Here is a 62,904-nt window from a genome sequence, read left to right as displayed (position 1 = left end):
TTGCAGGTTCCTTGCCTGTGCTGGTTCCTCGTTGCTCTAGTGGAGAGGTTATATGTCAATTTAACCAGACACTGCCTACACACAACTTTATCTCCATTTACTAGATCAAAACACTGACAAGCCATGCTGCACTATGATACGAGATCTGTGCTTGTTTACATCCTGGTATCAGATCATTAAAGCATTATGGCAGTAGCTATTAACCTGAGCTACAGCCTAGAGCTTGAGGGTGACTGCGCTACAGCTCAGACACAACATATGAAAATTAAAATATTCATAATTAATTTAACTAACTAGTAATTCATGTGCTAACTAACAAGGCTGACTAGTTTGGCTGACCTCTACATCATGCACGCACAATTTGATCAGGTATCCCTCACACTTCCTTGCACCTTCCTTCACTCGATGTTATCTGGAACTACGTTTATTTATGTTTGAATAAAGTGAAAGACGTTGAAGGTCATCAGGTGTGACATGTTTTATCTCGTCTGTCTCTGCACTGTTTTTATTTTCTCACCTCTGTAAGCTCACCCCACGTGTGAAACAGGAAAAATGACTCACCCTGTGAACACCTTTAAGATGTAAAAGTAAAATTCAGTAAATGTCAAAGTATTTCTGTCAGATGGATCTGATTGGTCTGATTCACTGCACACAGACTCTGTGAACACAACCCCTCAGCACACAGAGATGTGATCTGTGTGCAGGTTGTTGGGCGCAGGTTGCGTCAATCTTCATTTTTCTGACCTGTTCAACGTATGTTTGACTTCCCTGGTTTGTGAAAGGTTCTTTGGAGCGAGGCTTAATGTACTCTACCACTTGAATTAACTCAGATTTCATTGAGCTGATTGCAACTCAGCAACTCAGCAACTCAGCAACTCAGCAACTCAGCAACTCAGCATCCAGTGAAAGGCTGACTGTTCTTATCAGATGTGTCAGATGTGGCCTGTGCTACTAAGCTTCAGTTTGCGTTGCTGTTCAGCATGTTGCAGTGCACAGAAGCTGCAGGCTGCACCTGGTGTGTGTGTGTGTGTATGTATGTGTGTGTTTGAGAGTGTGTGTGAGAGAGAGAAAGAGAGAGAGAGACACACACACACACAAAAATGAAGAAGTGAGATAAACGAGCAGAGGAAAACATTCAGGAGCTGCCTGCAGAGTTGAGTTAACCGTGTCAGTGTTCTGCTGATACGGTGTGGTTTTATGTGTGTGTGTGTGCGTGTGTGTGTGTGTGTGTGTGTGTGCATGTGTGTGTGTGTGTGTGTGTGTGTGTGCACATTCATGTTTTACAATGAAATGGGCTTAAATGGGTTTTTTTTAGCCACTCAAAAAGAGGAAGACAGATCTCTCATGATGCGAAGAACATCAAACAAATTCTGTTATGCAGTCTTAAACTTGAACTCTTCTGTCACCCGTCATGTCTGTGCAGCAGTGTGTGCTCCGGTTCTCTTAGGTCAGAGAAATAAACTGATGTTGAACTTTACTGTAAATGCTACTTGTTTTAGAAGTGACCTAGATTATCAGAGAAGATGAGAAAACCTTAATCATGAGTGTCGGCCTTGAATCAAAACAAGAATCTGCTCTAGCTGTGGACCGAATGAGCCTGAGGGATGTTTTATCTCTGAGTTTAATGAGTGGTTTGGTTATCTGAAAGGGTGTGATCTCAGTCCTGGAGCTCAACCTCCATGCATGTGTTGGCTCCTGCAGCAGAGCGTTTCTGTACTCTCTGAGCCTTTATTATGGCGGATGCAGCAAGACGTTACAGGGGTACAGACAAAATTAAGCTAGACCAGGAAGTAAACAAAGACTGGACTAATACTTTGATGCTCAGCTTCAGCAGGCTAAGCAGCCCAGGTCTTTCCATTGCCATGACAGAGTCTGTAGGAGGCAGAACTGGCAGGTTTGCACTGTGTCCTGTCAGACTAGCTCCAGGCAGTTGAACTCAAACATCGTACACGCGGTGAAACCACCGACCCACCTCGCCGGTTCTAAGTTCATCCTTTTGTTCCTGTTAAAGAAGAAATCACAAACTAAACAACAAAACAAAAAGCATTTATTTCATGACAAAGCGACGGGGAGAAGGTGCTTCTATATTCCTGTTTTTGGTGTCGGTTTATCAGTCATGCTTCTTTGAGGCATAGGCGTTTCAAGCCCATTTTTGGGGGTGCTGAAGCCCCTCTAAATTGAATCCCAGCACCCCTAAAATTTGAGAGATTGTATGTCCTTTTTTAACATCTAGAAAAGTTTCAAAACCATACAGTACTTGGTTGAAACATAATATTTTAACAACAAAAATACAGCAGCTCCATAGTGTTTTACATGTTGTGCATTTCAAGTGGAAGTCCAAAAAATAACTCCAATGTCAAGTTTTGGTATTTTGGGTACTCAGTATAGGGGGCTGGTTTACTCCAGAAACATACATACTGTTTATGTGTATGTTGAGGAGCTGCTGTTTCAACATGAGTTGTCTTTCCCCAGAAATGAGGGTTACCATATGTTTCTTTTATGATTCCAATCCATTCCTCTTTTCCTGTGGCTCAGCATTTAAATAACCTTTTATCAGATTTGATGGTTTCGTCACAGACTTTCCCCAAAAGTGTTTTCTTTTACAAATGTGGGAATTAAATTGCATTAAAATGTACAAAACAGTGAAATTTATCTTGCCCGGCTCAGCACCCCTAAACATCCAATCCTAGAATCGCCCCTGCTTTGACGTCTGTTGTTTCTTTGTGGTAGAAGAGACCTGTTTGCGTCATGCAGGTCATAACTTGTACCTCACACGATGAGCACCAAGTATTACATTTGATGTTTTTTGCTTTGTGCATTTTGATTTATACCAGTGTCTTTATTTCCACTATCTGTTATGAAGCCTAAAGACGGCCTCCCTGGGCGCTGACATTTTGCACATGTGCCGCCAAAGTGTGCACAGAAGCGGCCTGGCTGGTGGAGCTGCAGGACTCATGTCACACCCTCACTGCCAACAAAACACACATTTCAGACTCCTTCAGCAATGAGAGAGAGGTGTAGAAACCTTTGAATGTGTGTGTGTGTGTGTGTGTGTGTGTGTGTGTGTGCTGGTGTTAAGAATGTGAGATAAAGGTCGGGTTAAAGAAAGAGTTAGGTGTGCAGGTCTGACTGTGGTTGTTCAAAATAACTGATTTATCAGATTTGAAAACCTTTCAGTGAGACAGAGACACCAGATCTTCTTCTTGTAGCACTTCCTCCGTGTGACCTTCGTTTCAACATGTCAGACTTTTATAAAAGCACGTCCTCGTCTTCATCTCAGTTTGATTTTACGCCTCTTTAGTCACCTTTAGCGTCACTTTTCAGTTTCTGTCTCATGTGTTCTTTCTGTTTGTCCCAGAGGGCAATGAAAGGAAAGACCCCTCATCACTTGTGATCAGAATAAACAAGTAAACACACACACACACACACACACACACACACACACACACACACACACACACACACACTCAGCCAGAGATGGAAACGTTTCTGTGGAAGGTCCGTGGCTTTCACTTTGACGTCCGACTCGTTTGTGTGTTTGTGTGTGGTCGTGTGTGGTCGTGTGTTTGATTGTTTACTTGTTGGGCGTCTTTCCTCTCAATCACCTCTCTGATGTCACACACACACACACACACACACACACACACACACACACACACACACACACACACACACACACACACACACACACACACACACACACAGACACTGACACTGACACAGTAACACACACATACACTTGAGTGGAGTTTCCACTGTCATTGTTTGCTCTCCTCTTTAGTTTGTACTCTTCCTCACATGTGATGATGACATAGGTTCTGTTGTTTCCTTCCAAATGTTGACCCCGTCGTGAGAATCTGCACGTCTCAGCCTCACTACAGATGTTGTGTAATCGTGCTGAAGGAAGTCCACCTGTACCTGAGCTGTGATCTGGTCTCTGACAGTAAACATGATGAATCTTTCTCAGAAGATCGACTCATTTCACAGAAAACATCATACAGAAAATCTTCTCTTGGTCGAGTTCGGAGGAAAGGTTATTTTTGAAGTCCTGACTGAACGTATAGAGTCCGTCTCATCGTCACACTCGGCCTTCTTATGATGCTTATGTTTGTTTTGAGATCATTAAAACTCTTGTGTGCTGTTCAACACCACACTGGACTTAATGTGAATTAATGAGCTGATCAGAAACGTATTCCTGATGTGTTGCTCGTGTTTCTTTGTGTCTGCTGGATGTTTTCCTGAAGTCTTTTTTATTATGGGGGTGTTTTCCCTTAATAGGACGGGGGATGACCTGCAGCTGCAGGGTCGTGGTCTGGAGTTCAACCAGCAACCACTGCAATGAGGACTGTAACCTCTGTGAGTGGGTCACACTGTCACTGTTAGACCAAACTGGCGTCCTTTCTGTAACCGTAGAGTTTTGCATGTTAGTCCTCACTCTGCAAAACACAAGGAACGCCACACTGCCTCTTTAACAGCTCACCATTCATAAAAACACATGTTCTCATTGTGCTTTTAAAACTCAGAGATCTGCTTCGTAATCTCATTCATGATGAGACTAAATGCAAATCACCTCAGGGGATTTTCTGCCTGGATTCATCTCCTGAGTGTTGTCTCGTCATCTTTGTCATCCTAGAAGCTCAAAGGTCAGTTAACGGTTCATAAGTAACACACTTTCATTCAGACTCGGTGTGACTCGGGGAAACTCCACCGTCAGCGTCAGGCCGGCGTTAAAAGCTCAAAATAAAACGCGTCAAAGAGGAAAACAACCCGGGGAACATGACAGAAGTCTAGACTGTTGACCTCTCACCACTTTTAGAATGATGGTGTGATCTGTGTACACACACACACACACACACACACACACACCAACACAGATTCAGTTACTGCGTGTCGTGCACATGGCCGAGAAATGCCAAACAAATGATCGTCTTCACAAGAGGAAGAGATTATTAATGAAAAACATGGAGTGCTGTTAAATCCTGCACATCACAGACACACTCATGAGGGAGGGAAGTGTTAGTGTTTGAGAAGAATACAAGACAGCAGCGACATAATATCACGACTGTTCATTCTACCAAAAGTGAATCTATAACACAAGCAGCAACGTCTGGGGATCAAAAGGAAGCTGCAGCAGCTCTTCAAATGTTCTCTTGGAGGTAGATGCAAAAACCGGAGGATCTTTAAAAGCATGTTTTGTCACTTTAAACTGTATGAGAGATTTTATTGGACATCGCATTGTAAGGTACATTAAGGGGCGTGGCTGATTTGACGGACAGCTACATCAGCTCCATCTCTGCCTGTTTCTAGATTGATGGAAAGTTAGCTTGAGTCAGCATTTCCGAAATCGTTGGTTATAACGCCTCCTCATGAAGCAAAGGGAGGGGGCGACGTTGGCCTAGCGGTCTAAGTACGCGACCCATATACAGAGGCACAGAGGTCACAGATTCGATTCCAGCCTCGACCATTCACTGCATGTCCTCCCCCACTCTCTACTCCCCACACTTCCTGTCTCTCTTCAGCTGTCCTATCCGATAAAGGCGGAAATGCCCCCCAAAAAATATCTTTAAAATGAAGCAAAGGGTGGCGTCTCAGAGACTGCGTCCATCTTAATTATGGTCTAAAGTTTAGGAAAGCAAGAGGTGTGTGTGCAGGTGAAAATCACGTCCAAGAAGAAGCAAACTCTCCTGAAATCCTCACAGAGGATATAAATAGTTCTTTCTGTGCTGTAAACGTGACCTGATGTGTTACTGAGATTAGTCTGAGCTGATGTTACCTTGCAGATTTATCTCAGTCTGTTTGTCTTGTTTATCTGTGGTGATGAACATCAGGTGTTTCTGTGGAAACTTCTCTGTGAGGTCAGCGAGTTGACCTAAATCACCAGAGTGTCAAACTCTTCATTGTTGACATTTTTAGAATCTGTGACGCCAAAACCAAAAACCCAAACGAATCCACCGCCGTTACATGAGAGCTGCAGAAATCTCAGATATAAAAGTTTGAAAAACCTCCGGTGATTGAATCAGAGATGTGAGCCAGCCGGCAGGAGAAAGTGAGAAATGTGGTATTTGTGATTTTGGGGAAGTGAATCTTTAGGATCCGTTAGTTGAAGAGTGGTGTTCGGTGTTGGTCATATTTAAATAAAGGCAGCTCCTCTCTCGTCTCTGACTCCTCTCTTCTCTCTGACTCCCCTCTTCTCTCTGACTCCTCTCTTCTCTCTGACTCCTCTCTCGTCTCTGACTCCTCTCTCGTCTCTGACTCCTCTCTCGTCTCTGACTCCTCTCTCGTCTCTGACTCCTCTCTCGTCTCTGACTCCTCTCTTCTCTCTGACTCCTCTCTTCTCTCTGACTCCTCTCTCGTCTCTGACTCCTCTCTTCTCTCTGACTCCTCTCTTCTCTCTGACTCCTTTCTCGCCTCTGACTCCTCTCTCCTCTCTGTGTCCTCTCTTCTGTCTGACTCCTCTCTTCTCTCTGACTCCTCTCTCGTCTCTGACTCCTCTCTTCTCTCTGACTCCTCTCTTCTCTCTGACTCCTCTCTTCTCTCTGACTCCTCTCTCGTCTCTGACTCCTCTCTCGTCTCTGACTCCTCTCTCGTCTCTGACTCCTCTCTCGTCTCTGACTCCTCTCTCGTCTCTGACTCCTCTCTCGTCTCTGACTCCTCTCTCGTCTCTGACTCCTCTCTTCTCTCTGATTCCTCTCTCGTCTCTGACTCCTCTCTCGTCTCTGACTCCTCTCTCGTGTCTGACTCCTCTCTTCTCTCTGACTCTTCTCTCGTCTCTGACTCCTCTCTCGTCTCTGACTCCTCTCTTCTCTCTGACTCCTCTCTCGTCTCTGACTCCTCTCTCGTCTCTGACTCCTCTCTCGTCTCTGACTCCTCTCTTCTCTCTGACTCTTCTCTCGTGTCTGACTCCTCTCTCGTCTCTGACTCCTCTCTCGTGTCTGACTCCTCTCTCGTCTCTGACTCCTCTCTCGTCTCTGACTCCTCTCTCGTGTCTGACTCCTCTCTTCTCTCTGACTCTTCTCTCGTCTCTGACTCCTCTCTCGTCTCTGACTCCTCTCTTCTCTCTGACTCCTCTCTCGTCTCTGACTCCTCTCTCGTCTCTGACTCCTCTCTCGTCTCTGACTCCTCTCTTCTCTCTGACTCTTCTCTCGTGTCTGACTCCTCTCTCGTCTCTGACTCCTTTCTCGCCTCTGACTCCTCTCTCCTCTCTGTGTCCTCTCTTCTGTCTGACTCCTCTCTTCTCTCTGACTCCTCTCTCGTCTCTGACTCCTCTCTTCTCTCTGACTCCTCTCTTCTCTCTGACTCCTCTCTTCTCTCTGACTCCTCTCTTCTCTCTGACTCCTCTCTCGTCTCTGACTCCTCTCTCGTCTCTGACTCCTCTCTCGTCTCTGACTCCTCTCTCGTCTCTGACTCCTCTCTCGTCTCTGACTCCTCTCTCGTCTCTGACTCCTCTCTCGTCTCTGACTCCTCTCTTCTCTCTGATTCCTCTCTCGTCTCTGACTCCTCTCTCGTCTCTGACTCCTCTCTCGTGTCTGACTCCTCTCTTCTCTCTGACTCTTCTCTCGTCTCTGACTCCTCTCTCGTCTCTGACTCCTCTCTTCTCTCTGACTCCTCTCTCGTCTCTGACTCCTCTCTCGTCTCTGACTCCTCTCTCGTCTCTGACTCCTCTCTTCTCTCTGACTCTTCTCTCGTGTCTGACTCCTCTCTCGTCTCTGACTCCTCTCTCGTGTCTGACTACTCTCTCGTCTCTGACTCCTCTCTCGTCTCTGACTCCTCTCTCGTGTCTGACTCCTCTCTTCTCTCTGACTCTTCTCTCGTCTCTGACTCCTCTCTCGTCTCTGACTCCTCTCTTCTCTCTGACTCCTCTCTCGTCTCTGACTCCTCTCTCGTCTCTGACTCCTCTCTCGTCTCTGACTCCTCTCTTCTCTCTGACTCTTCTCTCGTGTCTGACTCCTCTCTCGTCTCTGACTCCTCTCTCGTCTCTGACTCCTCTCTCGTCTCTGACTCCTCTCTCGTCTCTGACTCCTCTCTCGTGTCTGACTCCTCTCTCGTCTCTGACTCCTCTCTCGTGTCTGACTCCTCTCTCGTCTCTGACTAAAGTGTTGTTTGTGATCATCCTCCACTGTGACCGCAGCGCTCTGACTTTCCACCGGGCCTTCTTAATGTCACACTCAGAGGATGCCAACTTTGAAACATCTACAGCTGCAAGGCGTCAGCTTCTATTCCATGAATCATTTGACGAGTGTTTTGATTTCCTTACTGTGCGTTTAATATCTTAATAGCGTTCTTTCTGAAGAAACTGGATCCTCTCAGTTCTGATTTCCACAAAGGGGGCAGACAAAAACACCTTTACGGTCAGGTCCTAGGAACTGGTGACGTAGCAGTGAGCTGCTAGACCATGACCCTAATTCCACTTGTGACTGGCTGCAGAAGCACACACTGTATGGGGGTTATTTTTCATGACTTGTCAATTTTGAAGATATTAAACCTAAGAGTTTTGTCTAAAGGGCTCTGCTTACTTGACTGACAGGCGGGCACACTGTAGCGGTTAGTGAGGAGGCCAAAGGCCCGCCTAAACCTCTTAGCTTCTCGTTAAGGCGACTGAAGTTAGGCTGAGTCACCATTTCCAACGTGGCGCCCGCTGACGATATAGGCCTCAAAACTGTGCCTCAGAAACAAATCGATGACGTCATGAAGACTCAGCCATGTCTTACAGTCTATGGAGCTACAGCCCACTTCCTGTGGTACATGATAGCAGATTTAGAGCCATCCTCATTCTTTACAAAAACCTTAATGGCTCCTGAACCCGGTCTACATCAGCAGAGAGAGTTTGATTCGTCTGCGTCTCAGGCTGAGTGAGCAGAGTTTCCATCGTCTCCTAACTGAACTGTCCTCTCTGACCGAGTACACGTATGACTGTTCTGTGTTTCAGGGGGTGACGGAGGGTGAGCGGGTATTTCCTCTCAGTGAAGCTGGTCCTGTCGTGTCTAAACTACAGTCTGATTTATGAGCTGAGTCATCATTTCTTTGCATACTGTCGAGTCATTGGAACCAACGATGAGAGGGACATCAACCTCTTGATCATTTATTGTGAACTTTGTTGTTAAATAAGTTCCTCCTGTGATTTTCTTCATGTGTTCATCGGTTCATTGTGACAGACAGTTTCCTCAGTCTGTACTTGAGCTGTACATATATTTAAAGCAGACGTTAAAATAGGAACAAAGAGAATCAGGTATCAAAATAAAGTGTGACCATGATGATGATTGATTTAGATCCAGTTTCCTCCACAAGCGGCCATCATGGAAACTTTAACCAGCAGCTTCTCGACACGTGATTTTCAAAGACTATATAAACAGCATCGTTCTGCTCACGTCTTCACTGTGATATAATATTTGATTAGGATAACAGAAAAGGCTGCAAACAAGAGGTTTTGATTCGGTGCCTTTTGCTTTTTTGTCAATGAATTTTCAGAAAAACTTCCTGCATGATTTTCATGAAATTTAGATCTGGATAAAAAAACTTTAAACATTAAATTTTTCACTCAGGGGTCTAAAAGGAAAGCAGATTTTACAAAGAACTGCTGCTTTGTTGACACTGAGTTTTGGAGGAAATGTTACAAGCTGCAGTATCCCTCATATTCATTTGTTTTAAGTATTTAATGTTTACAAATGTAGTTTTAAAGTTGCACAGCAGAGACAACAACACTTCATCCAGATGCAGACATATTGTCACGATGGTAAAAACTGAGGGAGGAACCAGGTGTGGAAAAATATGATTTTAGTAATAAAATTTAAAAAAGGTACAAAAAAACGTATTAAATTGCCCAATAAACTAAATTCAAAACTAAAAGAGAACACTGGAAACACTGAGGGAAAAGGAAGATGTTCAATAACTTAAGGTGAACGTCACTGGTTATCAATCAATCAATCAATCAATCAATCAATCAATCAATCAATCAATCAATCAATCTTTATTTGTATAGCACCAAATCACAACAAACGTTATCTCAAGATGCTTTTACAAACAGAGCAGGTCTAGACCACTCTATGTCAAATTATGAACAGAGACCCAACACCAAGACAGGATAAGACTCAGTCCCATCTTACAGACAGGACTCAGTCTGACCCCACCTTAATCCACCATGAGCATTGCACCTCACAGTGTTTAGCTAGTTACAGCAGCGAGGACAAACTTCCTTTAACAGGCAGAAACCTCCAGCAGGACCAGACTCATGTTAGACACACATCTGCTGAGACCGTGTTGGGTCTGGAAAGATGGATACAGGAGAATAAGAGAGAGAGGGAGCGGTGATAGTGATGAGATGAGTAGAAGTAGCTGTTGCCGCTGGAGTCCAGTACGTCCGTATCAGCTGGAGTCTGGAACGTCCACAGCAGGAGGAACCTACGAGACAAGGGAGCTCAGGGACTCCGGAAAGGTCTATGGTTAGTAACTTTAATGGGACAGGGAGAGTTAAAGTAAGTGATGAGGGGGTGAGATAGGATCCCAGTGTGTCAGTCTAAGCCTATAGCAGTATAACTAAGAGCTGGTCCAAGCCTGATCCAGCTCTAACTATAAGCTTTATCAAAAAGGAAAGTTTGAAGCCTACTCTTAAAAGTGGAGAGGGTGTCCACCTCCCGGACCCTGACTCGTAGATGATTCCAAAGGAGAGGGGCCTGATAACTGAAGGCTCTACCTCCCATACTACTTTTAGATACTTTAGGTATGACCAGCATCTTGTCACAGTGGCACTTGTCAGCTGGTGGGGCATGCGAGGCAGCAGGTAAAATATGTGTGGGAAGCAGGAAGCCCCTCCATGGCTGCGGCTCTTGTGGGGTGTTTCCAGTGTGCAGCAGTCAGAATCTACCAAACGTGTCCAAGGGAGGAACACAAGTGAGCTGGGGACAGGGTCATGGGTGGGTGAGACTCTGGGGAGTGACGGCTCAGACAGATCAGTGTGTGTGCAGACATGTTGTGGTTGTTCTGCAGTGTTTCATGTTATAGGATGAGGACTGATTTGCAGAAGGCTGAGTTTCAGTGTGAGCTCAACAGTTGGATAAACTGTGTGTGTGTGTGTTTCTTTTTGTAGCTCCCTTTAGGTGTGAGTCCGTTTGTTTTTCAGCATCTGATCAGACACTGATCGAGTCATCTTAAACACATTTAGAAATATCTGTGAGCAGAGGAAGTCATGGTTTCTGTTCATAAACAGTGTGAATAAACAAAGAGAAGTGAGACCACATTTCTGTACCACACTTTAAAAGGTCATTGTGTGTGTGTGTGTGTGTGTGTGTGTGTGTGTGTGTGTGTGTGTGTGTGTGTGTGTGTGTGTGTGTGTGTGTGTGTGTGTGTGTGTGTGTGTGTGTGTGTGTGATATTTTGTGTCTTTAATGCCACAGAGTGATGCAGTGAACTGTTCGTTGCACTCCACTGATCTGGACAGCAAACATGCAAATGAAGCTCTGCTGGAAGAAAACTCAAACACACCAACTGTGATTAAATAATGACCTGTGTTTGTGTGTGTGTGTCTGCGTGCGTGTGCGTGTGTGTGTGTGTGTGTGTGTGTGTGTGTGTGTGTGTGTGTGTGTGTGTGTGTGTGTGTGTGTGTGTGTGTGTGTGTGTGTGTGTGTGTGTGTGTGTTCAGGCACGGAACAAGCAGAATGGAGAGCTGGCAGCAATCAAGGTCATCAAGATGGAGCCAGGTGAGTTTTATTTTCTGGTTTGTTTGTTTGATTGTCTGTTTTTCCTTTCTTGTGCGTCTTCCTCAGTGATAGGTTAGATTTTATGTAAATTAATATTAAGTTTTTTCCTCTTTTTGAAAATTCTCCTTGCACCATAAGAGACAAAGACTGTGCTGATACTAAGTCTACATCAACAACAACTTCAGCCTCAACTTAAAGGCTTTTTTCTTTTGCTTTGTCTATTCAAATCATATTTAAATATATGTTCATGAAACTGTTTTTAAACCTTGATGGAATAATAATCTGTGCACCAGGAAAGTGGACTGTCTTTAAACCAACTTGAAGTCAAATCTAAACTCTTTAAATGCAGCAACAAACTTGCAGGAGAACATTATTTCTACGACACATTTCATCCTCAGGGCAACTGAGAGTGTTTCACTCAGGACGTTAAACCATTAAATATCAAAGATAAAATCAAAACAGGAAGTTAAAATATAATAAGACACTATTGAAATATAAGCTTTACATTATGAAAGCTCTCACTCTCTTCCTTCCATTCTGTATGCCTGCCTCAAGAACAGACGACACATCACACAGATTGAAGATTTAGCTTAAAACATAGACTTGAGTTACATCACAGCACATTCATAGATCATTCTAACTATTCTAACTATTCTGCACTTCTGTATATACTGTAGTTTTATTTAATTTCATTTAATTTTATTCATTTTTATATCTTATTTTATTCCTTCTTCTATTAAAGGTGACATATCATGCAAAATGGACTTTTTAATGGTTCTCTACCTGAAATATGTGTCCCTGTCTACAAACCCCCTGAAAAGTAAAAGAATCCATTCTGCCCCTGTTCTGATTTCTCCACCTTTCTGTAAATGTGTGCTGAAACCAGCCGTTTCAGTTTTCAGTGTTTTTGTTACGTAACAATAATATCCGGTCTGTAACAGGAAGTCAGAGCTCGGAGCTTGTTCAGCCCATAGACTGTATAAAATACAACTCAACCCCTCCTCCGTTTTTCATTCCCTGCACACATGTGTGCTAACAAGGAGCTTAGGAGGGAGGCATGCTAGTTGTAGGCTGTCTTAATAAACACAAAGGTCGGTTTGACTCCCCACGTCTGCAGATTTGAAGATCTAGTGGATGATTTTTATTTGTCATGGATAAGTGCTAGCGCTAATTAGCATAGCTACATAGCTACATGTCGTAGCTGTAGCTGTGTACCAAGACACACGTCTACATACTGACAAATAAAACAACAAGAAACACTAAATCTGTGACCAATCCTTCAGAAAGGTCCTGCTGCAGGCGCCTCTCCGTCAGGATCAGATTCTGGATCAGATTCAGAGGGATGAAGTAACGTGATCTCTGAGCAGCCGTGTATATTCAGCCAACATGTAAACATTAGATCAACGTGCTGGACAGCCGAGGCCACACCCACTTCCTGAGGGGGCGTGGTCAGAGAGAAAACAGACTGTTCTGAGGAGGACTGAAGAAGAGGGTTCTTCAGGCAGACCAAAATCTGATTTCAAAGTGTTTTTTTGAGCAATAAACTTTAAAGACATGTTTTAGGGACCTCTTAGACCAATATATGTTGATGAAAAAAGCGTGATATGTCACCTTTAATATTCTAACTTTCTTACATACTGTTTATAAGAGCTCTGTAATGACTCAATTTCCCTCCCCGGTATTAATAAAGTATATCTGATTCTGATAAAATCCATTTAAAAGATGTTAATTGATGTCGTTGAGTGGACGTTGGAAACTAGTGAAAATGGAAGTTTCCTCTCAGATGCTGCTTTTTGTGTTTACACCAAACTTCAGAGAGAAATCATCTTCTGTCACAAGATTCATCATTCACTCAGACACAGTGATTTTTAAGTCACATCTCATATACAAAACATTCCAGCTGAATAGTTTTATAACAGTGATCACTGTCACATACGGTTAATTTAAAGGAACGGACTCACAAACCCACATTGAGCTCTTTCAGGTAGCATCCTGATAGTCCCAGTCAGCATCCTGGGGTCCCTCTGCCGTCTTACGTCTTTATCCTAATGTTTAAAAACACTTCCTGTACGATGTCTCTGAACCTTCTTGTTATGATCCTGCATGAAAAATAAAACATGTTAAAATCACACCTTTGCATTGGTCAGATTTCAGCGCCCACTTGAAAGCTACTTTGGAGGTTGCAATAATCATGTCTTCCTTTCACCTCTTGAAACACACGAACAGTGATTTCAGTCACAATGATGTCCCAGAGGTTTCTGATCAGGTTGAAGTTACACCTTGAACATTCAGACCTGATCTGAAATCGAACTTTAAAGTGAAATCCTGGTTAATGCTCATCAAGCCAGTGTGGTGCCAGCATCAGATCAGAGCATCCAGCTATCACTCATTCACCCTGCATCCTGAGAAGCTGCTCACAGCACGTCTCAGCCTTCAGTGAATGTGTGACCCTGCCTCGCCTGGTGAACGTTCTAATGATCCCATTACAGGAGCTATTAACAAACATTACCCGGCTGTATCTGCAGAGAATCAGAGCGAGGCTCGTGTGTTCAGATTAAGAGAGAGAGACATTATTCCTCTCTGTGACACGAGGACATGAATCATTCAGATCGAAGCTATAAACTCCACGATGACCGTCACTGTAATGGTTTGACTTGTAATGAGACTCAGTCAGTGTTTGTTTTTAATCAAAGCTGCATTATAGAGATGTGTTATTACCATGTTATTATTACCTGATTCATTACACAGTCACATTGCAACATTCTGACCTTTCTGTTCACATGATTTTAACTCTTGGTTCACACATGCAAGACATGGAAACTTGTGGTTCATGTCATGAGTTCAACCTTTAGTACAGCGCTGACCTGATTGACATTCAGTCGGTACAGACTCGTGCTTCAGAGTCAGAGATGCTCCAAGAGAGGAGAGCGTTCATTTACAGTAAACACCTCAGAGATATCGAGTGTGTACGCTTTATAGAAGAAGCTTCACGTAGATATTTAAGAACGTTTAAAAACTGATAGTAAGAGGGATGAAACGTATCAGATGGTAAAGGTTTGAAATGATGTCTCAGCTTTGTTCCTGCTGTTTCAGTACTGGAACCACATTTTGATCCCTACATGAAGGTTTGGTATGTTAAAGACAATCAAACATAAAACACAAGGCACATAAGTGTGAGCTAAAACAGTCTTATACTAAAATACACTCACATAAGTTTATAGGAAGAGTTGTACTGCTCTGATGAATGATTTGTTCCTTGTTTCAGACTGAATCTAATGTATTTTGAGAGATCTTTGGAATATTTCTTGGCTTAAATGTGTTGAAATAAAGATTATTATTAGCTCACTTTGATGCAAATAGCAGTGAGGCTGTGAGGGTTAGAAAACCAGGTGTTTAAGTGTGGACCCAAAAGCACAACTGGAGGCAGATGAAGCAGCTAAGTGATTTTATTGAAGGGAACAAAGGGTGGAGGGTTGGGATCCACGGTCCAGGGTGTGAGGAGGGAATCAGAGGAGAGGTGAAGGCTGGAGGAGGAGGCTGGTGAGTGAATCCAGGGAGAGAGTGTGGCAGAGATTACGTGGTAGCACTGAGGCTCGTGGAGGCACTGGAAGAATGGAGGACAGCAGAGTTAGTCACTGGTGAAACACACCAAGCTGGAAAACTCAAACATTTGAAAAGTCACAGGAGAGCTCTAGAGAACGGGCCGAAATACCACATCAGATGTAGGAATAATCTGGCACTGGAGAAGCTTCACAGCAGGGGTTAAATGCAGGTGGTGATTGCAGTGATCAGGTGGAGTCGCCCAATCTTCCAAAAAAGCCAACTTAAAAACCAAAACATGTTGCAATCCCCACAGAGGCTAGTACTCTTCCCTCCTGCTGTACCTCCTCACTAAACCTGTGTTTGTACGTGAATCAGTACAAATAATGAATACATATGTTTACTCTCCATGTCTTTGTGCCCACAGAGGATGATTTCTCTATCATCCAGCAAGAAATCGTCATCGTAAAGAGCTGCAAACATCCCAACATAGTGGCGTATTATGGCAGCTACATACGGTGAGCTAAAGGTTTCTGTGTTTCGTCTCTTTCTGTCTTTGATTCTTAGAACTAACCGAGATATTCCCCTCTCTCTCTTTCTCTGCAGAGCCAATAAGCTGTGGATCTGCATGGAGTTCTGTGGAGGTGGCTCCCTGCAGGACATCTACCACGGTGAGAGAGTCCGTCCGAGTTGTGTTACTGCTTCTGTTCAATGCAACAGATTTTAAAAACAACACTTTGGGGGGCAGAGGTCGTAGGTTCGATTCCAGCCTCGACCATTTACTGTCCTCCCCCACTCTCTGCTCCCCACATGTCCTGTCCCTTTTCAGCTGTCCTGTCCATTAAAGGCCAAACTGCCCCCAACAAAAGATATCAAAAAGCAACACTTTGAAGGTAGAACCCCAAGGTTGCATCAAACATGATACAGGCAAACTTAGATATCATTTAAAAGAATAAGGGAGGACATTTATGAGCAGGTGTTCTAGCAGGTGAGGACCTAAATGCTTCAGGTTTCATGTAGCAGAGGTAGAAACCACAGTTTGTCTGAGTTTTGATGCTCATAAGTCTGGATTGAAGTAAGACTGTAACAGATCTGAAATGTTCCAGCTCTTATCAGAAAACACACCATGATACTTTGAAATAACTCCTGATCTAAGGATGTGCACGCTGTAAATGCTCTCCTGCATCATCGACATCACAAGTTGTTTGTTGTCTGCAGTGACCGGTCCTCTGTCGGAGCCACAGATCGCCTACATCTGCAGAGAGATGCTCCAGGTGAGCTCATACCTCATACTCACTAATCAATACTGACTGATAGATCAACTGACACACTTTACTGTCTGCACAAAGATTCCTCTCTTCCTGTTTCATTCCTTGAACTGTGTTTTCTCTTCTTTGGTGAGGTGGAACTGAAAGATTTACAGCAGTTGTGTGACTCTCCTTCTATGTGTGTGTGTGTGTGTGTGTGTTTGTGTGTGTCAATCAGGGCCTGGACTACCTGCATGCACAGAAGAAAATCCACAGAGACATCAAGGTGAACATTTTGCACATTGACCATTTAATGCTTTTACTTTTTGATTTGTTTTTTTTGCATGTATTTGCACATTAAACTGAAGTAAATGAGGCTTTGTGCCTCGGGGTAAACTGAGTCAGTGCAGCAGCTAACGAGGTCCAGACAGAAACAGGAAGATTAAAAGGTTCCACCTGAAATATAAAAGTGAAATCATCTTTATATCTCCCTTTAAGCAGCAGGGGACAAGACTTGTTGAGTTATAACCTAAGAGTATTTTTAAAATTCAAAATGCTCAAGATGGAAATGTAGTAGTACATCTCTGCGTTAACATCCAGGATTAGAAACAGTAGTATTAAATGGAGTTGGATTTATTGGGAGATGATCTGATGATTGCGAGAGTGTAATGATAAACAGAAAACGAGGAACTTTAAATGAGACCTTCAGGGTGCACAGATGTTGGATTTCCATCATGAGTGGGTTCAGTTAAAGATCACTGAGTGGGTAAAGAGGACTCTGTGTATGATCTGATTCTTCTGTCTGTGTCTTTAATGTATCTCTCCCCCTCTCCTTCTTCCTCCAGGGTGCTAACATCCTCCTCAACGATCTGGGCGAGGTCAAACTGGGTGGGTGGATGTTTGCTCCGTCGGCTCCACTCTGTACCAGCGTGGCTCAGATGAGTCACCCGGCTCGAGAGTGACGACTCAAACAAGACGTCTTCTTCTGCAGCCGTGTTAAAACACACGCCCGATGTGATCGTTAGTTAGGGACTGAACCGACCTCAGATGTGTTTCTGTCTGGGTCGGGTTTTATTCACTGCGGTCAGGCAGAATGACGATAATGAGGTTTCTTATTTCCCTTTAGAAATAGATGAATACAGACCTTTATGATCATCATCATCAACCTTTATTCATACTGGAGGGATCATTGAGGGGCAACCCTCTTTACAATGATATAGAGTTAGTTACAGTGACATTTAAAAAACAGACAACAAGGCATCAAGAGTATCAAAGTCATCACATAGGATCATTTGTGATTTGGAGATAAAAACAATTAAAAGATCAAATAAAGTAATACAAATAAAAGGAGGTGTATGGACTATAAAAGCACTAAAATAGGAAGGGACTGTTGATTAGAATGATACAATAAACATATAAAGGTAAACCTAACCAAAACAGTAACAAAGCCGGGTTGAAAGGTTGAAAATTAAGTTTCTGGAGCATTGGTGGACTAGCGGTCTAAGCACCCCACATACAGAGGCTACAGTCCTCGTCGCAGAGATCACAGGTTCGATTCCAGCCTTGATCATTTTGCTGCATGTCCTCCCCCTCACTCTCTCCCCACATTTCCTGTCTCTCTTCTGCTGTCCTTTCCATAAAGGCAAGAAAAGAAAATTAAGTTTCTAAATTGTCCAAGAGGTAAAAGTGCATTTAATTCAAGACGCTGCTGTAACTTATTCCAGGAGTCAGGGGAAGAGAAACAAAAAGCAGTCTTTCCCAGTTCTGACTAAAATCCAGGAACATGCAGAAGCAGCTGGTTTGAGGTGCGTGTCTCATAAAAACAGTCTGGGTAGTTAAGAAGTTCAGAGGTATGGTGGTAATTTTCCTAAGAGAACTTTATAGATAAAAAGTCTTTCATGGAGAGAGGGCCAACCTTATTGTACAGAATGCACTGATGTGCTTTAAAGGGGTCACCTGTAATAAATCATAATGCAGAGTTATAAATGGAGTCAAGGCATTTGAGGGTTGAGGTGCATTTCTGTAGTTTATGTCCCAGTAATCCAAGACTGACATTAAAACAGCCTCCACAACCCTCTTCCTACAAAACATTTTATTAGATATGATGGTTTGTTTTGAATTCATACTCAAATGTTTTTGGATTTGTGTCATTCAGCCGACTTTGGGATCTCAGCTCAGATCACAGCCACTCTGGCCCGGCGGATGTCCTTCATCGGGACGCCATATTGGTAAGGTCTCTCATACTGACAGAAGAAATAAATGATACATGTGATATTTATTTTGGTTGCTGAAAGTTTCAAGCAAACAGTCTTTAAGGGGTTCTCTGAAGACACAAGAGCTGACAGGAAATGAACTGAAGGGCCAGCATCATAAAAATAAGAGCTTTTGGCCCACATATAGAGGCCACAGTCCTTGTCGCAGAGGTTTGCATTCACTGCATGTCTTCCCCCTCTCTCTACTCCCCACATTTCCTGTCTCTCTGCAGGTGTCCTGTCAATAAAGGTTAAAAAAGCCCCAAAAAATAACTTATAGGAGCTTTGATGAACTTTTAATCAAGCCGGACAGCTGAAGTTTAGTCCCTGAGCATTTAAAAGAGCTTGAGATGAGAAGAAAGGCCTCCTTTAAAGTTATGTGTCCTCCTGTCCTCAGGATGGCTCCAGAGGTGGCAGCGGTGGAGATTAAAGGTGGCTACAACGAGCTCTGTGACGTCTGGTCAGTGGGCATCACAGCCATCGAGCTGGCAGAGCTGCAGCCGCCGATGTTTGATGTCCACCCGCTGAGGTAATCACACACAAAGACACAACCTCACTGTCAGAGCATGTGTGCACAATCACAGCAGAGATAACCAGTCTTAGAGGCTTTGTGTCGATGCATTCATCACACACAGGAGGGGACGTTTGTAAAAAGTATGGTTTTATTCAAATACAGGAAAAGGGGAAATCAGGAGTCAGAGTCTGGTGTCAGGAATCAGACCCTGGTGTTAAAGATGAATCAAATTCTGTTTTCGTTGAAAGAAGTGTGAAGTCTTCATCGTGCCTCCCCTGCACGCTGATGGTCTCTGTCATGTTTCATAGAAAACGTCAAATGTTTCCACCGCCTACACGTCCGGCAGTGTGTTCATGCTTAAAGACACCGAGTTAACCAACACACACTCACGCCCCGTCCTCCCTGTGCGGAAGAAAAATGTCACGTTTGGTTTCGTTCACACTCTCTCTAACTGTCTTTCCTTCAGGGTTCTGTTTCTCATGTCCAAGAGCGGCTACCAGCCTCCCAAACTGAAGGACAAGTCTAAATGGTGAATAAAAACCAACATCAGTATCTTCATTTAATCCTGAGAAAGAAAGGGTTCTTTCAGTTTTATTAATCTGTAACCATCAGTTGGAAAGTCCTTTTTTGATTTCACTTTCATACGCTCTAAAGTTCGGTGATATAAAAGCCATCATCTCATCTCGTGTCTGCAGGTCGTCCATGTTTTATAACTTCGTAAAGGCCATGTTGGTGAGGAACCCGAAGAAGAGACCCAGCGCCTCCAAGATGCTCACAGTCAGTACTGATCCCATTCTTATTACCCACTTAGTGTCTCTGTGGTGAGGCTGCAGACGTTCATTTATCAGATGAGACGTGCTGTGAGTTCAGGAGGCGTCATATTCTTAATGTGTTCACAAACATGAAGCACAGTTTGATGTTTAAGCTCCATAATTAAGAAAAGCTTTGACTGGTTTTTGAATAATAAGTTATGAAATGAGTCCTCTCCCTCTTTGTGTCCTCTCTGCAGCACATGTTTCTGACCCAGCAGTGCCTGAACCAGGAGCTGACCCGAGACCTCCTGGAGAAATATCGACACCCTGAGAAACTGAAGAGCAACCTGGGGACGGAGGACGAAGACATGGAGGTTTTTATCACATTAGAGATAAAGATGGTGTCAGGATGTCTCTCTCCTTCTTCTACCTTTGATAACACACTCTGACTGATTGAACTCTTGCTCTCTTGTTGATTTCAGGTGGCGTTACCCGGATCTTTGAAGAGGATTCAGTCCATCAACAGACACAATCAGGCAGAGAGGACGAACTCTGACATAAGCTGTAAGAAGACACTCACTGAGCACACTTCACATTCACTATGATCATCCTTATTACAGCCCTGGATTATGATAACGCTGCTGAAAGAGTTTACATTAATCTGTGATCCTAAGACCATCTTTAAATGAAATATTAACATGTGTAAGTGTGAGTGTGTTTAATCTGTGTTCTTCCCTCTCAGTGGAACAGATCTACACTCAGAGGCCTGTGAGGAAACCGGACACAACGGTGAGCGAGTTACATGCACACACAAACATCTACTGCAGACATCTTCAGACTCATCAATAAACACATGTTTAAATACATGAAGTTCAATGCATGCATCCGCTCAGTTCACACAAGCATCATTTATATTGATGTATATATATTGTGGACTGCAAACGCTACATGCATGCAGTAAGTATAAATACATATTCATGATAGATGATAGATAGATAGATAGATAGATAGATAGATAGATAGATAGATAGATAGATAGATAGATAGATAGATAGATAGATAGATAGATAGATAGATAGATAGATAGATAGATAGATAGATAGATAGATCTTTATTTGTCCTTAATAAGGAGACTTGTTGCCACCGTCTGTACAGGAATACATGTATGAACACAATAACCATAAACATCCACCCAGCCTCACAGCAATGGTGCCCCACATCCCACAAATATACACACCAGACACATATGCACACACTGGACACATATATGCACACCGGACACATATGAACACACAGGACACATTACAGTGGCATTCTGTTTAGCAGTGCTATGGCCGATGGGACGAAGCTTCTGCCAAACCGGGCTCACCTGCAGTAAGGGGATCTGTATCTGCGACCGGGGGGGAGTAGTGTGAAGACCGAGTAGAGGGGGTGTTGAGGGTCCAGTGTTATAGTCCGTGCTCTGCGTATGATGGCTCTGTTGTTGAGGTCAGACAGGTTGGGTGTGGGGAGGCGGATGATTTTGGTGGCAATGTTTTTGGTGCGTATGAGTTTGTTTTTGTTGGAGACAGTTAGCATGTTGTAGTAGCAGGGGAAACAGTAGAGGAGAATGGGTTGGATGATGCTTTGGTACAGTAACAGTAGAAGGTGGGGGGGCGACAGAAAGTGCTTTGAGTTTGCGGATGGCAGAGAGTACACTGCCCATTTGTGTTGCAGTCACAGTAGAGCTAAAATGAAGAAGCTTCAGGTTGCAAATAATGATGCATATAGAATCTTCCTCAAACTACCAAGATGGACCAGTGCAAGTTTTATGTTTGTATCCAGCAGTGTCCCTACATTTCATGCTGTGCTGAGAAATTTGATGTATAAGAGCTGATTCAGAAAATGAAATGTTAAGGGAGCTCACTCAGCCCACGTTAAGTGACACAAGGTATTTTTCTTGTTTTTGGAAACACTGGAACAAATGCCTTTTGATGTTTTAATCAAAATGAATGTGTAAACTGTAGTTATGTGATCTTTTGATTTCTTGCTGCACATGTATTTTACTTATTTATATTATTTTTTTTTGTGCTGATATGGACCTATGGGTCTGAAATACAGTATATCTATCTATATCTACATACCTGCAACTTAAAGTCTTTGCATTCTTAAAAAAACAACTAACAACATATTTATAGACACTGTAGATACAAACATGCAAATGCACCCAAAAATACAAATGCATATACAGAAATACCCAACATACTTGTATATATAACTACATTATTTGTGCAGCATGTTTTTATGCAGCCATGAAAATACATACTTACTTTACAGATGTTAGTTTCATACAGGAAGCATGCATGTGCTTTAAAAAGATGCAATTGATGTGTCTGAGTATTTGTCTAAAAATGTGCTTTTACTTACTGTAAATATGTAGGATACACATCTATACCCATGTAGTATACATAAAGTAAATAATGCACACACACAGTACCTTGTATGTAGAGTTTATTTTTAAAGTCCACATAGCTGACTCGAGGATAGAGGTCTTCTCTCCTTGTCTCTGATACAGGACTTGTTAAAAGTCAACAGGTTCTCCTCTGTCACCTTTTCTGGCACCATGTTGAGAACACGGTTTCAGATTTTAGATGAAGAACAGAGGAGTGTGTTTGTTCTCTTTCTCACCTCCTTGTTTTAAACATTAACACATTTATTGACTTTTTCTCTGTTTGTTTCCAGTTACGACCTTCACCGGGATCCACCGGCAGCAAGAGTCCAGTGAGGTAACAGGATCAGCCGCAGACATGGAGTCACGTTTCACACTAACATGTCTTTAGAATTATAAACATTTATTCTCTCTCTCTCTCTCTGTGTCCGTCAGGGATCAGGACACAGACTCAGACGATGACTATGACGATGTGGATGTGTAAGAAAACTCTCACTAGTTCTCAAAATCCAACATCTGACATTAAATATGAATGATTCAGTCTGGAACTCTGCAGCTGCTGAAATCCAAACTGTTTTATAACGTTCAGAGTAAAAACAACAAATCAGTGACCTCATGAAAAATAGTTGTTATTTGTTTAAATTCAGTTTAGGATTATCTTTATCTTCAGATTTCTCTCCTTTGTTCAATCACTGTCAGTATGACAGATTTCACTGACACCTCTCTTTGTCTTATTTCCTCTTCAGCCCCACATTACAAGCCTCCAGGTCAGTTAAAGTAACAACAACTCACGTCTGTGTTAATGTGTGTTTGTATTATTATCACAGCAGAATAAACAGACACTCTCTCTTCACAGTTTCATCCTGCCAGCCAATGAAACTCCGCCTCCACTTCCTCCAAAGGTGAAGACAGAAAAAAAATCCCTAAACCTGAAACCTGTTTTGTATTTGTTCTAGTTCTTCATTACTATGATGAAGTTTTAATATTCAATCCCATTAAATCATTAACGTCCCAGTGTTGGTCACACATTGAGCTCTGATCAACATGTCTTTATGTTTCCGTGTGTGCAGCCTAAAGCACGGACCAGCTCAGAGGAAAGCATGGCGGGGGAGGAGGAGCGGGGGAAGAAACCCAGCTCTCTGTACGCCCCGTCCTCCCCCCTTATAAGGACATCCAGTGGGACACACGTCAGACCTACCCCCAAACCTCGATCCAGCAGACACTCAGGTCAGCAGCCTCACCTTCAGACTTTAGCAGCAACTTACAGCAGATTTTAAGCCATATCTCTTCATCTCTTAATAAGAGAAAAGATGTTTCCTGTTGCTGCAGGTGTTCTCTGTGTCTCTGTGACGTAGCTGCAATATCTGTCAGACTGTATGAGTCAAGAGGACGACAAAAATCCCCCTTAAAACTTTCTTTTCTTGTTGTAATAGACTTTTTTACTAAGGAGATAGATGATTTAGGTTGTTTGCATGCTCTTTAATGTGTCCATGTTCTGTGTGGTCCAGACCCCGCCTCCTTCCCCGGCCGGTTGAATGACACCCCTGCAGACCTCCTTCCTCCTGAGCTCCCTCCTAAAGGCGTACGCAGACGACAAGTCACATCAAAGGTAGATCAGATCAGATCTGGAGAAGGTTCTCCCCTTCTCTTTTACTTACACTGTGGCTTCCTGACCAGTTATCTTCGTCTACTCTCCTCCTGTACACTCATCATGTTTTATATTTCTGTTCTCAGGACCCTGCAGAGTGTGCCAGCCCCGTCATGAAGAAACCTCCAGTGAGTTACCTGCATCCTCCTAATATTCTCCTCCCTTCAAATCAGCTCCTCACAGTCTGAGATGTAGAGTCATGTTTGATGTTGCACGTGTGTTTTTGTACAGTTTCTTCCTACCCAAGAGAAACTGTACAACTTCAGATTCAGAAGGCTCAAGATTTACTTCAGTATAGTGAGTTTAAAGGTGCAGTGTGTAGAATTTAGCTGCATTTATCAGAGCAGACTTCGTCTAATTTAAATACTAAATTTGTGAGTATGTTTGAATTAGTGTTTAATCACCTGAATATAAAAATGATGTTGTATTTATTAACTTAGAATCATACTTATCATGCAAGCTTCTTGTCCTCGAAGGCCTCCATCACTTCACTGACATGAGGGGTGAGCAAGGGAGCGTCTCAGTCTAAAATATGACCACTAGATATCACTGAATACTCCCATTTCTATGCACTGTACCTTTAAGAAAATCAGGAAGGACTTTCAGGTTTAGAGATCAGAACTAAAAGTCCTTTAAATCTGAGTCTGATGAAATATGCAGACCCACATGTTGCAGCTAATGTTGGTTGGTAATAGATTAAATCACACGAGGAATAAAGCGTCCAGATGTGTGTAGATGAAAACATGTGCAAGAATATATTTAATGTGGTATGCATGGATCGTTTACACATTAATTACAGCATATGCATGTTTTTAAAGTTTCTCTATAAAGAACTTATACAGAATAATGTTGTTTTAAATCTAAAGTCTGCAGTTTGTGCACATCTGTATTATTTACCTTCACTGACCTCCACCTCTTCTCATAGATATTAAAGGAGTGTCTTCATAGATGAAGCAGATTCACCGTCTCATAATGACTTGAAGTTTTATCTGTGATGATGAGCAGAAAGAAGTGAAAGAAGTTCAGAGAGGACAAAATGAATAATTAACAGCTCTCCTCTCTCTGCAGGTCTACTTTAAAAGGATCTTCCACGGCTGTCCTCTTAAAATAAACTCCTCCACCACCTGGGAAAACCCGGCTACCAAAGGTAGCCTCAAACAGAGCTCGCAGTAACTTCTCATCTCATCTCGTCTGTTTCATTTGTCTGACCAGCTCGTGGTGTTTCCTCTCTCTCTCCCTCAGACCAGCATCTGATCCTGGGGGCAGAGGAAGGGATCTACACGCTGAACCTCAGCTGCTCAGAGGCCACCATGGAGCTGGTAACACTTTCATCCAATACATACAGAAAAAATCAGAATTTAACAACTTAGGGTTGAATCCATTGATAGGTAGAGAAAAGATGAGATAAAAAATGAATCATGTCAAAGGAAGTGGAGATGACCTGCAGGTCTAAAGAAGGAGCTGGACCCTCTTTTATTTTGTAACACTGGGTCTGTTAAATAATAAAGCATGGTCTGCGTTAGGGTGGAGCATCCTTGGGATTGTCAGATCTGTAAAATACTTCAGTTCAGTTGTAATGTCACTCAAAGGAGGCAGCTTGAGTACATTTATTTCAAGGCTATTTTCTTTGAATGAGCGTCTCAATTAATATCAGTTACAAGGAATTATGAATGCAAATATATTAAGTGCTTGTTAGATACCTGAGCAGTGAGGAGGTGAGTAACTGGATGTCTCCTCTCTCTCTTTCAGCTGTACCCGGGGAAGTGTACCTGGGTCTACACCATCAATAACATCCTCATGTCTGTGTCAGGTAAATTCAAAGATAAGGAGTGGATCCTCAGTTACCTGAAGGAGGAGAAGAGTTTAATGAACATATTGAGGGGACATGTTAAATTTAAATGTCTCTCATGTCTTTAATCAGCAGAGTGATGCTAAAACCTTATGGCATGTTTGTGTGATTTCTGCAAATATACATGATTTCAAAGGGTTTTCCTGTTTTTAATCCAGGGCCACTATTCTTACATATTTTGAGGTCTAAATGGCGTAAAGATGCAGAAAGTTTTTAACTGTTAGGGTAGTTTGCTTCATCGGACAGCTGCAAACATGATTTGGCTCCAAATGTTACTCAGGGTCTAAAATAAGTCGACCACTGACAGTTTCAGATTGATAATCAGACAGAGTAACATCATCACAGAGAGGACCGTAGCCCTCAAAGACCTAGACAGCCGCCGGCGGCTACTTGTTCTTAAAGCTGCTGTGAGGAACTTTTGTTTTGTGTCAATTCTGGCGCCCCCTTGTGGACAAAGTGATACCTCTTATCTCTTGTCCTATACATGCAAAAGTAGTGTTTTCAACAAAAGCCTCATCCTGTTGTGTTCAACAGTCAACTTTATCAGGCAATGTGATTCTTTTCCATGAAAACAGTCAAAGAAAGGCTGTTTCTGAAGCAAGATGTCCATTATCTGGTCTGGGACCTACCCCCCCCAGGTCGGTTTCAGGCATAAAAAATTACAACAGAGAAGGTGTCAGTGTTGTTGTAGATGGTCTTGCTTGGTATTGAAGGTTATAAAGAGGCATCAGTATCATTTTCAGTCTGTTTCTCAGCCAGTTCAAAACTCCTCACAGGGCCTTTAAATGTTTGATAACTTTTGAACCGCTAACCCATCATGGACTCCAATTTCACTGTTACGGCGACGACACCCAACTCTACCTTTCCACCAAAACAATCAGCGCTGTCACTGTTTCCACCCTCACCACCTGCCTATCTGCAATAAAATCATGGATGACCACCAATTTTCTAAAACTCAATAGTAACAAATCTGAAATCATCATCATCGGCCACAAATCCCTCCTCCCCTCCGCCCAGGACTTCAAGCTCCCCATAGACGGTCACTCAGTCACCCCCTCCCCTCAGATCAAAAACCTTGGCGTCATCTTCGATCAGACTCTCTCATTCCAACCCACATCCGTCACATCACCAAAACTGCCTTCTTTCACCTCCGCAACATCGCCCTCCTCCGTCCCACTCTCTCCAAATCCGCTGCTGAAACCCTAATTCATGCTTTTATATCCTCACGACTCCACTACTGTAACAGCCTCCTGTATGGTCTTCCCTCCTCCCATCTACAAAAACTACAATACGTACAGAACTCTGCTGCCCGGCTACTCACCCACTCCCGCTCCAGAGACCACATCACCCCTGTCCTTCAACAGCTCCACTGGCTCCCCGTAAAACAGCGCATCCATTTCAAGATCCTGCTCACCACGTACAAATCCCTCAATAACCTGGCCCCCCCATACCTCACTGACCTTCTCCAGTACTACCACCCCTCCCGCCGTCTCCGATCCTCTGACTCCAACCTCCTCACTCCCATTACTAAATCCAAGCACCGTACCATGGGGGACCGGGCCTTTGCCATAGCCGCCCCCACCCTCTGGAACTCTCTCCCCCCACACATCCGTGCTTCTGACTCACTTCATTCATTTAAGAAACAGTTAAAAACTTACCTTTTCAAACAGGCATTCCCCACACATTCATTATTCCACCTCTTCCCTTGTCGTCTGCTTGTCTTATATGTCTTTATTGTATTTATTTATTGTCTCTCTTGTAAAGCGTCTTTGAGTTCTTGAAAAGCGCTATATAAAACTTAGGTATTATTATTATTATCATCAACAAGCTTTGAAAACTAAGTTACAGTGGACATTCTCAGCTTTCCATTGATACCACATTTGTCTCATTGAGCATATTTAAAATAAATTCAGGAGAGTCTGGCGCCCCCAAAGATGGTCTAGGTCTTTAAGGGTTCTTTATGTTTAGATAAGGTGTATTCATGAAAAGCGAAAGTTAAGCCACTAAACTGAAGTGACAAGAGCAGTCATGTTACCATGCAGAACATGAGATTTATGTGTTGACTGCAGCCTTTCTCGGTCAGTTCACAAGAAGTCCACAATGACACAAACAGACTTATTCATCAAACATACAACTCACAGTTCATACTAAGAGAATGTCCTCTTGTAGATTGAGTCAGGAAACTTTCAAGAGGACAAAGTGACAAGTGATACTGGTTTAAAAGAAACATCTTATTATAACAAGAGGATCTACAGTGATCAGCATAATGACCGCCTGTGCAATCTATTGTAACCAAATACAACACCTCCACCACAAAGTTTTATTTCAGCAGGATCCAAAAAAAGTTGTTTTTAGATGTCTGCACTTTAAACTTGTCACTGAGGTTGTAGTGGGTGGTGTTCCTAAAATTTTGCTCCCCTCAAATATGTTAACAGAGTGGGCCAAATAATTGAGGAACACATTTCAATGTAACACACACACTTTGACTTTGATGACATGTTTAAAGTTCAGTTATCACCTTCCTGACTCTGTAATCAAAAACTGTAAATGTAGACGCTCCTTAAAAGAGGAATTCACAGCAGATCTGTTGTTTTGTGTTGGGTTAGACTGCTGAAGGGTTCATAGTGTTTTGCCTGGTTGGTGTGTTTCTGCAGAGATCCTCCATACTGTGTTAGATTCTTCAAACAACAACCTGAGCCCTCCAGAAAACAAACACATGAATAAATGAATGAATAGAGTTGCAGCCATTACAGACATTTTCAAACATGTTCAGTTCTGAGCATTCAATTCTTCATCACACAGACCTCAAGGTGTGTGAATAAAATATGTCTCAGGTGTTACAAAGAACAGAACCATTCTTAGTGAGTTCTCTTCCGTCTGCTCGCTCTCATTGATCGCTCCTCTCTGCCTCTGATTCTGTGTTTGCAGGTAAATCCTCACAGCTTCACTCCCATTCGCTCAAAGAGTTGTACGAGCAGGCTCGGAAAGACCAGAGGATGGTTGTTTTGCCTACTCACAGACTGTTACCAAGGTAACACTGGGACTTCTTCTGTTTTACACTTTCCATGCTCTCTCTTCTTTTATTTGAAAATTAACCTTTAGACCCGACTTCTGCACGTGACAATTAAAAACTCTTATCTGCTGTTTGCAGGAAATTTGCAGTGACGTCTAAAGTCCCGGATACAAAGGGCTGCAAGACGTGCTCAGTCGGTGAGACAATGCAACAACAATTCAAAAACATCCAGAATAAGAGCTTTATGTTTAAATATCACATGAGTTCAATATTCCCTGTTCTGCAGTCGTGTTTGTGTGTGCTGGAGAAATTTCTGCTTCCCTTTTTGAAACCAAATCCATCACTTAAAGCCAGTTTGAGGATGTGATCTTCACGAGGAGACAGATTTCTGTATGTCTGACTGTCGTCTGTGTTGTCTCCTGCAGCTGTGAACATGCAGCGAGGATGTGTGTTCCTGTGCTGCGCTCTGGAGTCCAGTGTTGTGCTGCTGCAGTGGTACGAGCCCATGCACAAGTTCATGCTCATCAAGGTGTGTATGCAGTATCAGGGTATTTTTAACAGTGCTTTGTTCTCAGTTTTAAAATAATTAAACCAGCTTATTCAAGACGATCAACGCGATCCATAGCCTAACAAGTCAGTGTGGCGAAAGGAGCGGCTTCTTTAAAGATCCAAAAGAAGACAAAGCTTTTTATTTCCAGCTAATAAAAGACAGAAAGGAACAGCGATGCCTCTTAAACCCCTAAAAAAGTGAAGTCAAGACCACCAGAGAGCAGATTGAGTTATATTTACAGTCTGCAACAGCTGCCACAGGGTAGATGTCAAACAGGACGATGCACAGCACGCTGCAGAAACATACTTTTTAGCCATTTCCCCTCAAAAATATGAGCTGTGAGTGTTGATTTGACTGTTACGAGACAGCAGGTTAAGACACACTACTTATGCATGTTCAGGACAAGATCAGCAAAGAGATGAGAGGTATCGCTTTGCCTACAGGGGGCGCCAAAACCAACACAAGCTGACGTTCCTCACAGAAGCTTTAAAGGAGCAGTGTATTGAATTCAGAGGCAAATAACTTGTTACTCCTACATTTTGATCAAATGCCACAGAGTTAAAACCAGTCCTTCCCTGAGTGCTGTGATTGGCTCATACTTCTGCACCCAGATCTTGTCTTCAGGTCTCCTCTGTCACTGAGGAAACTTTTGTTTGTGTCTCATGTTCACCGACTGTTTAAAGGTGACATATCACACTTTTTTCATCAACATATATTGGTCTAAGAGGTCCCCAAAACATGTCTTTAAAGTTTATGCTCAAAAAAACACTTTGAAATCAGATTCTGGTCTGCCTGAAAAGCCCTCTTCTTCAGTCCTCCTCAGAACACTCTGTTTTCTCTCTGACCACGCCCCCTCAGGAAGTGGGTGTGGCCTTGGCTGTCCAGCACGTTGATCTAATGTTTACATGTTGGCTGAATATACACGGCTGCTCAGAGATCACGTTACTTCAACCCTCTGAATCTGATCCAGAATATGATCCTGACGGAGAGGCGCCTGCAGCAGGACCTTTCTGAACCATTGGTCACAGATTTAGTGTTTCTTGTTGTTTTATTTATCAGTATGTCGACGTGTGTCTTGGTACACAGCTACGAGCATGTAGCTATGTGGCTATGCTAACTAGCGCTAGCACGTATCCATGATAAATAAAAATCATCCACTAGATCTTCAAATCTGCAGACGTGGGGAGTAAAACCGACCTCTGCCAGAAAGGCAGCGGGACCTTTTATGAAGGATTGGTCACAGATTTAGTGTTTCTTGTTGTTTTATTTGTCAGTATGTTGACGTGTGTCTTGGTACACAGCTACAGCTATGAACATGTAGCTATGTGGCTATGCTAACTAGCGCTAGCACTTATCCATGATAAATAAAAATCATCCACTAGATCTTCAAATCTGCAGACGTGGGGAGTAAAACAGACCTTTGTGTTTATTAAGACAGCCTACAACTAGCATGCCTCCCTCCTAAGCTCCTTGTTAGCACACATTTGTGCAGGTAATGAAAAACGGAGGAGGGGTTGAGTTGTATTTTATACAGTCTATGGGCTGAACAAGCTCCGAGCTCTGACTTCCTGTTACAGACCGGATATTGTTGTTACGTAACAAAAACACGGAGGTCTGAAACGGCTGGTTTCACACACATTTACAGAAAGGTGGAGAAATCAGAACAGGGGCAGAATGGATTTTTTTCATTCTCGGGGGGTTTGTAGACAGGGACACAGATTTCAGGTAGAGAACCATTAAAAAGTCCATTTTGCATGATATGTCACCTTTACCTCAAACTCTGTCCTGCACCTAAAGAAGTGTTTGCTTCTAAACTCAACTAGTTTTAGTTCCTGAACAAACCAAACAAAAAGCCTGTTCATCCTACCCTCACATACCAGTCCCTTAAGAAGGATGCATTTCACTACCCCAACCTTCTTTACAGATTCAAACAGGTTTAGTCACTGAGATGAGCTATGTGTCAAAAATGCAACATCACAGCCTCTTCTTTTATTTCAAACTTCAGAAATAATGTGCTGCATTTAATTTTAAGGAAGTAGGAATCAAGGACGAACTGATTAATGCAAAACTACCACTGCTGTATTAATTATAGAAATAAAACAGGAGTGAGTGCAGTGAGAGGATCTATAGTGAGCTGTAAGGACACTCTCTTTGTGTCTTTGAGTTTTCTCCTCTTTTATTACACTCTTAACTCTGACAGCAGCAAATAAAAGCTCTACTGAGAGGGAAATAAAGCCTTTTATGAACACTATTAAATTCATGAGTTAGTTTTAGACCTCTGCCCATAAAGCGCTTACGGTTTTCAGAGAAGACTCATTGGTTTCCTCACTCGAGCTCTGCGCTGTGACAGAAGGTTCCAGGTTTAAGGGTCCTTGAATGAAACACTTAACCTGTCGTCCGTGTTTGCTGCTCCGTGTGAAAAGATACAAAATACAACCAAACACTCAAAGACATTTCAGAGGAAACTTCTGAGTCACATTTCTCTTCTCTCATGCTGCAGCACTTTGACTTCCCCCTGCCGACTCCTGTGCGCCTGTTTGAGATGGTGGTGGTGCCTCAGCAGGAGTACCCGCTGGTGTGCATCGGGGTCTCCCGGGGGTCCAGCCCCAACCTGCCAGTCTTTGTAGAATACATCAACCTGAACTCCAACACTTCCTGGTTCACCAACTCTGGCTTGGGTAAGCTGTTCCTGCGTTACACTGCTCATCATAAAGACTTTAAGGAGGTACAAACACCCGGACCTCAACTCTGACTCTCTGTTGATGTTTCTGTTGTTGTGTCCTCACAGAGAGACCATGTCCAGATGCAGTCCAAGTAAACCAGCTGGACAGTAACTCACTGCTTGTTCTAATAGAAAGTAAGTCACACAGGTTACCTTTGATATGACATTAAATCACACATGCAGGGGTTGCACATAACAAAACAAATCTCTATATTAATGTGGATTAAAATCTATATAATCAACTCCATCCTCAAACACACCACAGAGCTGGATCAGCTGCTCTCTGTCACACTGAAGAGATTCTTTGTTGCATGCATGATATGTTAGGTTGCATCAGATCATACATGTGAGTCGTGTGTTCACTCCCACCTGTTGGGAAAAACTAATGAATTAATGTGTAAAGAGTTCTAATGTATCAAAAGTTTGCAGCAGCTTCTTGCTCATGAAAATGCAATGTTAAGAGACATTAATGAAGTCTTTGTTGCAGGGTAATGAGATTAAAAAGTCTTATTTTCTACAGGCAGAGGTCATATTAGTTTTCATTCAAATGTCAAGAGTTTTAAATGTTGCAAAAATACAAATTAGGTTCATTGCCATCATCTGTTTTGTAAAAGCTAAGCCTGATCTGATGCATGCCTGCAGTCCAACATTCAATGAAGGACAAACAGGAGTCAAGATCTGAAATAAACCAGCCGTCTGTGCAGAAAGTTTTTTGGGAATGTTGTCCATCTTGCAAATTTAAATTTAGCACTCCCCATGATTCATGCTGATTCATGAGACAATAAGTTCATTTACTTCCTCACTTCCACACTGATGGATCTGCTGCCTCTCTCTCTCTCTCTCTCTCTCTCTCTCTCTCTCTCTCTCTCTCTCTCTCTCTCTCTCTCTCTCTCTCTCTCTCTCTCTCTCTCTCTCTATCTCTCTCTCTCTCTCTCTCTCTCTCTCTCTCTATCTCTCTCTCTCTCTCTCTCTCTCTCTCTCTCTCTCTCTCTCCACAGAGTCAGTTCATATAGTCGGACTGGAGGGGGAGTTAAAGAGCAGCAAGCCACTGCAACATGAGACCTTCTCTCATGATGTCGAGTCTATAGGTAAGAACACACAGGGACAAACTACAGACAGATGATACTGTAGAAGATTAGAGCTCTGCATGAACTAACTGTCTGTCTGTCTGTCTGTCTGTCTGTCTGTCTGTCTGTCTGTCTGTCTGTCTGTCTGTCTGTCTGTTCAGTGTATTTTGAGGAGACGCTGTTGGTGGTGTGGCGTCACGGCTGGCAGAGAAGAGGACACAGTTTCACTGAAGTTCTGGAGGAAACCACCAACCCGAGGAAGATCCACAGACTGCTTCAGTCGGACAAGTACGGCATGTTTTCTCTCTCTGATTTGATCTCTTAAGGAAACTTTTTCTCTTTCCATGTTGATGCTTCTCCTGCCTTTTAAGAGTTTAAACCCAGGTCCAGTTAAAACAAGAAGAAGACATTTAAAATATAGGAATGGAAATGTCATTAAAGCTGTAAACCTTTCCCAAAGTATAGGACACATTAAATTTTGACCTGATTGTGGCATCAGATGAAAATACATATAACTCATGCTGAGGGGGATATAAAAAGGATTCAATAAAGCTATCCAATTGTTGACATTTCCCTAAATATGTATATTATTGAAAGCCAAAATTGATACACTTCATGGTGGCACTCGAGCAAAAAGCCAAAGGGTCATGAAAATCAGTCTTCTCATCTTCAGAGAATGACTGTGTGTAGAATATTTCAGGGAGGACAATCAGTCGTAGCTGCTGAGATATTTCAGGATGTGCTGATGTTACTATTTAGCTTTTCATTGGTTGGATTTTTATGAAATCAGTCGTCTTTAAACCTGAAATAACTTTGTAAATTATGTACAAAATATCAGGATCTTATCTAGCTTTGATTCTGATTCATCACATTTCACGGTGTCGGCCCAGCCTCAGTATTTTGTCTCATTTCAGTTCACCCTTTTTTTGTTGTTGTTGTTAGTTTTGTCAGCTTTGACCTCTTTAAATCTCTGCTCCACATCCTCTGACCCCCTGACTCTCTCACCACAGGATGGTCATCTTGGAGACACGTCAGACCGAGGACAACACCGGGTTCTCAGACCTTTATGGTCTGGAAATAGCCGAGAACTACGTCATGCTGCCCTGACTCTGCCGTCTGCCGGCACAGAGCATCATGGGAAACTCCTAACTCCTCTTCCATATGAACGCCTCCTCTCAGGACTATCATCCATCATCATGACGGACACGGACGCATCACTGCCGTCACAGAATTTCATTTTTATTTCATGGCTGGAGAGTAGAAGGAAGTGACCCTGACTCTGGTGAAGTTTTAGTTTGCAGGATTTATAAGAATACACAGCTGAGAAAAAACACCATTTAAAGAATGAAGGGATGCCCTCCTCTGATAAAAGAGGTGGGTCTACTTTCATCTGTCACAGTATTGTTGATCACAGCTGCTGCCTGCAGGGACTGACATGTACAGCACTCCACAACCAACATAAAGGACTTATAGGATCAACAGCGTACTGCTGATCAAGCTGTTTGTTACCTGAGTGTCATGTCAGTGCTGAATTCAAGATGCACACTCGACTGCCGTTACACTGTAATAACGTTAAATAACTCAAGATGATGTGACCTGTAATGATGAAAAACAGCAAAGTAGTAACCATTCATGAACAATGGGTGTGTGTTATCAATGTGTGTGTGCACGTTTTGCTATAAAATGAATAAGATGTGAACTGTTTTCAGTTTATTTCACACCGCTGCATGAAAAGACTGAGATCTGTCAATCATTGAATTAATGTCAGCCTCAAGAGATACTATAAGAGCATAAAGGTGATAAGAAAAAACACACATTTGAATTTGAAGCATCACACACACACACACACACACACACACAGAGGGGTGTCACCAGGAACTCTGGGCCCCCTGCAAAGATATCTTAGTGGACCCGATCACCACAGCCAACCCTACAAAATAAAACATTGCTTTAAACTCTCCTGGTTAACTGACTCAAATCTAAGCTATATATCAATATTATTATTTTCACAATTTCTCAAAAAGGAAGGGCACAATATTGACCTTCAGACTGTCCACCTCTTTAAACAAGATTATTTGAAGCCAAGTGACATGTTGATTAACAATAAGGGGGCATTATTTGGTATAATCTAACCTCAGGAAGTCAAATAAAACTCTAAAAACCTAAAGTTTACTTTCATTCAGATTCAGACAGACTCCTCTTTTTCCAGAAAGGAATTCTGAATGTTTGTTTATTTATTCAGACAATTTTAGTTATCCAATCCAATCCAATCCATTTTATTGATATAGCACATTTTAAAAACAACAAGGTTACCAAAGTGCTGCACAACAAATACCAACAGTAGAAATAAATAATAGTCAAATGTAAGATACAGTACATTAAAGGATAAACAGAGACCAACACAAACTCTCATGCTGTATTAAAAGCCAGGGAGTAAAAGTGAGTTTTAAGATGTGATTTAAAAGGATCCAGGGTGGGGGCCTTTTTGACTCGGGTGGGTAGCTCATGCCACAGTTTAGGAGCTACCACTGAGAAAGCTTGGTCACCACAAGACACATCTCATCAGCAGACCTCAGTGCTCTGGAGGGGGCGTAGATGTGTATGAGGTCAGAGATGTACTGAGGTGCCAGACCATGAAGTGACTTAAAAACAAACAATGAAATCTTAAAATTAATTATAAAATGGACAGGGAGCCAGTGGAGGGAGGCGAGGACCTCCTATTGCAGTTAGAACAAAACAAAAGAAAAGTGTAGTGGAAAACACATTTTATTTAAGACCCATTCAGGGCCCCCCTCCCCACTTGGGTTCTAGGAAGTCAGTCCCACTTCCCCCCCCTCCACTATTGCACACACATGCAATAATATATGCAATCTGTTGCAGATTGTGCCTATAGGTTATTCCCTTAGTAGGGTTGCAAAGGGCTGGAAAGTTTCTGGTAAATTTCCATGGGAAGTTAAGCTGGGGAATTTTGGAAATATTCCAAATTGGGAATTAACTGGGAATTTAATGTAAAGGTATCATATCCAAGTATAGATATTTGTTTTGTTCTAAGCAGACATCCATCCAAAATAATGCAATTAAAACAGATTTATTTGTAAGTAGATCTTTATCAAGTGTTAAATATTTTATTGAAAAATAAATTATTTAATTGAAGAACCAAAACATGAATGTTGAGTTAAATATCACTCATCCCCTCCAACCCAACCCATTCAAAAATTAACAACAATGTAATCCCAACAGAGTCCCATTCAACATGCAAATAAAAAAGCATCTTCCCTCCAGCTTCTGAAGCCTCTGCAGGATTCTAGAAATGATCTGTGCATGTGATGGAGGAACAGCAGAGATATTCAACTGTACTTGATGAAATCTGGTTGTTTTAGTCAGGATTATGATAAAATATATTTCTCTCAACTATATTTAAGTTCTCTATTAAGAGCCAACCTTCAGTTTAGTAAATTCCTGGTTTATTCCCAGGGAAAGTTTCCCACTTTGAAATTTTGCAACCCTACTCCTAAGACATTTTCAGGAAGTGTCAGCAGAACTCCTCGCCCACAGAGCCTTATTGCCTTCTCGTGACAGGCTGGGTGTGTGTGTGTGTGTGTGTGTGTGTGTGTGTGTGTGTGTGTGTGTGTGTGTGTGTGTGTGTGTGTGGGGAGGGGATGACTATCATGGTGGTTTATGTCTTTAAGGTGGTCCTATTGGATGTCACTGGGAGGTTAAATGAGGGTTAAATGAAGCGGGCTGTCCAGGGCCGGGTGCCCTCTCTTTACCCCCCCTCTCCTCAGAGGGAGTGCGCAGTGTCAGACTGTCAGACCTGGCCAGCAGCAGCAGCAGCGACGCATCATCACGCGCCTTTACGCACAGTGCTGGGTGGACGGACGGAGGGAGGCAGAGACCCGGCCGAGGATGATGCTCACACCGGCTCAGGAGGGCTTTCTCTCGGGGTTTCTTCCTCCAGTGTTGGGGGTCGTGTCGCCGGTGCTGGTGTACAATGCACTGGAGCAGAGCGGGTGTGCTGGTCGGCCTAGCTGAGCTCGGCTGCTGCTCCTCGCCTCTCCCAGTCCTCCTCTCCTCCTTCCTCTGATTGAAGCGTTTTTATTTCCAGGTCAGAATCTCAGTTTCCTGTGCGGCTTGTTTGGACTAAAGATGGCCGGAGATGGCGGCGCTCTGAAGGATATCAATGAGATTAAATCCCAGTTCCGGACCAGAGAGGGTTTCTACAAGCTGCTCACCCTCTCGGACTCGCAGCAGCGGGGCGGCCTGCCGCGGGGTCCGTCCTCCGGAGCCACGCTGGGCCCAGGAGCTGGACCCGGTCCGGTACCCGGCGGAGGGGTCGGGCTGCTGCAGGGGCCCGGGGCTGCTGCTGCTGCCGCCGCCTCCTCCTCCTCCAATGCCGCAGCCAGCTCCTCTCCTGCGGGCTTCCTGCCCCCGGTCCGGGTCTCCATGGTCAAGCTGCAGCCCGAAGACCCGAGCGAGGAGTCCGAGCGCGTGTGCTTCAACATCGGCAGGGAGCTCTATTTCTACACGTACACCAACATCAAGAAGGTGAGCTGGTCCATCCCTCCTCTCTCCAGACTATGACACATTACATGCTCAGGGTTAGCTTAGCATACGAGCCCAGTGCTGCTATTGTATTTCGTCATCTTGTGGAACAGATCCGCTGTGTGAGGCTGCTCCTCCTGCACAGATCTGACCAGCCTGCACATTTTAGATTTGTTACACAATGCAGGACGGGATGGATGATCATTTGGCTGAATGGAGATTGATGATGCATCATGCAGAGGGATGCTGAGAGTCAGGGGAGGCTTCAGGAGGGACCACAGGAGCAGGAAGCAGACAGGGAGGCTGTTACAGAGCTCCATGCATTGCTGTAAACTCCAAATCCTGTGAAGTGAAATCTGTTTAACCTCGTTTATACATCTGAATGCATCATGCAGAGGGATGCTGAGAGTCAGGGGAGGCTGCAGGAGGGACCAGTGTTACTACAGGAGCAGGGGTGTGTCCAGAACTTTTCGACCAGGGTGGCCCAACTGAGGCTCTCACATAGGCAGTGCATTTACAAATATATAACATTTACCCTTTCTGTCTTCACAACCTACTTTCATTAAAGTATGAAACAGTTGTTATATTCCTTTTGACTTAAAAAAAAAGACATGACAAAGTGGGATAAATCCTCTAAGCTTAATTCTTTAAGGATTTACAAAAGATGTTTTTTTCAAAGTCTCATTTGAGGACACTAATAAAGAAATCTACTGTCAGCCTTTTAACTCATCCCAAATTATAGCCTCTAATAGAAATCCCACCTCGGACAAGGCACACAGCCTATCATAGTTTAGGATTTTGTGGTGGCCCCTGGGGTGCCAGTGCCACCCTTGGCCACCCCTCTGGACACGCCACTGACTACAGGAGCAGGAAGCAGACAGGGAGGCTGTTACAGTGCTCCATTCATTGCTTTAAACTCCAAATGCTGTGAACTGAAATCTGTTTAACCTCGTTTATACATCTGAATGCATCATGCAGAAGGATGCTCAGAGTCAGGGGAGGCTGCAGGAGGGACCACAGGAGCAGGAAGCAGACAGGGAGGCTGTTACTGTCATGTGTGGAGAAAAGTAGGAAGAAGAGGACCAGAAAAATGCAGATTAAAAAATTAAAGAAACACAGGAAACACAGAAATGAGAGGATACAGGCACATGCAGCTAGGTAGACATACAATGATCTGACAAGAGACAGGGGAAACAGAGGAACTACATACACAGAGTAATCAACCCAGGTGTGGAGCACAGGAGGACACAGGTGAAACTAATGAGGTTAATGAACAAGGAGGGAAACAAGAGCAGAAAGTAACTAACCTGGAAACATGAATCACAAAACACACAAGCGACTTAAAGGATAACTGATACAGAATAATCACAGGAGAAACCCAGGCATGAAACACAAGGAAAAACTGAACTAAACATCAACTCATGACAGTTACAGAGCTCCATGCATTGCTTTAAACTCCAAATCCTGTGAACTGAAAGCTGTTTAACCTTGTTAATACACCTGAATGCATCATGCAGAGGGATGCTCAGAGTCAAGGGAGGCTGCAGGAGGGACCAGTGTTACTACAGGAGCAGGAAGCAGACAGGGAGGCTGTTACTGTCATGTATGGAGAAAAGTAGAAGGAAGAGGACCAGAAAAATGCAGATTAAAAAAAATAAAGAAATGAATACTTTAGAACAAAAACACAGGAAACATAGAAACACAAGGACACATGCACATGCAGGAGGGTAGACATACAATGATCTGATAAGAGACAGGGGAAACAGAGGAGCTAAGGTGTGGAGCACAGGAGGACACAGGTGAAACTAATGAGGTTAATCAACAAGGAGGGAAACACACAAGGGCAGAAAGTGACTTACCTGGAAACACAGGGGATTCAGAACAACAGAGAACACAAGACAAGACTAAGACACACCAGAAAGAAGGACAAAAAGAGACGTGGATCACAAAACACACAAGGGACTCAAAGGATAACTGATACAGAATAAACCCAGGGAGGAACCAAGGCATGAAACACAAGGAAAAACTGAACTAAACATCAACTCATGACTGTTACAGAGCTCCATTCATTGCTTTAAACTCCAAATCCTGTGGACTGAAAGCTGTTTAACCTCATTAATACATGTGAATGCATTATGCAGCTTCAGTCTGCAGCTTCGGTCTGCAGATGCTGCTGCTGTGCTCGATGTGGAGACTGAAAGGTGAAGGGTTTTAGCAGCAGGTGGTTCACAATGGTTCTAAACTGGAAACCTGAAACCTCTCTCTGATCTCCTGCTGATCTGTCCCCTCATGGAGTCATGAGAGTGAGAGTCTGATTAATGTGATGCTCTTCAGATATTCAAACATTGTTCCTCAGAGGTCGACTTCACAGAAAAAAGAATCAGATATTTTCTGACTGCTGTTTTTTTTTTGTTTGTTTGTCCTCCAGTGTCTCCTTACAGAGCTTGTTTTTAGCATGGCTAACACTCACTGAGGATTTTAGAGAGCTGAGATTGCTCCCAGCGAGCTGCACCACTCGCCTCTTAATGAGGAATACTAATAACCCATTTAGGAGGAACTGGAGGACAAACGTAAAAAGCTTCTCCTCCGTTCACCTGACACGGATCAATGAGGCTGGGAATGACATCATTTGAATGTTTCAAGGTTTTTCTGTTATTGCACATGCTCAGTCATAACAGTGTGGGACATACAACAGACTGAGGACATCACCATCATTACTCTGCACATTCAGTAGTCTGTCCTTGTTTTCAGGGAAGCATAATGTCGTACATTACACGTCCTAAACAGCTCACTACTCACAATAAACTAAAACCTTCAAATCCAGAGGCTCAGTCTTTTTGAGGGTCATTCTCCCTCAAATGAAAATAACGTAACATAGACACCAAGTTGTTTAATGTCAGATATTTTTGGCCCCAAAAGAGGAACTGTTAAACGATCAGATCCTCTATTCAGCAGATGTCCCGGTGTCCTCACTTGACAGAGATAAACACTTTGATTCAGGGTTTGATTTCCTGTCCAGGAACCCGGTACTGACCCAGATCTTATCAGACCACGTTGGTGCTTGTTGTTGGGGTCTGAATATTTGTGGGATCCCTTTCTGTGCCTCTCCAGTCCTCCAAGTCGTTTCATTTGACAGGTTTGAACGTTGATCGCCAATCGTGTGATTAACTGGTTTTCCAGCAGAGCCGGCTTCTTTGATTCTCTAAGTTAAGTCTCTAAGCAGGTTAACTCAGGCTTGTTCGAGGCCTCGCTGTGCACATAGAAACCTCTTCTTTTTAAATCCACAGTGACTTTGATGCTTAGCTAGTCTCTGTTAAAATGACTGCTGCATCCTCTCACTCTTTAATAACTCAGAGGTTTCAGCATTTTGGTCCCGGTGTAGAAAACCTGACTTTTTGCAGAGCCTTCTTTAAAATTAGATCTTTGTTTAAAGGTAACTATCTACAACCTTTACACTAACAAGAACATCTTATGAAGACTTCTCTGACATCTGATTGGACCAAATCAACCTCAGTGGTGATCCAAACCTTTGATCAGGACTGTGTCAGGTGTTGTTTTGTAACCAGGATGTCTGAGCTGCTGCAAAATTGCTCGGTGGCCCGCAGTGATTGATTAAGGATAAACTTTATTTTATAGAGACATGGAGAGGTGGAGATGACAGGTCAACACACCAAAGATGCATTTCCCATAGCATTATCATCATCATCATCATCATCATCATCATCATCATCATCATCTTTATTGTCAGACACAGGAGTCCTTAAAGAACAGATCAAAACAAGTAATGCCACAATCCAGCCATTCTGCAATACATTACAATGCATCACAATATCCAGATAACTGATCATGATATTGTAAAACTGATGAACACAGAATGCCTCTTAAAGGTACAGTGCAGGATTAATGTCATTAAACCCCCCAGAGGTCGTGGAGTAGAGACATGAGATCACCAGAGGCTTGATTTATTCTTTAATCTTTGTTTAGATGAAGTCTCTTTTGGGGGTTTTCCACCTTTAAGACAAGATCAGCTGAAGATAGAGAGAGACAGGACATGCGGTGAGTAGAGAGCGAGAGAAGACCGGAGTTAAACCAGCGACCTCTGCAAAGAGGATGTGGCTTCTATGAACGGGGACGTACGCTTTATCTGTGAAGCCAAAATTGCAGCGGCATAACTTACTAGAAATCCTGTAATCGTGTTGCACAAGTCAGGATGCTGTAGTGATTTTGGTCCCACGACTACTGTCAGCATCAAAGCTGATTGTACGTCTCTTTCAGTCGGTCTTCACGCCACAAGTTATCAGAGTTCAGTGAGTGGACTGTTTTTGGTGTTCCTGCTTTGATTTTACTTCCTGTGATCATTTAATAATAATAATAGTAAGTGGGATTTATATAGGGCCTTTCAAGAAACCCAAGATTGCTTCACAGGGTCAGGAAGGGGGTCTGGGGGGTAGGTGGGGACAACACTAGCTAGCGGGGAAAGGCCTTGAGGAAAAGGTGACTGCTTTTTTAAAAGTGTCCAGGGTTGGGGTGCTGCTGATGTTGGGAGGGAGAGAGTTCCACAGAGTAGGGGCGGCCACACTGAAGGCTCTGTTTCCAGAAGTCTGCAGCTTAGTCCGGGGGGATGGAGAGGAGACCCAGGTCCAAAGACCTTAGGATTTGATTTAGGTCTGAAGCTGATGTAGAGGTAGCTGTGTTAGAGGTAGAGTAACGTGAAGATGATGTTTATTTTGCAAACAGAACAAGGACAGTGGATTTCTCCCTCAGCACTTTCACTCAAAGCTCATCATGAAGGAATCCTTTCAAACAGGAGAGATGATCAGAATCAACAAACCTGAGAGGATGACTTAAGTTTGATTTAGACAAATAGTAATGAACTGATCAAAAACACACCCTCTGGATCATCCTTGAATCACATCAGTGTGTTATATTCTCCCAGACATGATGAGTGTCTCCTTCCCTTCCTGCACGCTGAAGCTATTTCCATTTAAACTCGACATGAAGGATCGCAGCGTAACACAGAATGACTCCGGCAAACCCTCAGAGATCCGGTGTGACCTTTTCTGTGTGCTGTTTGTCAGCAGTACAATAACAAGCGTGTTGGCGGTCCTGAAATACTCCTGCAGCCATGAATGATGCTCTCTGCTGTTTCTTGAATCCTGGCTGATAGATTTCTTGGTGTGTGGTTGTTGGATTTCAGCTCACAGCGGCTCAGGAGGGAACAGCTGCTCCTTCACTCTGACACCTAAACTCCATGTTTACCATCGATCGTCTGTGGATGAGAAACTTTTCTTTTTCGATCTCACTCTGCTGCTTCAGCTGCTGTGGAAATATCTCAATGCTGCTTTTTCCCCTCAATGCTCTGTGAACATTTGACAAAAGCAGCAGTGTGAGATATGTTAGATTCAAATGAAGCTAAGAGAAGCTCTGAAAGTCACCTCCTCTGTTCTGACACTCTTTCATCACATCTCTCCATCTCTGCTCTCTCTCCCTGCAGGCTGTAGACCTCAGCAAGCCCATAGACAAGAGGATCTACAAGGGGACTCAGCCCACGTGTCACGACTTCAACCAGTACTCGGCCACAGCAGAGAGCGTTGCTCTCATCGTGGGGTTTTCAGCCGGGCAGGTCCAGTACCTCGACCCCATCAAGAAGGAGACCAGTAAACTCTTCAATGAGGAGGTTTGTTTCCTCTGCTTCACTGCATGAGGAGCAATTTGTCATTCCTGTATCGATTCCTGTGCCCTACTTCGGTCGCTCTCTTGTAGCCGAGAGATTCAGACTCTGTTTTCAGCATCGGGCCTCAAACATGCTCCATCGTTTCCACTCCTTCACTGAGTCTCCTAATCTCTCTCTTTTTCTGTAATGGGATTCTCTTAAATGGGATAGACAATTAAATTGAGTAGATTCTTGGTGTGTGTGTGTGTGTGTGTGTGTGTGTGTGTGTGTGTGTGTGTGTGTGTGTGTGTGTGTGTGTGTGTGTGTGTGTGTGTGTGAATGTGTGCACTGCTGCATGCAGACTGTAGTTTTTTAATCTGTCCACCTCCCTGGGATTTGCTTCTCTTCATCTTTCCTCTCCTCGTCTCCCACCTCCTGGTTCTCTCTCTGTCTCTGCTGCAGCCGGTCTCTTGATCTCTGCAGACTCTCTCATGAGTTCTCTCTCTGTCGTTCATCTCTCACTGGTTTAGATTTATCTTGAGGTGACATGGTCCACATGAAAACAATCATCTCCAAGTCCAAGTGGTCCTTATATTTTGTCTTCCACTCGTTCATGTTGACTCCTTTCTCCACGTCACACTCTTGAATCCTTCCATCCGTCCTTATTCATCTATTTTTCTCACAATCTCTCTCCTCCTCCCTCTTCTCCTCCGTCCTCCTCCTCCCTGTTTTCCAGAGGTTGATAGACAAATCCAAGGTGACGTGTCTCAAATGGCTTCCCAAGTCGGAGAACCTGTTTCTGGCCTCCCACGCCAGCGGACACCTCTACCTCTACAACGTGGACCACCCGTGTGGGACCACGGCCCCGCAGTACTCTCTGCTGCGGCAAGGCGAAGGCTTCGCCGTCTACGCCTGTAAAACCAAGACGCCACGCAACCCTTTGTTACGATGGGCTGTGGGCGAGGGCGGCTTGAACGAGTTTGCCTTCTCGCCTGATGGCGTCCACGTGGCGTGCGTGGGCCAGGACGGCTGCCTGCGTGTCTTCCACTTTGATTCCATGGAGCTGCAGGGCGTGATGAAGAGCTACTTCGGCGGCCTTCTCTGCGTGTCGTGGAGTCCTGATGGGAAATATCTGGCCACAGGCGGAGAGGACGACCTGGTTACCGTGTGGTCATTCGCAGAGAGCCGAGTGGTCGCTCGAGGTCACGGACACAAGTCCTGGGTCAACGTAGTGGCCTTTGACCCCTTTACGACTTCCCTGGAGGACGAGGAGCCGATGGAGCTTAGTGGCAGTGAGGAAGACCTCCATCAGGGGGCGCCGAATAACTCCATGCACTTCGGCCGGGTCAGAACGAGCAGCACGCTGTCGCGTCTTTCTCGGCACAGCTCTAAAGGAGGCGGGTCGGCGTCGGTGACGTACCGGTTCGGCTCGGTGGGGCAGGACACACAGTTCTGTCTGTGGGATTTGACTGATGACATTTTGTACCCCCGCCTTCCACTGACCCGCGCCTTTACTAACACTTTCGGGCCTTCACTGTCCAACTCTGGCAGCGTGACAGTCAACAGCACCTCAGGTGGGGGAGGAACCGGAGGCGTGGAGGGGCACCACCACCCTCCGAACACTAACACCGGCACCGCCAACCCACCAACGCTCCCCTTACCTCTCCCCCGCTCTCTCTCTCGCTCCAACTCTCTGCCCCACCCTGCCGTGGCCAACGCCTCCAAGAGCCAGGGCACAACGGAGGGCAGCGTGGGCGGAGGAGGAGGGGGAGGGGCCACCACCGGAGGAAACAGCACTCCGTTTAGCATCGGCCGCTTCGCCACGCTGTCGCTGCAGGAGCGCAAGTCTGACAAGTCCGGCTGTGGCAGCGGGGTGGAGAAGGAGCACAAGAGGTACCACAGCCTGGGCAACATCAGCAAAAGCAACGATAAGATCAACGTGGCGCCGAGAAGCAACCGGCTGGATGCTGCCAAGGTCCTGGGCACCACGCTGTGCCCGCGCATGCACGAGGTGCCGCTGCTGGAGCCGCTGGTGTGCAAGAAGATTGCACACGAGCGGCTGACTGTCCTGGTGTTCATGGACGACTGCATCATCACAGCCTGCCAAGAGGGTCTCATCTGCACCTGGGCACGGCCTGGGAAGGCGGTATGTACCAACTTCCTCTTTTACAAGACAAACTATTGATTGTTTTTCAACCTTTATCCCCTTTTTGTGAACATTTTTGGTTTCAGGCGACTCAAATGTCTTTAACCTCTCCAGTAGATTCATGAAAGGTTATCAGCTGTAAGTTGATTTTCTTTGTGTTCCAGTATAAGCTACTCTTTGTCAGTAAAACTCTGAGCTTTGTTCATTTCAGGAGTTCAGAAATGTTGTGCAAACACGTGTTTTTCCCCACAGGTCACTGATCAGTTTGTTTTGAGTGTTTCTTCTCCGGGTGGATATTTCAGACGGCTCCTCTTCAAACACTAAACAAATCACTCAACAGATGGAGATGATTTCATCTCTGCTCCTCAGCAACAGTCTCTTTTTATCTGGGAGCACTGAAAAGTGGAGCATGGATTTTCTCGGTGTAATCGTCCCTGGTGTCTAACTCTCCTTTATGTTCCGTCTCTCTGTGCAGAACCTGACAGCACAGAACGGGAACTCTCCGAGCGGCACGGTGGTATAGCTGGAGGAGAAGCTTTGCACTCATCCCTTCCTCCGTCTCCTCCGTCGTCCTTCATCTTCTTACAGTCCAACTGTCTCTCCTGAGATCCTCCAACGTGTCAAACTAGGGGCCAAAAACCAGACCGTACTCTACCTACCACTGCAGTATTATTCCCTCCTCTCCCTTCAGTATAACCTTCTGTATCTGCCACGACCCCAACCCTGATCCCGACTCACTTTACTCTCATGGTGGCACGTTTGGTGGGAAACACCTCCTGTGAATCACTCAGACATGTGGTCTGAAAGCATTAAGGTTGTCTGGAAGCCTTTGCAACTAAAATACTTCAATACAAAAAACTAAAGCTAGCATAGAAGCCAAGGGGTCTTATGTGCAGTGTGCAAGATCAATACTTAATTGCGTTGCATGCTAAATTTGACAGGGTCGTTATGTCACATCAAATTTGTGCTTACTGCGAATGATTCCGGTGCATTTGACAGCTTCCTCCTCTTCTTGCATTCGATGGCAGATTGCAGCCGGTTAGAGTATGTGGGCATGTGTCCACTGACTCCTCTTTGAGTGCTTCTCTCTGATCTTTGTGCTTGATATTTGCTCATATTCAAGGACATCCTGCAGAATGAAAAGGAATTGTGTCTTGACATTCGCACCAGCTCAAGTCCTGGGCCCGTATGCACGTCCAGCCATCACACAAACGGGACCATTAGTCTTAACGTACCATTATGGAACGGCCTATTAAGCCGTAGCGTTAGCCAAATGCACGACTGCAAATAATTGGCCGATTAACTAATTGTGCCATGAAAGCGAGGCTCGTGCAAAACGTCATGTTTCCAGGGAACCTCCTGGAAAACCCTGATCCAACAACTTCAAACTGCACATGCCTACTACGCATAAACAACAATAAACATGGCGAGCGGTCCCGCTGTGACTGAGAGAAGATCAAGAAGAAATGGACATTTGATTAGAAGAATCTAGAATGAACAAACAGCTGTTATCAGCAAGTCAATCCTCAAAGAGAACAAACAAGGAGAAAGGGAAAGTCTGGCTTCAGATCTTGAACTGGGTCAATGCGTGTGGTGTTTCTGAGCGCGCTCAGTAGAAGACCTACAAAATAAAATCAGTAACATGAAAGCGTCTTTGCGCAACAAGCACCGCCACCAACGTGGTACAGGTGGAGGACCACCCATCGAAGGATGAGGACTTGTTAACGGAGTTGTTAACTTGCGTCTCCTAAATCTAAATTTGCTGTATATTTCAACATCGTCAGACTTTTCCAAAGGATTCGTTCGATCCCTAAATATCCGTTGCCTTTTCATATTTGGTCTTAAACAGTCACACATCAGCACGATGTCCTCCATCCTTTAAACAGCCTAACAGGTGAGGTAATCCTGCTGTTAGCACCTGTAATGGTCGGGTCTACCTCCATTAAATGTAATGCTTTGTTGGGGCGTTAACCTGGCTCATGCAGACCGCTAACTGATTTTGTTTTCACCATTAGCACAAAAGGCCTGTTTTCATCACTAGTGGCTGGACGTGCATACGGGCCCTGGAGATTAGACCCCCACTAGAATCAATTTCTCCTCTTCCTCTTTCATGATTTTGTTGGTGGGTGAGAGAGGAGTGATGTTAACAAGCGCAGAGGTGAGTGCTGCAACAACAAACAGCTGATGCAGAGGGCGTTTTGCACCTTGCACATGTCGCTGGAAATGCTGAACTGCATTGGTTTTACACAGAAAGTAGGCGCTGTCAGCACAAAAATGCTGTCAGTGGACACAGGCCCTTAATCTCCATTTCTATTCTGGGATTGTCTTCAACTAAAACACCTGTTGGCTAAAAACCTGCTGCTGTTCTAACGTGTTGATTAAACTCCAGGATGAGTAAATCATGGAGGTTCACAGGGATCTGCATCTTGCATATGCACACTTGCAATCTAAAGAGTTTGTGCAGATTAACACAAGTTGAGAAGAAGCATGGATTAAATGTGACCAGTCAGACTTTAAGGATTCTAACAGGCACCTTCCATCCAGCAGAAACTAGTGTTTTGATGTAACCTCAGATTCAAAGGTAGAAAACGTTCCTTTAAATTCATAGTAAGAAATTTGAAACACATTATTCGGTGTTGGGTTTCCCACCTCGTGCCACCACAGGGACTAAAGTTCCTCCCAGTTCTGCAGCCCTCTGCCTTCACCACACCCCTCCACGTCTCTGCAGAGCGCCTGCATCAAACAGCAGAGATTGTGTATCCTCTGTATCTGCAACCCCGACGCTACAAGGAGCGAACAGCAGGCTCGGCCTTCGTTCGCCCTTCATCCGATCCCTCCCCCTGTCCCCTTCATGCAAAGACACTGCAAAAGCCACGGCCGTTGTATTTAAGTTATTTATTTTATCACAAGACTGTGTAGTTATTTATAATGTACATACTGAAAATACTCTATAAATACAAATGGACAAACGTGTATGGGAACAATGACTTGGCAGCGAGGAAGTGAAGAGGAAAGAGGAGAGATGAAGAATATTAATATATGAAGATCCTTCTATTGTACATAGCAACAACCACAGTTAAAAATTGAATGTCTGCTGTTTTAGGGAACTTGAAGATGTCAATGTGTTTTTATTTCGTGTGATAGAGTTTCTCCAGTTTGTCCCTGAAAGCGAGCCGGGTGCATTCAGTCGACAGGCCGAAGCATTTTGAGTCCAGTGTAACTTTTCAGAGAGGCGGAGCCACAAGAAGGAGAGAGCAGAGAGAGAGCGAGCAGAGAGAGAGCAATATTCAGAGCGGCTGCTGGCTGAACATCTCCACTGAGTCCACGAGTCCGAATCATAATAACACTTCTGCAGACAAACAGCATCTTAATGAACACCTTGCTGACGAACAAACACACTCTTGCACATTCCGAACAAACACCGGCTCACACACACACACCCGCACACACACACACACACACACACACACACACACACACACACATAATCCTCTCATGGTGTAGCATCATATATTCTGTGTCTTGGACTCCATTCCTGTTGCACCTGAATTGCCTCTTGCAAGAATTTGCACAAACAATAAACCACAGTCCACCCTGAGCCGCCATGAGTCACACACACACACACACACACACACACACACACGCACACACACACACACACAGAGAGAGAGGTGTGTGTTTGCCCCGTTTGATCCGACCTCTGTGCAGAATCAGATCCTATAAACCGACGTTCACCGGATATGTCTGGTTCAGAGGATTTAACGGGTGTACGACTTTAAATAGAAACATCTTTGAGTTATTGTTTTAAGAAAAGCTGCAAAATATGTTGAAAAAAAAACACCTTCATTATGGTGGAATGGGCTGCCTGCCATAATCCTGCAGAGCTGTGTTTAGTGATTATTTTAAAGGAGCTAAATGAGAACAAAAGCTTCTCATACATTTAAATCTGTCTCTTAACGACCGGTGAGAACAACCCACTCCACGGTTATTCTGTAACTTTGCTTATAATATACACTACCAGTCAAAAGTTTGGACACACCTTCTCATTCTGTATTTATTCTAATTATTTTCAACATTGTAGATTAACACTGAAGACATCAAAACTATGAAATAATCTGGTTTTGCCATAATCTGGATTACAACAGTAGTCAAATAGGTCTATCCATTGTGTACTAACCCTACCTCTGAACAACACAACTGATGGTCTCAAACACATTAAGAAGGCAAGTCATTCTACACATGAACTCTTGACAAGGCTCATGTTAATTAGAAACCATTCCAGGAGACCACTTCATGAAGCAGACTGAGAGAATACCAAGAGTGTGCAAAGCCGTCATGAAGGAAAAAGGGGACTACTTTACAGAATCTAAAATCTAAAACATATTCTGATTTGTTTAACACTTTAAATAATTCCATATATGTTCTTTCATAGTTTTGATGTCTTCAGTATTAATCTACAGTGTTTACAATAATTACAATAAATACAAACCCTTGAATGAGAAGGTGTTTCCAAACTTTTGACTGGTGGTAGTGAACAGTGTTTTTTGACCTTCTTATGAGAGTGCATGGAGATGTTTGAACCCACCTCAGAAAACATGAATGCCTTAGCTCTCTTCAGAACATCAGTGATTGATATCACATTGCAGAAACTTTTTCCTCCTATTTTTTAACTGATAATAAAATAAACTAGGAGTCTAGAGAGATTAGACGTACTTCTTTTTCCCCTTTTGCCTCGCAGGGCTTCCATATGCTCGACCTGCTGCTGCAGCTTTGTGCAGTGATTACATTTCACTACATCTGCATCATCTTCAAACTCTAGTCTTTAGGTTAACATGATGCATACATGATAATAGGTCCAGATCTTGAAGGCCAGTCCTATCTTGGGATTATCAGCACACCTGGGCTTCAAACATTTCTTTCCACTTCTGAGAAAGTTCTCTAAAAAAGAGAAACTTCTGCAGATCTAGTTTCCTTTTCACGTGCCTCCTTTTTGTTTCTATCTTATCTGCATGTTCGCTCAATGCCCGTCAAACTCTCATGCTGCAGTATTTTTAAACATCCTTTGTGATGAACTTCTGGAGCTACAGATCCACCTCTCTGACAGACACCACCTATAAATAGAAGATAAACTTCCAGGACTGCAGGAGCCAAGGTTACACCCTTGGAACGACAGAAAAAACACCAGTTTCTCTGCACCGTGTTCCAGCGAGTGTGTGTTTTTGTGTGTGTGTGTGTAGGTATTGTTGCAGGCAGCCCATATACTCAGCTGTGTTGTCATAGAAACAGCATGTCTTCTGAGTGTATTTGGAGTGAGCTCATGAGCACCGGGGTCGACCTCGGGATGAAGGCCAAATTAATGCTTCCCCACGGTGTCTGAGATAAGAGGAGCGTCTCCTCCTTCTGTTGGAGTCGCCCTCAGAGTGATCTCAGCGTGATCTCAGCGCTCTCCTGACACAAACACACCTTTGATTTCTCAGAACAGGATGTTTATCTGTCTGTTTGAAACTTAGAAACATATCAGACTGAAGTTAATGTGAACTTTAAAAACAGGCAGGTTTGTTCGTCCTTCAGTGTTTGAAAGGTGCTCACACACAGAGGAAAACACACACACACACACTACACACACACACACCTCTTAGCACTGAACTGAACAAACACATGAGTTGAATCCACCGTCACCTCTGGAGTTAGTTGCATCTAGAAGAAGAAAAAAATGAAGCTAGAGTTTTTCCTCTGAGTGTCTCTCTGCACAGAAACATTCAGCACCACGAGAACAAACGTCATTCCAGAAACAGGATGTTCATTTTTAGGTCCAGTTCTTTTTTACTTTGGATTTATTTTTCATATTCGATGTGTATGCATGTGTGTACGTCTCTCTCCATTTAAACCATACAGTTACCACACGCACAGACGCACTCGGACACACACACACACACACACACACACACACCATATCACGAAGGCTTTCACCCACGTTATGCCTGATCAGGTGGAAGCTGAAGCAGAATGACGTCACTGTATCCAGTTTGTATATGGAGATCTGTTATTAAAATGTTAAACCTGAAACTACGGTGCATCTTGTCTTTTCAGTGTGTGTGTTTGTGTTTGTGTGTGCACAAAGCTGATATGTTGCCTTCATATAAAGAACTTTTGAGAACTATCAATAAGTTTTAAAAACAAATACATGGGGCGCTGGTGGCCTAGCAGTCTAGGCGCCCCACAGAGACCAGAGGTCACTGGTTCAACTCCAGGCCACGACCATTTCCTGTATGTCTTCCTCCACTCTCTGTTCCCCGCGTTTCCTGTCTCTCTTCAGCTGTCCTATCTAATGAAGGCAAAAAGTCCCAAAAAATATATTTAAAACAAAATAATAATAATAATAATAATACAGAGGATTGAAAATATGTTTCTCTCAGACCCTTGGTGCAACAATTAACATTAAATAAACTCAAAACGTAGAAGAAATAAGAAAAAAGGCATAAAAATAAGCAAATAAAATAAGCCAACTGAATGATAAATATAATAAAATATAGTAAAATAAAATTACAAACAGTGCAAATGCTTATGTCTAAATCTGTATCTTTATTGTTTTCTTTTTTTTAATTGTGTTATTTTTTTCTTAATTTTAATCTTTAATGGTGAGTTAAGGCTTAAAAATATACAGATATAAAAGAGGGGTTCATTCCTTGAATATGGCAAGAAAATAATAACTATAATTTAATCATCAGTCATATTTCCAACAGTACCCTACTGCAGGCAAGATGGCGCCGCCACAACATCCACACCGGAAGTCCATACCGGAAGTCCATACCGGAAGTTACAAAGCTAAAAACGTTGCAGTAACACCCACACCGGAAGTCCATACCGAAAGTTACAAAAATAAAAGCCTTGAAAAACAGGAACGTGAACGCAAAATAAAAGCCTTCAAAAACACGTAGGTTTACGCGTAATTCTATGAACTTTTTTGCACTTACATTTTAATCGTATCAGTATTATTGACTAGTTGATTGACTCCAAAAGTGTATAGGCTGTTGAGAATTTACTGTTTTGAGAAGTTACTTAGAAGCCTGCACGAATCACTAAGTTATAGTGTTAACGTCTCAGCCATGCACAGCCTTTTGTTCCGAGTGTGTGTTGAAATACTTAAAGCTGATTATGATGCTGCCGTGATGACATCTGCATATGCCTCTCTTGTTTTGTCTGGGTCATATGTTATTTTATGTTGTGTTAGCCTGACTGTACCTCAGTACAGTTTGCTGTAGTGTTTGTTCCAAATTACCTTGCATGCTGTCTGCCTATGTGATCACATGTATAGATTAATGAATGAATGAAATACAGATCCAGAGTAGATCCACAGTCACGAGAGAAGAGCATAATGTTATCTATGGTGCAGGGGCGAGTGGAGGAGGAAAATGTAGAGGTGTGTGGTGACTGTTTCTTTTTTAACATAATTTGTAACACGTTACAATGATACAGTGACAGGGGTGTTCATTAACCACAAGAACAAACGGAGGGAATGGTTTCTCCTTCTATTTTGAGACATTAGATGGGCGTAAACACTCTGAGCTTGTCAAACAGTTTTATTCAGATTGAATGCTTGATGCATGTACACCAATGTCTTAACAAGATCACTTTATTTGGCGTCCATGAAAACATTGAAGTTGGAACCTTCAATTAGAATGACTAGAAAAACTGCAAATGTATACATAGCTACTGTTTCTTTCCATCCAACCCCTACTTGAAATGTAGAATTATACTTTATTTTATGTTCTTTTAATGTTATATGTATGATGTCTTAACCCTTTTGTATTGATAATGTTGTACTTGAAAAAGAACAATGCACTTTTGCTATTACAAACTCCAAATCAACATAAAATATTAGGACTAAAATATTTCAACTTGAGGCACCACTGTCAGCCACTGATGATAGATGTACAGTACACATTTCTGGGGAGCCTCTGTTGTTTTTGTGGTGAATATAGATCTCTGTGTACAGCTTGAGTGTATTTTCCCTCTTACTTACAGTCTTTTCCTTCTCATCCCCTCCCCCCACACACACTAACACTCTACATTATTCTGTTCTTCATACACAGCGGGATCTCTCTCACTCACTCTCTCTATTACAATTAGCTTTCTGCTAATTGATTTAGCAGCGACAGACTAATGCAATCAATACGCTACACGAAGAAGAAACTTCCAGTTCGAAGCATCCGGCATTGGGTAGAGAGGGGGTTAAAGAATCACTTCCGGTATGGACTTCCGGTATGGACTTCCGGTGTGGATGTTGTGGCGGCGCCATCTTGCCTGCAGTAGGGTGCCTCTCCATATTTCTGTTCTGCTGTAGGCTGGATAGATAATTGTATTTATTTATTTATTTATTTATTTATTTATTTATTTATTTATTTATTTATTTATTTATTTATTTATTTGTTATTAAGCAACAGTTAAAAGAAATGACTGAACTTCTGCATCTTTAAATCGTCCATTCATCAAACACCACCATCTCCCTGTGGTGACCAGCAGAGGGCGCTACACGGTCACTTTCAGCCTTTTTGCACCTGTGGAGGAAGAAAACGACGATTTCACCCGAGGAAGCACGAAGATTGACGAATGGATGTGGGGCGTGGCTTCCGAACGCCTCACTTCTTCAACACGATGACGTCAAGCCGCAGAGAGTCGGCAACACCGGAAGCTGAATAAAACCAAAGAAATAAAAGCTCAGAAGTTTATTTTTTCCACGATGTATTTGTTTTTTTTCCACAATAAAGGTGATGCTTCTACCTTTGAATATATTTACTATCTTTAATTTACACTTCATTTATTCAGTCTGGCTTTTATGTAGGGTTTTACAATTATTATTACTTACTTTTTACTGTTATATTGATTTAAATGTTGCTTTATTATTTTACTAATTTTAACTGTTTATCTTATTTTATTTGTATTTATTTATTTATTCGAAATGATCTACTCAGTTTTATTGACATTTTAATTTTATGTTCAACTCTCATCCTTACCCTTTTTAAATGTATGTATTTTAACTATCTGTATTCTTAATATTAACTTGACGCTTTAACTTATTTTAAATACACATATTTTATTGTTGTCGGTGTGCATTAGTCTCTTTTTTAAAGCCTCTTTTTTGTTTTTTAATATGTCTTTATGCCATTATTTTACTTCTGCTTCTTTCTTGTTTTCAATCTCTGTAAAGTTCTTTGAATTACATTTGATTTGTATGAAAGGTGCTTTATAAATAAAGCTTGATTGATTGATGATACACCGTTTTACAAAACTGCCGTCACCCAAACCAAATATATTGATAAGGGTACACAGGATGTTATAATATTAAACAGATGTATCATTTTATTTATGTTAAGCAGTGACTCATCTAGTCTGGGTAATGTTTGGTTCAGATCTGGGATAAGATAACACAATTACATTAATACATTTGCCAGATCATTTAGTTCTCTTTAAGAGCAGCTGTGTAAATAAAGGAAGATTAAAATGACAAAATTAAGGAGCTTTTATTTTTAGCACTATTGTATTTTAAAAAGTAGAAAAAATATAGAAAGCCAATTTTTTTAAATTTCATCCGGCTTTTATTTTGTATTGAAACGGAAGTGGTGTTTGTTACAGTAGTAAATCTGCTCCAGCTGAGAGGTGTGGGTTGTACAGTCTGTCACAGCAGAATAAACGATGATAAAAAGCAGACTCTCAGATCTGTTTGCAGTTTGAACATGGAGGAGAGAGAAAAGAGCGTCCCAGTCAAACGGTGAGAGATCATTTTAATATTAATGTTTTTATTCTGAGTTTAATTATAGGAGAACTTTTCGACATGAGTCCTGCAGAGGCATTTCATCTAAGAGAGGAAATAAGGATTAAAATCAGTGTGAATGTGAATGTTAGAGAGAGTGAGTTCAGTCATGTTTCAGATCTGAGTCTGTTTCCTTATATAGTGAAGATTCCTGCAGTAAACACAGACTGAAACATCATGTTACTCTGATCCTTTATAACAGGAGGGCTGTGGGTTACATGTAGCTCTCAGTGAAGGGAACTTGGTGTCTGTTGCATTTTAAATCTGAAGTTTATTCCTGTATCTCTCATCAGTTTGATACTTCTAAATATGTTTGTTATTCTCTTTGTTCATGCCTCAGACTGCTCATGCATCATGTGCAGCAAATTCCACATGATGCATGAGCCTTTGTTTTTCACATTGAGTTCAGCTGAGTGACAAAAATGTCCTTTAATTACTGTAAAATACTAAAATCAACACATTAAATCTGATTAAGGATTAGGTGAGGGTTGAACTACTTGGATGCTAGTGCCGGATTATCTCCCAGCATGAATGCATGTTCATTTTTGTTAATGTTATGAAGCTGCACCCTCAGATCATCCATCAATAGAATAAAACAGCTGCTTTGTTTAACAGCCAAAGAGTACGGTGGCCAAAAGAGGACAAAGTTTGTCCTGAATTCTACTGGTGTCCACTGAAACTTCCACTGAGTTGTATTTCAGCGTCACAGTTATTCTTTGATCTCAGTCTCAGCTCACGTTTTCCTCTCAGGAAACTCCATATCTGGAGTTTTGACTCCGTGCCATTTCAAACCCAGAAAGAGTGTTTAATGCAAACACTGCAGCTGGAAATAGCTGAGGGAGAGGACTGGCAGTGAGATAACATGAGGGTGAGATGTCTGCACACAGAGAACCTGAGAGGACCCCATGCAGCATGGCATGAGGAAACCTGCTGCTGAACAAACAGAGCATGCAGACTGATATGTGCAGTTGATTTCAGGTCACGGTCTGCGTTGAATACCTCCAGATAAAAAGAGGAGATGAAGTTGTTATGGAATGTTTCTGCACGAGGGACGGCCATGAGGGCATCAGTAACTTATTGACTATTGAACAAGCATGAGGTGACTTTTAAGGACACACCAGAATGAAGCATTTCTATGTCTTACAGTAGGCCTGTGTCTGATGATCATTTTTGAGGATATCGCCTTAAGTTTCAGGAAACTAGTCGACAAACAAGCTGAATATTTGAGAAAAGGAGATTGTGGTTCCATGAATAATATTAATCCTTGCTTGCAGCACAACTTCTGTTAAAAGTCCCTTAAAACTGATTAAAAGTATCTACATCAGGGTCTGTTTTAGGAGTGCAGTTTAGAGAAATCTTGTTTGCAAATGTGCTTTTAACATTTTGACTTCCCTGAGTAAAACCTGAGGACTGATAAACGTGAAGAGTGCTCTATTCTTCCCTGTTCAATCAATCAATCTTTATTTGTATCGCGCCAAATCACAACAAATGTTATCTCAAGACGCTTTTACAAACAGAGCAGGTCTAGACCACTCTAGACCCAACACCAAGACAGGATAAGACTCAGTCTGACCCCACCTTAATCCACCATGAGCATTGCACCTTGCAGTATTTAGCTAGTTACAGCGGAGAGGAAAAACTTCCTTTAACAGGCAGAAACCTCCAGCAGGACCAGACTCATGTTAGACACACATCTGCTGAGACCGAGTTGGGTCTGGAAAGAAGGATAGAGGAGATAGTGATGATAGTGTTCTGCTTGTTTCAGTTTCTTTAGCTCTGGGTCATTGTTCAGTCCAGAATATTTCAGTCTCAGTTTGTTCCAAAATGTTAAGAATGCATGAGAGAGAAGCCAAGTGGGTTCACGTGAGCTGGTGTTCTGGGATGCAGCAGCGGCCTGCGTGTTGTAACACTCTCACTCTTTGTTTTGGTGAACAGTTTGTTCCAACCCAAACAGGGTCAGCTTCATCTGTTATTCAGCCTGTAACGCTCTCTGCATGTGAGCGGGTTCGTCTGATCTCTGTGTTCAAACTTTCCTCCACTCTCTCTCTTTTACTTCATCCTCTCAGCCTTTATTCCTTTCTTGCTTCCTTTCTTTCTGCAGCTGGTTTTACTTTTACCTCTTCATCTTTCTCTCTCATCCTTTTACTTTTCTTTTGGCATTTCTCCCTCTCTCTCTTTCCCTCCCTCTCTCCCTCCATCTATCTCTCTCTCTCTCTCCCTCCATCTATCTCTCTCTCTCTCTCTCTCCCTCCCTCTCTCCCTCCATCTATCTCTCTCTCTCTCTCTCTCTCTGGATGAAGACAGTTGAGGACATTATGTTCTCTCTGTGCATGCTGGTTATACTTACATTGCACCTACACACACACACACAAACACACACACCTGCTCTACAGTGTGTATGTGTGTTAGTGTGTTATTGGATCTGAGGGTGTGTCTTTACCTGAATGTGTGTGTGTGTGTGTGTGTGTGTGTGTGTGTGTGTGTGTGTGTGTGTGTGTGTGTGTGTGTGTGTGTGTGTGTGTGTGTGTGTGTGTTTACATATTTATTCAGTAACTACAGTTCCTTTGCCAATAAACACACACTGACATGGGCGTGTAATGCAGAGTACAATCAAGTTTTCATGAGTACACACACACACACACACACACACACACACACACACACCTGCTCTACAGTGTGTATATGTGTTAGTGTGTTATTGGATCTGAGGGTGTGTCTTTACCTGATTGCCTTCTTTTTGTCTCCCTCTCTCTCTCTCTCTCTCTCTCCCTCGCTCTCTCTCTCTCTCTCTCTCTCTCTCTGTCTCTCTCTCTCCCTCTCTCTCTCTCTCTGTCTCTCTCTCTCCCTCTCTCTCTCTCTCTCTCTCCCTCTCTCTCTCTGTCTCTCTCTCTCCCTCTCTCTCTCTCTCTCTCTCCCTCTCCCTCTCTCTCTCTCCTCTCTCTCTCTCTCTCTCTCTCTCTCTTTCTCTCTCTCTCTCCCTCTCTCTCTCTCTCTCTCTCTCTCTCTCTCTCTCTCTCTGTGTGTGTGTGTTTACATATTTATTCAGTAACTACAGTTCCTTTGCCAATAAACACACACTGAATTGGGCGTGTAATGCAGAGTACAATCAAATTTTCATGAGTACACACACACACACACACACACACACTGAGATTGAGCAATATGAGCTGGTTCGCAGAGTGCAGTGGAGCTCGTGAGGACACTGTGTTCTCTGAGGCTCCTCCCCACACACACACACATACCAAACACACACACACGCACACACTGCTGTTGTTGTGTTACAGAGAGGGTGAGATACTCTGACAGGTTTATTTTTGCTGCAGTTTATTGATAGTGGAAGTAGTAGCAGCTCTATCAAGAGGAGCGTTGTAGTCGTGGTCTTAACTCCTGATGTCTCTGTTTGGTCACATTCTCTCACGGACATCGTGGATTACATCCTTCTTTAAATCGTTCAGACTGTTCTCTGTCACTTTCTCCTTTTGTTATATTTTCATCCCTCATCATTTATTCCCTGAGTCGTACAGGCGTGCAAAGTAAGAATAGAATAGCAGCACAGAATCTAACATTTAATAACACAATCAGACAATAGAAATAAAAACAAGGCACGCTAAGATGATCAAATAAGATAAGAAAACAACATAAAGAAGGTAAAATAAATTGCACTGTTTATATAATTGATTGCACTGTGTGTCTGTACAGGTGTATACGCCGGTCATATCAATACAGATGTATTACAAAGTGCAAATACTGCTGTGAGAGGGATGAGGTAGATGCTGGTTTTATTACTCTCCAGACTCAGTCTGTGCTGGGTGAGGGGGGAGAGAGGGGAGAGAGGGGGGACGGGGGAGAGAGGGGGGAGAGGGGAGACACTATCTTAACAGCTTGTGGGAAGAAGCTGTTTTTCAGAGGTTGGTCTCAAGGTGAGAAAACACTCAGGAAAAAGTCAAAACTAAGCACAATGTGTTAAACAGAGCTAAACACAGGATCACAGAGTCTGCAGGTAAACAGTAGCATCATGCTAACAGAGCTAACACCGGACACGAACGCCACATTGGAAGGATTTGACCTGCTGTGGGCGGACAGGATACAGGAGAGCAAGACTGAACTAACTGGTGAAGAAGGCCAGCTCAGTCCTGGACCCTGTGGAGGTGGTGGCTGACAGGAGGATTATGACCAAGCTGTCGTCTCTGATGGACATTTCTTTTCTATATATATTCTTGTTGAAGTTCTTGTTCTGTACACTTTCTTGTTTGCTGCTGTAACTCCATGAATTTCCCCGTTGTGGGACGAATAAAGGAGGATCTTATCTTATCTTATCTTATCTTATCTCACATTGGTTTGCAGAGTTTGTCTAACACTTGCAGAGCTAGCACCACCAGCCTTCAGTCCTCCGTGCAGGTTAACGTCCACATCCCTGTGCTCAAATACCAACAAATACAGAGAGAAACTTAGATCTCGATTGCTGTGATATTCAACATTTTCACCTCACACTCCTCACAGTCCATCACATAAAGGTTAAACTTTACCTTCAGGTGTCAAACACAAAGATGAATGACTTGTTAAATGTGTCTCATGACCTCTTGGTGGGGTCATAACCTTCATGTTAGGATCCATGTCTCACTGAATCACCTGCATTAGTCTGTTTGTTGTTGAAGTCAGCTTCACAGTCGATGTGTGTTTGTGTATATGTGTGTACTTCTGTCATCCTCCCACACCAGACAGTGTCACCCTCATGTCTCCCTCTGTGGTCGTCCTTTATGTGTCATGATCAGCCGTACTTCCTGTCCTGTCAGGAGCTGCAGACATGCCGGCTATCAGACTTGCACACATGACCTTTATATAAACTATTTGTAGTGAAGTGACTCCCGCAGTATTTATTTACACGCCAGATGTGACAGATGTTGTGCTGACAAGTCGTCCTCACACACACATGATGTTCTGGGAGGTGTGTGAAGCTGTAGATCGAGTGTTCGGTATTTTAAATCTAAAATAACTGAACACATGAACGGGCTGCAGGTCTGTCTGAGCGCAGATCCAGTTCCAGGTCTGGTACTGTGTTGCACACATTCAGATCCTGCTTACTGTAAGTGATGAGGGCGGATCAGTCTGGTTGGATGTGTGACAACATGTCCTCTGATTCCTCTCAGGGGAACACGTGAGGACGATGAAGAATAAACATGTCCTGAGTCATTTTGAGACTCATCACCCATGAGGATGTGGTTGATTACTTCATCAGATATGATGATGAACTTCATTTGTCTTAGTTTTGATAGTTTGTTGGACAGAAAAGTTGGAGCTCTGGGAATTAAAGGTACAGTGCGTAGAAATAGGAATATTGAGCGATATCTATCGGTCAGATTCTGGATTGAAACGCTCCCCTGCTCACCCCTCCTGTCGGTGAAGTGGCGCTGGCTTTTGAGGACAAACAGACTGTGATGCATGCTGAGTATGAAGAATGAAGTTTGTCAAGTCAACTTTATTTATATAGCACATTTAAAAACAACCAGTGTTGGCCAAAGTGCTTTACAAGGTAAAAACATAGACTGTATAAAATATGGAAGTAGTATCCGTGACGTCACCCATCGGTTCCTGAGAGCTGTTTTGAAGCAAATCGACGGCAGCAGCCATATTGGTAATGCGGAACTCAACCAGGCAGAGTGTGACGTAGTGTGAGCCTCTTAGCCAATGGCTGTGTTTTCCCGACCAGGAGTCACGTCAGTCATGTCCTTATTTGGGCAAAACTCATAATCCTAATATCTTCTGAACCGTCACGTTAGAAAAAAATTCACTCCCCGTACAGTGTGTGCCATTAGAGAGATTAGCTTCATAGGGCCAAGCCGTTTTTTGAACCAGGCTGTTAACATGTTTATTAATGCTGCAAAGATCGTCTTTTTCCCATTCATGTCTATGTGGTTTCCGGTGTTTCTGCAGCCAGCCTCAAGCGGATTCTCGATGTACTGCAGTTTATAGCACTTCCGCATTGGCTTCATCGTTTGAGACCGGAGTTTGCCGCTTGGGTAAAAAGTAAAAAGTTTGTGTCATCAAAAACATCTATCAGTGCAAATTATTTTGTGCACAAGACTCTTCAAGGCACTCTCTAAAAACAAAGCGTGTATGTTACTAGTTTGTCCATCCTGTGCTTCTGTAGAAACATGGCGGTGCAGGATGGCGGCCTCTGTTGAAGTGGACGCTCTTCTTCTGTAGATATAAAAAGCTGATTCTAAGTTTACACTGATTTAAACACACTTAAGAAGATTATATTTAATTTCTAGCAAGTCTGTCCTGATAAATGCTGCTCAATACTTCACACTGCACATTTAAATTTGTGTAGATTTTTACAGTTAGTTGACGTCATGATGTAAAAAAAAAAAAGTTTGGGAGAAGAAGAATAAGACTTAGATAGATAAATAAGATGTTGGTTAAAATGCTTTGTTAAAAAAAGTACCATCTAGGTTACATTATTTAAAACAAGTGAAGAAACTCACACACACACCAACACACTGAATCCTCTAACTCAGCGCTGGGTGTGCCCTCTGAGATGTTTACTGACAGTTTGTCTTTCTGCAACGACATGTGTACTTGGCAGAGACTCACTGTGATACATTTAGCTTCATATGAAAGCCACAGTGTTGATGAATGCATGAGAGATTTCAATCAATCGATCCATCTTTATTAACATAGCACCTTTCATAGAAATCAAATGCAATTCAAAGTGTTTTAAAGCGACTGAAAACAAGAAAGAAGCGATAATAAGAAAACGGCAAAACATCCGACATATTGAAAAACAAAGATGGACTCTGAAGTAGAGACTAATGCAAACAAACAGCAATACAATATATGTAATAATGATAATTTAAAGCATCAGAATAACAATAAGAATATATAAGGTTAAAATAAATACATAAAAAAGGGTAAGGATGAAGGTTGAAGATGAAATAAATTCACTGAAATGTTTTGCTTCTCTGCATGAAGCTCAGTAACACTGACAGAAAGATGTTACATCATGTTTGCAGCCAAACTGAAAACATTTGCCTGAGCGTCACAGTTAATCCCAACTCAAACTGACTAACTGACTTCTTGATTCAGTCCAAAATCACCTCAGGAAGTTTTACAAGCTGCACAATAAACTGAAGCATGTCACATAAAACTGTACGGACAAAATAAAGGCTTCAAAACCTTAAAAGAACATTTACAGCAAGCTAGAAAGATTAAAGTGTCTGAAAGATTGACATTAAATATGAGGAGTGTCGAGTGAAGGGTGTGTGTGTGTGTGTGTGTGTGTGTGTGTGTGTGTACTGTATGTCTGTCAGCTGCTGCTTTACTGTCCCAGCTGGAGTGATATTTCTGAGCAGCTGCTGTGTTGCGTCCTTGGTGAACAGAGGACGTGTTTAATAATGGATTTAAAGTCACGTTTCATTACTGAAGCACCTGAGGGAGCTCCTGAACGTCCTGCAGTAAATCTTGTGAAGTTATTGATTCTC

The 62,904-nt window shown here is 43.0% G+C and overlaps 3 protein-coding genes across 4 annotated transcripts in view; all 3 read left to right on the top strand.

Annotated features, from left to right (window-relative positions):
- Window positions 1–2,748: 2,748 nt before the first annotated feature.
- Window positions 2,749–34,970, top strand: LOC117825700 (mitogen-activated protein kinase kinase kinase kinase 5-like). Its single transcript, XM_034701621.1, has 33 exons — window positions 2,749–2,754; window positions 3,372–3,407; window positions 11,632–11,689; window positions 15,657–15,747; window positions 15,836–15,900; window positions 16,448–16,503; window positions 16,715–16,762; window positions 17,322–17,364; window positions 18,632–18,704; window positions 19,126–19,257; window positions 19,709–19,771; window positions 19,938–20,019; window positions 20,252–20,368; window positions 20,477–20,558; window positions 20,737–20,783; window positions 22,716–22,759; window positions 22,858–22,902; window positions 23,169–23,189; window positions 23,279–23,324; window positions 23,493–23,649; window positions 23,931–24,031; window positions 24,157–24,198; window positions 25,139–25,217; window positions 25,313–25,389; window positions 25,820–25,880; window positions 28,848–28,950; window positions 29,071–29,129; window positions 29,358–29,461; window positions 31,983–32,160; window positions 32,271–32,339; window positions 33,203–33,292; window positions 33,433–33,559; window positions 34,282–34,970. Exons 1-33 carry the CDS (start codon window positions 2,749–2,751, stop codon window positions 34,376–34,378), a joined length of 2,499 nt encoding a protein of 832 aa, XP_034557512.1. The 3' UTR covers window positions 34,379–34,970.
- A 2,052-nt stretch (window positions 34,971–37,022) lies between these two features.
- zmp:0000000529 (WD repeat-containing protein 20) lies at window positions 37,023–46,979 on the top strand. Its single transcript, XM_034700493.1, has 4 exons — window positions 37,023–37,816; window positions 43,308–43,490; window positions 44,203–45,612; window positions 46,088–46,979. The coding sequence occupies exons 1-4, from the start codon at window positions 37,418–37,420 to the stop codon at window positions 46,133–46,135; spliced, it is 2,040 nt and encodes a 679-aa protein (XP_034556384.1). The 5' UTR covers window positions 37,023–37,417; the 3' UTR covers window positions 46,136–46,979.
- Window positions 46,980–55,243: 8,264 nt separating this feature from the next.
- hif1al (hypoxia inducible factor 1 subunit alpha, like) overlaps window positions 55,244–62,904 on the top strand; it is a 16,884-nt gene continuing 9,223 nt past the window's right edge. For both annotated transcript variants that reach the window (XM_034700883.1, XM_034700882.1), the window contains exon 1: window positions 55,244–55,381. In XM_034700883.1, coding sequence (XP_034556774.1) covers window positions 55,347–55,381 — 35 coding nt within the window. In that variant the 5' untranslated portion in view covers window positions 55,244–55,346. The remainder of the gene's footprint in view (window positions 55,382–62,904) is intronic.

Source organism: Notolabrus celidotus, chromosome 14, assembly GCF_009762535.1.
Source record: "Notolabrus celidotus isolate fNotCel1 chromosome 14, fNotCel1.pri, whole genome shotgun sequence".
Classification (NCBI taxonomy): Eukaryota; Metazoa; Chordata; class Actinopteri; order Labriformes; family Labridae; genus Notolabrus; species Notolabrus celidotus.
This window is presented reverse-complemented; position numbering and strand designations above follow the sequence as displayed.

Excerpts from the sequence above, each read along its gene's own strand:
- zmp:0000000529 (XM_034700493.1), top strand. The coding sequence starts at position 37,418 with ATGGCCGGAGATGGCGGCGCTCTGAAGGATATCAATGAGATTAAATCC. Across the intron at positions 43,491-44,202 it reads GTAAACTCTTCAATGAGGAG|AGGTTGATAGACAAATCCAA; the intron begins GTTTGTTTCCTC and ends CCTGTTTTCCAG. Across the intron at positions 45,613-46,087 it reads GGGCACGGCCTGGGAAGGCG|AACCTGACAGCACAGAACGG; the intron begins GTATGTACCAAC and ends CTCTCTGTGCAG.
- LOC117825700 (XM_034701621.1), top strand. Across the intron at positions 15,901-16,447 it reads CCTGCAGGACATCTACCACG|TGACCGGTCCTCTGTCGGAG; the intron begins GTGAGAGAGTCC and ends TGTTGTCTGCAG. Across the intron at positions 29,130-29,357 it reads CTGCAAGACGTGCTCAGTCG|CTGTGAACATGCAGCGAGGA; the intron begins GTGAGACAATGC and ends TGTCTCCTGCAG.